The sequence below is a fragment of the Salvelinus fontinalis genome, chromosome 11 (assembly GCF_029448725.1).
Source record: "Salvelinus fontinalis isolate EN_2023a chromosome 11, ASM2944872v1, whole genome shotgun sequence".
NCBI lineage: Eukaryota > Metazoa > Chordata > Actinopteri > Salmoniformes > Salmonidae > Salvelinus > Salvelinus fontinalis.
Window position 1 is genome coordinate 17,898,235 of NC_074675.1, and position 70,678 is coordinate 17,968,912.

At 45.6% G+C, this 70,678-nt stretch overlaps 3 protein-coding genes and 1 pseudogene across 8 annotated transcripts; 2 read left to right on the forward strand and 2 right to left on the reverse strand.

Annotated features, from left to right (window-relative positions):
- Nucleotides 1-625: 625 nt before the first annotated feature.
- On the forward strand, nt 626-7,058 carry LOC129865209 (host cell factor 2-like). Its single transcript, XM_055937790.1, has 16 exons — nt 626-891; nt 1,138-1,286; nt 1,494-1,657; nt 1,887-2,089; nt 2,304-2,388; nt 2,492-2,595; nt 2,798-3,022; nt 3,278-3,469; nt 3,745-3,809; nt 3,995-4,175; nt 4,268-4,317; nt 4,398-4,541; nt 4,738-4,923; nt 5,211-5,514; nt 5,630-5,705; nt 5,851-7,058. The coding sequence occupies exons 1-16, from the start codon at nt 741-743 to the stop codon at nt 5,858-5,860; spliced, it is 2,289 nt and encodes a 762-aa protein (XP_055793765.1). The 5' UTR covers nt 626-740; the 3' UTR covers nt 5,861-7,058.
- A 176-nt stretch (nt 7,059-7,234) lies between these two features.
- Nucleotides 7,235-16,737, forward strand: cep83 (centrosomal protein 83). 4 transcript variants are annotated; one of them, XM_055937795.1, is made up of 16 exons: nt 7,235-7,299; nt 8,277-8,459; nt 8,584-8,734; nt 8,858-8,950; nt 9,350-9,481; nt 10,742-10,993; nt 11,186-11,317; nt 11,475-11,589; nt 11,761-11,905; nt 12,244-12,393; nt 12,496-12,571; nt 12,713-12,870; nt 13,042-13,171; nt 13,281-13,384; nt 13,461-13,656; nt 15,960-16,737. In XM_055937795.1, the coding sequence occupies exons 1-16, from the start codon at nt 7,238-7,240 to the stop codon at nt 16,104-16,106; spliced, it is 2,226 nt and encodes a 741-aa protein (XP_055793770.1). In that variant the 5' UTR covers nt 7,235-7,237; the 3' UTR covers nt 16,107-16,737. The 4 variants fall into 4 exon arrangements, with proteins under 4 accessions (XP_055793770.1, XP_055793773.1, XP_055793772.1 ...); XM_055937797.1 differs by having other exon boundaries at nt 7,247-7,299; nt 8,280-8,459; XM_055937796.1 differs by lacking the exon at nt 7,235-7,299 and adding an exon at nt 7,314-8,087.
- Nucleotides 16,490-39,102, reverse strand: LOC129865210 (plexin-C1-like). Of its 3 annotated transcripts, none has more exons than XM_055937794.1 (30): nt 38,006-39,102; nt 37,734-37,874; nt 37,058-37,192; nt 36,874-36,968; nt 34,500-34,792; nt 34,301-34,403; nt 33,957-34,044; nt 33,696-33,734; nt 31,948-32,081; nt 31,545-31,721; nt 30,979-31,081; nt 30,594-30,773; nt 28,711-28,881; nt 28,487-28,586; nt 28,218-28,319; nt 27,893-27,996; nt 27,715-27,756; nt 27,459-27,565; nt 27,049-27,247; nt 25,548-25,694; nt 24,569-24,737; nt 24,269-24,369; nt 23,440-23,512; nt 22,989-23,023; nt 22,812-22,907; nt 22,349-22,512; nt 20,579-20,726; nt 17,872-18,012; nt 17,707-17,781; nt 16,490-17,192 (listed from the first exon to the last, which is right to left on the reverse strand). In XM_055937794.1, exons 1-30 carry the CDS (start codon nt 38,951-38,953, stop codon nt 17,088-17,090), a joined length of 4,515 nt encoding a protein of 1,504 aa, XP_055793769.1. In that variant the 5' UTR covers nt 38,954-39,102; the 3' UTR covers nt 16,490-17,087. The 3 variants fall into 3 exon arrangements, with proteins under 3 accessions (XP_055793769.1, XP_055793768.1, XP_055793767.1); XM_055937793.1 differs by having other exon boundaries at nt 27,459-27,571; XM_055937792.1 differs by having other exon boundaries at nt 27,459-27,583.
- Nucleotides 39,103-68,098: 28,996 nt separating this feature from the next.
- LOC129865212 (death domain-containing protein CRADD-like) overlaps nt 68,099-70,678 on the reverse strand; it is a 26,978-nt pseudogene continuing 24,398 nt past the window's right edge.

Sequence of the window (70,678 nt, forward strand, 5' to 3'; positions counted from 1 at the left end):
TATATCTACAACTTTTTCCAAATGTAAAAACAATTAATCAATTTACCAATAAAATATTTTGTTGACATATCTCCAAAAGTTGTGATGAAAGTGTTGGGGAAATAATTACCCTAAACTTTCCCAAACTTGAAACTCAAGAGCTGCCTATGGCCGCTGGCCCTGAGTCTACACACACACTTTTAAAATAGAGGTTTTCTAAGAAAAATATGTGGATCTTCTCCACTTGCACCATGTGAGGCTGGAGAAAGAGTGTTTCGGGATATTTCTTGAATGTTGTAGCTTGATGTATTACCAGTAAATAATGCAGACAAAGTAGGTAAACGATATAAGTAGAGGACAAGGATTAAAACTAAAATCAAACGTTAAACTTTGTCTCAACTCAATTTCTTGACTGGCTCTCTCTGGCATTTAAGCAAGCCTACACAAAAGTTGGAAGGATGTCAAAACTGCATTTTTATAGCTTATAGTAGCTTAGAAATCACTTCGGCAATACAAATCCATAAATTGGATCAACACCTATTATTGGCAACAACAAAAAATCTGTCAATTGGACACTTTTCCATTCATTTCGATACAAAATTAGCAACTTCCTCTGTCTAGTATTGCACTTCCGGTGAAGGGAACAACGTGAGAGTTTGTCACCTTGCTCCGCCTATTTCTCCCTGTTAACAACAAACAGCGCCAAACTGCTGTAACCGTTTTTGGACCGAACTCCGGTGTGTAGTGTTCCTAACGGTACAATGGACCCGTTATGGAAAAAAGTAAACTCATTTACTGGACCTATTCCCCGGTCAAGACACGGACACCGAGCAGCGGCTATTCGGGAACTTATTATCGTGTTTGGAGGTGGAAACGAGGGGATAGCGGAGGAGCTCCATGTTTACAACACCGGTAGGCTAACGCGTTAGTTAACTAGTTTGTCTAGCTAATGGACGCTACACATTTTGCCTTTGAGAAGTGAGCTAACTTAGTTAACTATTTGGTTTTCCTAGCCGTCTGGTGCGACTAATATGTTAATGCCTTGAAAGTTTCACAAACATTCCCTGAAGCGCAGCAGCCAGCTTGCTTAACGTTACCAGGTTAACGTTAGTTAGCTAAGCAAACCAACTTTTGGTCGGTCTCTGTCCCTTTGTCTAGTTTCTAAGCAGTGGTTTCTCCCAGCGGTGAGAGGGGACATCCCTCCAGGCTGTGCTGCCCATGGTTTTGCCTGTGAGGGAACCCGCATCCTGATCTTTGGAGGAATGGTGGAGTTTGGCAAATACAACAACAGCCTGTACGAGTTACAGGTGAGGCACTCCCACTCAATAGTGTCTTCAGTAATAGGGATCCTCTTGTCATGTTTTATGTATAAAGTGAAGAGTGTGCAGCAGCATTGTCATTCACAGACCTGTAGCTCTGATGGAAGGTCTTCACAAGTACAGCGTCTTTCCCCCTTAGATTGTATGTAGTCACTCTGATGGATAAGATGCCATAGTTGACCCCTTGTCTATCAGGCGAGCCGCTGGTTGTGGAAGAAGCTGAAACCCAGGCCACCCAAGAACGGCATGCCGCCCCCCTGTCCCCGCCTCGGACACAGCTTCACCCTCATTGGGAACAAATGCTACCTGTTCGGGGGACTGGCCAATGACAGTGAGGACCCCAATGGCAATGTCCCAAGGTATGAAGCTATGTACCTAGCTCCAACAGTCTCCAACGCAGCTTCTCTAATCAGGGTACTGAGGGTTGTGATAATCATAAGAAACCTTAATGTTTGCTCTGTCACTAATGTTGTTCTCATCTAGCCTGGACCTAGATCTGTTTGGCCACACCAATGACCATAGGAGTGGGAAAGATCTGGGACCAGGCTAGTTCTCATCCCACTGGCTGTCTCTGTTTTCTCTCTGTAGGTACCTGGATGACTTTTATGAGCTGGAGCTGCAGTCAGTGTCAGGGGTGAAGGGTTGGAACATTCCAGATACTAAGGGCGTGGGTCCCTGGGCTCGAGAGTCCCACACGTCGGTAGCATACACTGGATCAGGCTCCCCCAAACTCTACATCTTCGGAGGAATGAGAGGCAGTCGCCTTGACGACCTCTGGCAGCTTGACCTCGGTAACCTCACGGCCTACTGCCATGCTTTGATGAACCACAATCTGACCACAACACTTTGAATGAACTAACCTCCTTGGTGTAAATTCAAGTTGCTGTAGCAGTAACCAACCTTCAGTTTCCATAAAACGCAACCTTGTGGTTGTGGCGATGAACTGATTGCAGTGAGGTAATCTAACTGGTTCTCTGAATCCACTCTCTTCTGTCTGCTCTTTAGAATCTATGACATGGTCTACACCTGACACTAAAGGACCCCCTCCTCTACCCAGAAGCCTTCACTCTGCCAACGTTATAGAAAACAAGTAATGGAAATAGTTATTTTGTGTGTGCTGTATATGTTTGTGTGGTATCATGGATGTTTGCCTAATGTTTTTTGTTGTTGTTGCTTTGCCTCTGTGTGGGAAGGATGTATGTTTTCGGGGGGTGGGTCCCCGTTCCAGAAACAGACAAACCTAACGCCCTGGGAGCTGAATGGATCTGTACCAACTCCTTATCCGTGCTCAACTTAGGTCAGTATCATACCCTAAGTGATTAGCTTGTAATAATGAGTATCTGACTGGTCACATAATTTAATTGAATCCATATTTTGAGAATCCTATTGAATTGAACCCAGTCAGGTTAAACCAGTCACATTTATTTATAAAGCCCTTTTTACATAAGCAGATGTTACAAATTGTTTAAATAGTTGACCCCGTTTCCTGTTGATATCAGACACCATGACATGGCAGAGCCTAGGCCCAGATCAGCAACAGGGGCAGACAGTGAGCCAGGGTGACCAGGAAGAGCCCCAGCCCAGCAGCGGGGGACCCCGAGCCAGGGCAGGCCACTGTGCTGCCTCTATCGGCTCCCGCCTCTACATCTGGAGCGGCCGTGACGGCTACCGGAAGAGCTGGAACTACCAGGTGTGCTGCCAGGACCTGTGGTATCTGGAGACAGGTGAGAAGAGAGACAAGGATACTATTAATATCAGCACGTCTTATTACTGTAGCTCAATATGTGCTGCAGAGTCATACCATCTTTAAAGCATATTTTTACATTTTAATTGAACCTTTATTTAGCTAGGAAGGTCAGTGGAGAGAGTGTATTTCTCATTTGTTCACACTAGCAACCCTCAGATAAAGTTAAATGGATATTGCTACCTGCTAGGCCATTTTGCTGCTACAACCTAACTGTGACTTGTGGTGTTTTCAGATCGGCCCTCCACCCCAGCAGCAGTACTACTGGTCAAGTCCACGGTCAGCATGCTCCATGTGGCCTGGCGCCCCCTACCTGCAGCAGAGTGTTACATCCTCCAGCTGCAGCCCGTCTCCCCCTTTAACGCCCCAGCCAACCCCACAGCCCGACCCAGCACAGGTGCACAGGAGAGGAACCCCCAGGACCAAGGTGAGAGGCGAAATATACCTGCTGCTCACACACAACCAATCAGAGACCACTAGTTTGAATAGAAATGACCACAGTGAATTTCACATGGCCTTGAGAGGAGTTCTGTTTGATGCCAAGCTATTGGCTTCGAAAGTGGTTTAGAATCAGAAGCCTTTGTCCAGGGCCATCTGGTCCACTCACAAGGCCAGGGTTGAAGGTTGATGCAGGCTAAGATATGATGAGCTAAGAAGAGGTATACGTGTAAAGCTATGCTTGATGTGCTCGTTTTCCTCCAGATGTCCAGTCAGCTCAGGTCCCAGACGACCCCACCGCACAGGAAGCCCAGAATACATCCCAACAGGTCAGATGGTGACCCCTTACATACATATCCAGTTGTCTTAGCTACAGTGCTGGGAAAGTGCTATATTCAGATGGTGTTAGTACTGCCATTGAGACCGTAACAGCTAAGCTAAATGTTACACCCCGTTTGTTAATGCTACATTGACTGACACTGAATATTGCGGTCTCTTCCCCCCCGCACGCCAGGAGGTGGCTGCAGGGCAGAAAGTGACTCCCATGGAAGTGTCAGTGGCTGTTAGAGAACCCCATCCAGAGGGGGAGAGTAATGCTAGTGGAAAAACACAATCCGAGCCCTTGGGACATGAGGCTGACCCCACAAAAACCTCCCAGCCCTCGGACACAGTGGCGAGCAGTGAACACCAGCCAGGTAACAGCATGGACCTCAAGCTAGCTTTTTACTCTACCAGTATGGTTTGAATATCATCTGCATAAACAATGACAGTCCTTTCTCATTCACAGGACAAGAACCTGACACCACTTCCTCAGATCTCAACACTGTCAAATGCAAGGTAGGATAAGAATACTAAAGAAGTTATTCATTTTCCTACCATAGAGACTGAAGGAAGTAACCCCTGTCTGTACCCTGTAGGTATCTGGTGAGAAATCCGATGAGTCTGAGTGGTTTGATGCGGGAGTGTTCAAAACCCTGTTTTCTGAGGTTACCCACTACTACCTGTCACCTGGGAATGACTTTATTCCCACCATCTACAGCAGACCCACTAACACTAAAGATGTAAGCCACATCTTGGTTTGAATCTTAAATGACAGTATATAATGAAAAAATATGCCCCAGAATGTGTGCAGATGACATGCAGAAACCATCTTCAGCTAGCAGTAATCTTTTGTTAATTTGTCTCTAATCTGTTCATTGATTTCCGGATTTGACACACACACACGCGCACCATTTTCAACACACCCCACTCCCACAGATTAAGTTGCAGGGGCCTCAGGACTATGAGTGGAGGGAGAAGCAGGAGCTGTGTCCAGGTGTAGCCTACAGGTTCAGAGTAGCAGGCATCAACAGCTGTGGTCAGGGAGACTTCAGCCCTGCCAGCGAGTTCAAAACCTGCCAGCCCGGCTTCCCTGGAGCACCCTCTTCTGTCAAGATCACCAAGGTACTGTACACTACAACAGCAAACTTTACACTGAGAGAAGGTTACTGTTGAGGGGTGTAAATGAGGCCAAGCACATTAACATAATGTGCTGCCAGCATTCGTTATTGTTCAACAGAGGCTTCAGAGAGCTCACGTGGGAGATTGTGGTGATTTCTTGCTGCCTGTTCAATTTCACAAGTTTTCTAGTTCCACAATATATTTCTCGTTTTATCATGTGTATCATTGTTTCTCCTAAATAACCTGCTTTTCCTCTCATCCTTTATCCATCAACCACTGTCTCCCCCCAGGCTAATGACTCGGTTCACATCACATGGGACTCCCCCACCTCCCCGTCAGGTAAGATCCTGGAGTACTCCATGTACCTGGCGGTGAGGAAGAGCCGGTCCAGCAGCAGCAGCTCTGAGCACCCTGGCCAGCTGGCCTTCATCAGGATCTACCGCGGCACCAAGACCTCTTGCACTGTCAGCCCCGCCCACCTGGCCAACGCCTACATTGACAGCTCCGCCCCCAACCGGCCAGCTGTCGTCTTCCGCATCGCCGCCAAGAACGAGCAGGGCTACGGGCCCGCCACACAGATCCGCTGGCTACAGGGTACGCTGCAAGACGGGCGGGGGGGGGGGTTATCCTGACCCTGAATCAGTACTCTAGTGGCATACTGACTGCCACCAATGAGTGGTCTCTAACCATGGGCTCTGTCTCCTTTAAGATGCCAGTAAATTCAAAACCTCTTCAACACAACCAGACGGCAGCCCCACGGAGGCAGAACAGGAGGCAGCAGACAGGTGAACAAGCTCTGCTCTCATCTGACTAAACCTTAGGAGAAGTTTTATATGAAATGAGTTGTCCCCTGCCATTGTCAGGCTTGCTCTTTTTAGAGTTTGATGTTAGAGGACTTATTGCCGTTTTTTTTCTCCTCGTGTCTTGCAGCTCAGGTTGAAGATGGACTGCCAGACGCTCGCCGATACCCAGGAAAGATGATGTAACTAGTCAGAGGGCATGACTACTTTCCAACCGAGCCATGTCCCTCACAAAAAGGCTGTACAGAACTTATAGATTTTTAAATTATTTTTTAATGTTTTCTAATTGTTGTACATAACTGTTGCGTGTGTTAATTTCCACCTGTCATTTGACCATACTGTATTACATTATAGTGTCAAAAAAGTTGCACTTCCATGAGTATTTTTTAAGTTAAATAGATAACTGGTGTTAGAGCATTTCCCGTCTTGTCAAACGGACAAGGAATGAACGTGCCTTAGTGTATGAAGGGGTTTTGAATGGGGATGATGATCAACCGGCCAGCGACTGCTTCACAATAATTAACATGTAGCAAACTTGAATTGGATAAGAGTGGGATATTTTGTGTATTTATCATTTGGGCCAAGTCAATGGTTGTATTTCAGCCTCAACATGCAGAAGTTTTTTGTTAAGTATAACATGATTCCAGCACAGCACTTCTTACATGCCTTGTGGGTATGGAATGTGAGGGTTTGAGTCCATCAATTTATGTTGTTCATTTACCATTTCATATTTATGGATACTGTTATTATCCTTTATTCAAAGGATTGTTTTGTAGCCATAGGAAGAAAGCCATGTGTTTGAATCTTAAGCTATCTATACTTCTGCTAATACATAAATACTGTGATTGACACTACCTTTCCTCTCTTATAGCACTGTAGCTCACTATGCAATGTGGAAATCACTAGATTTCTTTGGGCTGCTCATGTTTACGAATTGAATAGTAGATTTGATCCAGACATTAATTCCATCTGATTTCAAAGCTACTTTAGTATGGCGAAAGAGAAGATACATATGAGCTTTTTTTTGTTGAATCTTTAACAATTTTGACCATATGTTACTCAGTGAGTATGTAGCCCAGATCTCATTTTTGTTAATATGAGCTCAATGCAGGAGATAATTGTGTTTTAACATTCCTGTTTTGTTACAAGGTTGTATTGAAAAATAATCCAGGCGGCATGACTAACTGTTAACCCTGTACTCTTGGTAGGTAGGTGTATGTTGTACAATTTGTCAAATGAGAACTGAGAACATTTTGGACTTCTGTTAACAGTCCAAATGTGGTTTAAAAAAATGTCAAGAAATAAAACTGGTCATGACAATCTGCTAATGAGCATTAATATCAGTGTGTGTGTGATTCTTGTCTGAAATCAGACAACCTTTTTTACTACATTTGTGAAAATGGATCAAAATGAAAAATTCGTTGTAGCGAGAGTTTTCAAAGAGCCTTTGTAATGTTGCAATTTAACCACATGGGGTTAAAATTGAAGTAGTGTTAAGCTAATTCTCCCATGATCCCATGCGAATCTGTAGTTCTCTGCAGGATAAGATAGCTAGTTTTGTCAAGGAGTCGAGTTCGAGGTAAGCAACGATCAAAACGCCATATTATTATCGCTGAAGTGGTAGCTTCTAGGAAGGAGAATTGTAAATTGTGCCCAAGAGCTAGCCAGTTAACTTGATAACTGATTTGACATTGTTCAGTGACCGGTTGTTAGCAAGCTAGTGTACGTTGGCTAGAACGGCGGGAGTTAAAGCGCCACTTTCAAAAAGAGTAGTAAGAGTGGCACTAGTTGACTCTAAATTACTGGCTAACTACTGATGACAGCTTGGAGATCTGTGTCCTTGCTATTTGTTTTTGTGCGACAGTGATCAGCCAAACACAGTTGTTATGCTATCAAGTACTGTAGCTAGTTAACGTCGTATGGTCCAGGCAAGACAGTCAGCTGAACTGTTTAGTGTGCAGTGATGGGACTGTTTGTCTTTGCTGGGCTGGATTGCCCTGCCTGTATTTGTTGCATCTGAGTCTGACATTGTCTTTTGTTCTTTGAGTAGCTAGCTACATTTATCCGGGGTGGGTGGGGTGCTTGAGATGAGGCCAAGATGTTCGAGTGCAGTGTTTGCAATCAAGCATAATCATCCCTCCCTTGACCACGCGTATCCACAACAGAAAGTGGAGAAATCACTTGAGACCGAGGCTGTGTAGTTACCTGAGCGGTTGTCATTTGCACAAATAGCTGGGGAATTTAGGGCTACCATGGTAACGACTGCAATTTTCCCCAAACCACTCATCACACCATCCTTACAACATCAGTCTTTACCATGTCTGACCTGCAAACAGAGGAGAGCACAGCACGTCTCTTCCCTTTGAAGTTGGTTCTGTCTTATGATTAATTTTGTTGAGCTAAAGCCTTTGTGTAGAGCTGAAGAAGTGGATCTTGCTTTGATGTCAATCTTTCTTACTAATTGGATGATGTATTTGAAAATGGATGGAGAGGAACAACCCACAGATCTCGCTTTTCCTAACCTCATTCTCTCGTCCTCCCTCTATATCCATCCAGTAGAGGCGAGATGAACCCCTCTGCCCTTGCTCAGTCTGGCCCCCTGCTCCCAAGCCTGGACCCTGGGGGGACGGTGAAGCTGGGGGGGTCCGACATGGAGCTGCAGAAGATGCTGATCGATGAGCGGATGAGATGTGAGAACCACAAGACCAACTACCGGACTCTCAAGGCTGAACATACCAGGTAACAGCCCAGGAGAAGTGTGAGTGTGTAATACCATAATACTGATTGTTTGTGTGTGTGTGTGTGTGTGTGTGTGTTGTGTTCACGCTTGTATATATCTCCTTCACCGTGGTGTCTGTCCCAGGCTGCAGGATGAGTTTACCCGGGGGCAGGGAGAGCTGAAGCGTCTCCTCAGTGACAAACAAACCGCCCAGGAGAAACTGCAGCTGCTGCTGGCTGAACTCAGAGGAGAGATGCTGGACAAGACCAGGGAGCTGGAGGAGCTACGACTACAGGTACTGGAGCTAGTCCATAGAAAACACACCTACTGACCTATGACTACTGTAGTGTCCCCTTTGTGTATGGCAGAGGTTTCTGTCTCTGTGCCAGTGTGTACAGCAGTCGGTTTGTTTTGTAAGGTGCTGACCCCCCAGCGGTTGGAGCTGTTGAGGGCCCAGGTACAGCAGGAGATGGAGGGGCCTGTCAGAGAGCGCTTCAACAAACTGGAGGAGGTGAGCCTCGCGCCCCAGAACACTTCTGTCTATTCTCTAATGCTATTTGCTGTTCTCTGCTCCTGACTGCTTTTAACCACCTCCGGCTGCCCCTGCTTCTGTATTTTTATACTTTGTACTACTTCTATCCAGCTTCGGCTGCTTTTGATAGCGTTGACACTTTAGTTCCACTGTGCTCTCCAACTGTCACAGTTGTAACCGCTATCTCCATAGCAACTGCTTGAGAACTAAGCGTTGAACGTTTTTGGAGGGCAGGGAACGGTGGGCCATCACACTTACACTGTCAGATTATTGAGAATGCAAATGGTACATCCATTCAAATTCAACTTTCTCTCTTTGTTTCTGTCTTTTTCTCCTCCTCGATTCTAACAAGCCCTCTTGTCTCTGTGTTCCTTGCAGGAGACTGAGAAGTACAGGTCTGAGTATAACAAGCTGCGGTACGACTACACCTTCCTGAAGTCTGAGTTTGACCACCAGAGAGAGGAGAGCGCTCGCATACTGGAGGAGAAGAAGATCCGCTTTGATGCTGAGGTGTGTGTGAGACATAACGTTTTTAATGTGAGGTCTGATACAGTATGTTTGTCTTTCCATATACACTACATGACCAAAAGTATGTGGACACCTGCTCGTCGAACATCTCATTCCAAAATCATGGGCATTAATATGGAGTTGGTCCCCCCCCCCTTGCTACTATAACAGCCTCCACTCTTCTGGAAAGGGGACTTTCTTCCATTCAGCCACGAGCATTAGTGAATTTGGGGCGATTAGGCCTGGCTCGCAGTCTGCGTTCCAATTCATCCCAAAGGTGTTAGATGTGGTTCAGGTCAGGACTCTGCAGGCCAGTCAAGTTCTTTCACACCGATCTCGACAAACCATTTTTTGTATGGATCTCGCTTTTTGCACGGGGGTATTGTCATTCTGAAACAGGAAAGGGCCTTCCCCAAACTGTTGCCACAAATTTGGAAGCACAGAATCGTCTAGAATTGTATGCTGTAGCGCTAAGATTTCCTTAATTGGAACTAAGGGGCCTAGCCCAAACCTTGAAAACCAGCCCCAGACCATTATTCCTTCTCCACCAAACGTTGACAGTTTGTACTATGTATTCGGGCAGGTAGCGTTCTCATGGCATCTGCCAAACCCAGATTAGTCCGTTGGACTGCCAGATAGTGAAGCGTGATTAATCACTCCAGAGAACGGGTTCCACCGTCCCAGAGTCCAATGGTGGCGAGCTTTACACCGCTCCAGTCGACACTTGGCATTGCGCATGGTGATTTTTAGGATTGTATGCGGCTGCTCGGCCATGGAAACCCATTTCATGAAGCTCCAGACGAACAGTTCTTGTGCTGATGATACTTCCAGAGGCAGTTTGATCTCTGTAGTGAGTGTTTCAACCGAGGACAGACATTTTTTTTTTTACATGCTTCAGTGGTACCGTTCTGTGAACTTGAGTGACCTACCACTTTGCGACTGAGCTGTTGTTCGTCCTAGACGTTTCCACTTCACAATAACAGCACTTAAGGTCGACCGGGGCGGCTCTAGCAGAGCAGAAATTTGACGAACTGACTTGTTGGAAAGGTGCCACGTTGAAAGTCACTGAGCTCTTCAGTAAGCCCAATTTTCTGCCAATATTTGTCTATGGAGATTGCATGGTTGTGTGCTCAATTTTTATACACCTGTCAGCAACTGGTGTGGCTGAAACAGCCGAATCCACTAATTTGAAGGGGTGTCTACATACTTTTGCGTGTATGTATAGACGTTGCTCTTCTGATTATGTTGTGTGTGTGTGTTCAGGTATCACGGCTGGAAAAAGACAGAGAGGAGCTGATGGCCCAGTATCAGGGCACAGACCCGTCTAGAGACGGTAAACGCGTTGAGTCTCTGCTGAGAGAGAAGGCCCAGCTCCACCTGCGTCTGAAGGGCCTGGAGGCTGAGGTGGCTGAGCTCCGGGCCCAGAGGGACAACTCTGGCCAGCAAGCCGAGAACGTTCAGCGCATCCAGGTCCGCCAGTTCGCAGAATCCCAGGCTGCAGCCAAGTCACTGGAGGTAAGAAACTGTGGTCTCTGTCTGTCAATCAATTTTTTTATTTGTTATTTTATCTGTTATTGTCACTATGAAACTTAAGCTAGATGATGAAATAAATCTGTTGATGGAGTAAGTCCTAACTTGGGTAGAATGACTTTACTGTGTGTGCTTGTTTTGATTTCTGGAATAATGAATAATTTGATTGTGTTTCAGGCAGAGAGGCAGTCACTGCGCCTGCAGTTGGAGCGTCTGGGGAGCGAGTTGCAGCTGAGTCATGAACAGAACACCCAGCTGACGGGTAGACTACACAAGGCTGAGAGAGAGGTCAACACTCTCATCAGCCAGGTAAGTACCTATGTGATCTTTAACCTCTAACCCCAGAGATCATCACCTGTGTTTCTCATAGCAGATGCTCTTATCCAGAGCGACTGTCAGTCCTCACCATAAACACTTATATCAATAGGTTGCTGTGTGCTCATGCCAGTTTCTCTGTTTCTCTCAGGTGGAGGGCATGAGGCACTCTCACAAGCTGGAGGTGGCCAATGTGAAGCTGGAGTGTGCCAGGTCTAGAGGGGAGATAGAGAGGGAGAAAGACACACTACAGGGCCAAATGGAAGGTAACTCGGCAAATAACCTCTTTGTGTGTTTTGATGATACATGTACTGTACATCACTCTCATTTTAGTCTGCAAACTTAACTCTTTCCTTCCTGTCTCTCTCCTCTCCTTTCATCTCCTTCAACTTTATCTTTCTCTCCCTCCCTTCCTTTCTTCTCTGGCTGTCTGTCAGGTATGCAGTCTGATGTGGAGGTGTTGAAGGGGACGGTGGAGCGACAGAAGGAGGTGCTGGCTGAGAGGGAGAGGGAACTCGTCCGGAGGGTGCAGGCTGCTCGCGAGGAGGAGTTCCACAAAACAGCCACCGTGCACGAGGAGAAGTTAGGATCTCTCTCACTCACTCACTCACTCACTCACTCACTCACACACACACACACACACACACACACACACACACTGTCTCAGATTACTTTGTTGAAATTGTATAAATCGATCGTGTGTATATAATGTGTGTGTCACAGGAGGTTGGTGTCACCTTAATTGGGGAGGGTGGGCTTGTGGTAATGGCTGGTGCGGAATTAGTGGAATGGTATAAAACACATGGTTTCCCTTCGTTTGATGCCATTCCATTTGCTCAATTCCAGCCATTTTATGACCCGTCCTCCCCTCAGCATCCTCCACTGGTGTGCGTGTGTATATAATGTGTGTGTGTGTTCAGGTTGGTGCTGGAGGATCGTCTGGCTGAGCTGGAGCAGCAGAGGGCGCTACAGGATGCTGCTGGCCACACCCAGAAAGAGGAGTGGGAGGAGCGTCTCCGTGGCGCCCAGCTGGGGGAGGAGGCTGCCCGTAAGGAATTGCAGATCCTCAGGTTAGTAAGAGGTGTGTTGCTTTACCCGTGCATAGTGTGCATTACTAATATATTTCACATAAGTGTGTGTGTTAATGACCCTGTGTGTGTTGCGTGTTTCAGGACTAAACTGCAGCAGCAGGGCTCTCAGCTGGAGGAACTGGAGAGACAGAAGACCGATATTGCTGATCTGAGACGGGTACTAAGCTGCCTGAGGCTCAGTGCCTGACTGACATTCAGTTTGTATTGCCCTTTCAACATTGATAGGGCATTTACATCAGCCAATGTTAATGTCCAAACAACATTGAGTTGACCACGTACCCGTCTCTCCCTCTCACAGCAGAACCAGGAGCTGGGGGTGCAGCTGGGGACGTTGTCCCACTCCGAGGCTGAGCTTTTGGAGTCCAACCAGCGTCTGAGGGACACCCTGGAGAGGGCCCGGGAGGACCTGAGGAGCGCCCGTTCACAAGCTGAGAAGACCCAACACGAAGCCGAGAGGTACACTGCATCACCTTTATACTGTGGTCTGTATACTGTATAGATATGCTGTCTATGAGGAGGGATGGAACAGTTAGAAATTATACTGTTGGAACCATCGAGTGGTTTCTATTCTAACCTTCCTCTTTCTCCCTCCCTCCTATTTCTTTGTTCTCTCCTCGTTCTCTGCAGATTGGTGGAGGAGCGTCGTGTGGAGTGGTTAGAGGAGAAACACAAACTGCAGGAGAGGGATGCAGAGCTGCAGGAGAAGTACGGCCAGGCCAAGGAGAAACTTCAGAGGGCCGCACTGGCACAGAAAAAGGTACCTGTCCCCCCCTCCTCTATCTTCCTTTCACCGCCATCTTTACCTCTCTTCCCTTCCTCCTTTGCTCCTCTGGCTTCTATTTCTGATGTGTCTCTCTCTGTCCCAGAGGAGAAACATGACAGAGAACAAGGAGAAGAGATACCAGGACAGGATCCAGCTACTGGAGGCTAAGATGGCAGAGCTGGAGCTACAGACCAGCTCAGCCAAGAAGTATGTGTATTTTCTTACTGTGTGTATGTTAATGACTGTGTGTGTTTTTAAGACTGGTATGTGTGTTCCTCCCCAGGCGTCCTTCCTACACCGAAGAGCATGCCCTCCTTAACAGACGACTGAAGGAACTGCAGCGACGACACAGCGAGTTCCGACGCCTCCTATTGGGCAACCAGGTGACCTCTGCTACAGGCCCCGCCCTCATGGCCTCCACCACCGGCACAGGACTTGGCCCTGTCCTCGTACCCGGGTCTGAGGGGCCTAGTCTTCATGTAAGTACACTGAAGCCGGGTACCTTCTCATATACCTCATCACTGGTGTTCACAGATCAGGTACAGTCGCCACAAAGAGTCTCAGAGTAGGAGTGCAGATCTAGTATCAGTTTTACTTTCAGATCATGATGAATAAGATTATGTGGACTGGGGTGGGGGGGTCTGGTCCTAGCTAGGTGAGAGCATCCTGGAATAGCTAGGTGAGAGCATCCTGTCAGGCTGTTTCCCCGCCTGGTACGGCAATCGCACCGTCCGCAAGGGTGGTGCAGTCAGCCCAACGCATCACTGGGGGCACACTGCCTGCCCTCCAGGACATCTACAGCACCCAGTGTCACAGGAAGGCCAAGAAGATCATGGACCAGAGCCACGGCCTGTTCACCCTTCTAACATCTAGGAGGTGGAGATGGTACAGGTTCTTCAAAGCTGGGACAGAGCGACTGAGCAACAGCTTCTATCTCCAGGGCATCAGACTGTTAAATAGCCATCACTAGCCGGCCTCCGCCCAGTACCCTGCCCTGATCCTCAGTCACTATTACTAGCCGTCCCCTGCCCAGTACCCTGCCTTGAACCTCAGTCACTATTACTAGCCGTCCTCCGCCCAGTACCCTGCCCTGATCCTCAGTCACTATTACTAGCCGTCCCCTGCCCAGTACCCTGCCTTGAACCTCAGTCACTATTACTAGCCGTCCTCCGCCCAGTACCCTGCCCTGATCCTCAGTCACTATTACTAGCCGTCCTCCGCCCAGTACCCTGCCCTGATCCTCAGTCACTATTACTAGCCGTCCCCTGCCCAGTACCCTGCCCTGATCCTCAGTCACTATTACTAGCCGTCCCCTGCCCAGTACCCTGCCCTGATCCTCAGTCACTATTACTAGCCGTCCCCTGCCCAGTACCCTGCCCTGATCCTCAGTCACTATTACTAGCCGGCCCCTGCCCAGTACCCTGCCCTGATCCTCAGTCACTATTACTAGCCGTCCTCCGCCCAGTACCCTGCCCTGATCCTCAGTCACTATTACTAGCCGTCCCCTGCCCAGTACCCTGCCCTGATCCTCAGTCACTATTACTAGCCGTCCCCTGCCCAGTACCCTGCCCTGATCCTCAGTCACTATTACTAGCCGTCCCCTGCCCAGTACCCTGCCCTGATCCTCAGTCACTATTACTAGCCGTCCTCCGCCCAGTACCCTGCCCTGATCCTCAGTCACTATTACTAGCCGTCCTCCGCCCAGTACCCTGCCCTGATCCTCAGTCACTATTACTAGCCGTCCCCTGCCCAGTACCCTGCCCTGATTCTCAGTCACTATTACTAGCCGTCCTCCGCCCAGTACCCTGCCCTGATCCTCAGTCACTATTACTAGCCGTCCCCTGCCCAGTACCCTGCCCTGATCCTCAGTCACTATTACTAGCCGTCCCCTGCCCAGTACCCTGCCCTGATCCTCAGTCACTATTACTAGCCGTCCTCCGCCCAGTACCCTGCCCTGATCCTCAGTCACTATTACTAGCCGTCCCCTGCCCAGTACCCTGCCCTGATCCTCAGTCACTATTACTAGCCGTCCTCCGCCCAGTACCCTGCCCTGATCCTCAGTCACTATTACTAGCCGTCCCCTGCCCAGTACCCTGCCCTGATCCTCAGTCACTATTACTAGCCGGCTACCACCCGGTACTCTACCCTGCACCTTAAAGGCGCTGCATGGTCATTCCGACGTCTGCGTTGGCCGTGCAGCATTTTTCGTGATATGGCCTCTGCAGAAGTCAGGGCATTCATACTACTAATGCTTCGCTGCACAGAGCTGTTGTGAAGGAAGTTGTCAAGGAAGTGAGTTTGTGTTTATACAGGACCTCCCGCCCTCACCTATCGTCAACCAATCATGTCAATGCGGAGCTATACGGAGCCCTCAGCGTTACAACATTTGAGAGGCGCATGGCGATGTGCTATGGAGCTCAATCTGCCCACTGGGGGCTCCGCAATTTCGTCACACCATCCATACGGCGCCTCCGACCACATTTTCGGGTCAAGCATAAATTGGCTCTTGGTTAGCATAATCATTTAACACTGGCCACTTTAATGTTTCCATACTGTTTTACTCGCTTTTTTTATACATGGCTAATTTTTGTCTATTTTTCTGGATTATGTGTGTATTACTGCACAGTTAGAGCTAGAAACACAAGCATTTCGCTGAACCTGCGATAACATCTGTGTACGTGACCAACAAACTTTGATTTGATAGGTGTTAGCAACATGGTCACTCCTCCATCCCTTTCTGTCCCTCATCCTCTTTCTCCCCACCCCTCGCCCTCTTTCCCAGGAGGAGCAGCACCAGAGAGAGTTATCACTGCTGCGTCGGCGGCTGGAGGAGTTAGCCTGTACTCAGCAGCAGCAGATGGAGGAACTGGGGCCTCCCATGAACAGGAACAGGGGCTCTGGCCTGCACGACTCTCTCCCTGAACTCTGACCTCTCCTCTCTGACCCCTCCCGCCAGAGAGTGAGCATGACCTTCACCGTAGGATTTATTACTCCCTAAAAGTGATGTTTGGTAATATTCTAATTTAATCAGTGAGATCAATCAATCAATCAATTTTATTTTATATAGCCCTTCGTACATCAGATAATATCTCGAAGTGCTGTACAGAAACCCAGCCTAAAACCCCAAACAGCTAGAATGCAGGTGTAGAAGCAAGATCTCAAATATTTTGTGAAAAGCAGTTTGATTTTATTGGCACAAAAGAGAACTACATGGATTCAATGTTTACATTCCTTGGTGAGTAACGGTACTCTAGTCCTTCCACGCCTTGGCTGTTGATGCCTATGTAAATAATGATTTCAATGGCCAACCAATGACTTCCGCAGAGTTTTAATTGACTGTTGTGAGATTTGTATCAGATGTTTACACTAAGGCCATCACTCTGAAACTTTAAAAGCGTGATAGTGCCAAAGGCATTTGTGTTAAAAAAAGGTTGGTTTCACGGCTCTAAAGAGCTGTGACTTGCACAACATTTATAAAAAATAAAATTGTAATGTTATTTCAAGATGTATGTGTTTTTGTATTTGCAATTCATACAAATAAATGTTTATGCTTTACTGAGGTTGTGTACATATTTGTTGTTGTTGTGAGCTTTACTTGTGTGAACCATTAACACTAGAGCTGCTGAACTCTTCTTTCGTCTTTCAGGCGAGGAAACAAAGTCCCAGCTTCAGAATACGAGTATATTCCCTGCTTCTGGGTAAATGTCTGGCTAGAATGTAACCTGCTAATTCCTGCCATCATTTGGTTCATCCCAGTAATCTGAAAAGCCTTTTTTTCTTTTCTTTTCTTGAATTGTAAATCCCTATGTAGTCTCCTGACATATTCCATCTTTGAATCACAAAGCGGGGTGGGCATCGGTACTTCGAGCAGCTTTCTGGCCTTCAGCATGTCGAAGGGGAGGGAGTGAGCTCAGTTCCAGGAACAGCTCTTGAGGCTGTCAAACAGGCTCTTCACATGCTGCAGTTGCTCCTTCAACTCCACGGGGGCGCCGTTCTGATCCAGCTTCAGTTTAATCTGCCAGGGAAACACCACACACACCCAATTGTTTTCACAAGTGGGCAAAAAAAAAAGGCCAGCTTGTGTTCATAAATTTAAGACCTCAGCCAGTAGCAATATGCCACAATGGGGGATTATCATTCCACACAATCTAGGCAAATTTAAACTAAATATTTGGCATAGGTATGGCCAGCTGCCATTGTGGTGCTCAAACCAGTCCATAGATCATTACAAAATGAAGAACTGAAAACAGCCTGACCCCCACCCCACAGAGAAGTGGTATAGGCTGTGTTATATCCTCTGCCTTGCCAAGGCAGTTATTTCTCATTTCCCAAGACCTAGGCTTTGTGCCAGTCAGCTTTACAGTTACACAGTGATCGTGTCATGTTGGCCTGAACAACATCTTTTTCAAGATGTTTAGTCCTGGTTGAAGTGATTAGACAGTGCATGGGAAGTGTGAAGGTTGAGGGGAAAATCATGAATGCCAATTAAGGGGAGACTACTAAAGGTGGGAGTGAAAAAGACAGTTTACCTCATCAAAGTACAGCTGCACGTATTTGTAGAGTTCACGGAGGGCAGCAGATTCATTGAATTCGTTTTCATGTTTCTAAAGAAACAAATATAAATTTCATGTCTTTAAAGCACAATCTCAAAATTAATTATTTATTAGAAAACTGAACCACTAGATGGGAGGTACCTTTGACTCCTTATGCAGGAACTCCTTGAACTCAGAGCTGCTGATTGGTGGCTGGTCCCTGACCTGCTTGTAGTAAGCCCTTACTTCCTGCTTGTACTGGGAGATATCTTTGGCATAGAGCAGCTTATTGGTTGGGTCATGCTGGAACAGAGAGAGGGTAGAAGAGTCATGTCAAATCTAGGTGATAGGTGTGCTTACATTTGAGCTTCTAGCATTGTCAATGCCAGGTATTCTAAGAGGCCTGCAAGTTATGGGACCAAGTCTGTGGCTTGCATTTTGTTTTACATCAATGGGCTCAATTCAAGGTAGAGCTGTCAAATCCATAAGCAGCTACTGGCATTATACCCATCGCTGCTAGTGCTGAGCGTTTAACTGACATTTGTTCTTTTTAATTTTTTAAAAACTACTAATGGATTGACGTCGGTTAAGTTAATTTGAGTTCAATTTCGTTCGTTTCTTCTGTGAGCTCAATGCGCAGTTTCTCTAGCAATAAATCAGATCAAGCCTGAACTGTGCGATGTAGTAGGGAGTTGTAGTTTCCAACAAGCCAATATTCTACATAATGCAAAAAAACCATGGGAATTAACTACAATGACCATAATCCATTGTGCTTCTACTTGGCCTGTCTGTGTAGGGCAAACACAGAAAGGGAGAGAAGAGACAAGCAATGTTGCCTCAAATTCTTTGGGTCACTTAAATTTTAGGTCTTGTGAGTGGAAACTTGAAAGTTGTGACAATTATTTGCAACTTCCGATGCACATTTTTCTGTGAACACTGAGGCTGTATCCTTACAGTTTGACAATAGCCAATAGGCTACTTGAGCATAATGTAGGCCTACCAACAAAGCCAATGGAGCAAATCCCGTAACATTTTCGCACGGAAATTGCTTTTGATTTCTATGATATAGCCTACAGTATCCTAATATGTGGTGTTCAATGCAGGCCTACATTGCATGAGATTTTTAAAAACATTATTTTACATTATGAAGGGCTTGATATTAATTATTTTTTACTTGGTCTGTAACACTATGGGCCAAATAGGTGACTGTAAATTGTATTGTGTTGTATGTTGCAAGAAACATCTTTGCAAAATAAAATGTATTATTACCATACAGAGCATTAGAATGTAGGCTGCCCCTCTGACTATTGGCTTATTTGCATATTCAAGCCTGTCTCAAAATACAACACTGCCCCTTTAATTAAGACAAGCTTTTTACCTGACTTGCTTTTCAAAGATGGCTTGAAATGTAGACCACAAGTTTTGTGCTCTTGTAGGATTCAGTACTCCCCATTGCTGACCTATACTTATCTATAACTAGGGTAATAACTCGCAAACTAGCAAAGAATATCAACAAATGTTCACATGAGCGGCTCTGAACTGATCTGAAAAGCACCTTCATTCACTAGCAGGTGATTGAAAGACCCCTAGTGGGCTACCCACCAATAGAATTCTACTCCATTGCTCTGCCTATAACAAAATCACAGCCTCAAATCTTGCAAAGTTAGATTTTGTTTCGTTGCATTGAAAAGGGGCTGATATAATGTTGATTCAATCACAGAAAAACATTGCTCTATATAGTGCAAACTAATGGGGTGAACTCAGTGAAGTGCAGTCTCTTGCGTCTCTGCTCAGTCTTCTGTTTGGCAGGCCTGGAGGAGGTGCGGGCCTAGCTTGTGCAATTTAGAGGGAACATTAGAGACAAGACGCTTGAGGTATCTCTACCTGAAAATACATGATCTAAGTGATTGATAGTTGGTATTCAGCAGTCATAAAAGTATGCCTTATTTACTTTGAAGAACTACTAAAATAGTGATTTTGTCAGACCGCATAGACAGCAACTCTATAGAGATGAGATGATGACTTCAAATTAAATAAAGTCATCAAATGTATTAAACAACTGAAATATTGTGAATAAATGATGGTTAATAAGTGATAAGCAGTAAGGGGCAGTCACTGCCATCATGGGACTTATATTAATCGTTTTATTCTGTGTGACAGCGTTCAACCCGCATAGTGCACTTCATGTTTAAAAAATATATTTGAAATCATAAACTGATAATCGAATCGAAGCTACCTCGAAAGCACTCATCGCTAAGACTCACTGACCAGCAGAGTCTTCAGTAGGCAACCATGCCCAGGAGCCGGCACCTAGGTTCAAACCTACACCCCTGTCCTTAGGGGGCAGGGTTCTTTCATCAGAGCCACAAACTCCTTAACATTTAATACGCTTCTCTTTGTATATTTGAGATTGACAGTTGCAGAAACATACAAGAATTTAGGCTTGAACCTACAACCACTTGGTTGCTAGGCAGGGATTTAACCATTGGACCACTGTCTCCTTGACATTCTTTACCCGGCTCTTTGTATATTTGACATTGAGAATTGTGTAAACATACACAAAAACACAAGAAATTAACTTTGAACCTAAAACATCTCAGGTCCAAAGCAGGAATTTAACTTCACTTTTTCTACTCTTCATATAAATGACATTGAGGCTTGTGGAAACGTACACAAACGCGCAAGAGAGGAGATTTGTACAACCAACCTTTGTGTGTTACATGGCTCCTAGTATATTTTACATTGAAAGTTGTGTGAACCACCAACTCTTTTTGCATATTTGATAGAGATTTGCAGAAACGTACACAAAAGCACAAGAGATGAGGTGTGTTTGTCATTATATTCTGTGATGTCTCGGTCCTGTCCCCACCTTGCCCAACTGTTTCTCAGCCAGGGAGAAGGAGTCCATGAAGGCCTGGGCAATGACAGACAGACAGCCGTCCAGAGGTGGAGTCTTCTCCATGTCGAACACAAACTGGGGGTTCTTCAGGATGTTCACCCAGAACCGCAGGGGCAGGCTGGGAAGGAGCAGGACACTGGGCCAGTCAAACATTCTATCACTATCCCAATACAGTGAGTAGTGGATTGAGTATGAGTGAGTAAATACAACACATTGATTGGACATGAGGAAGACATTAAGAAAGATGGATTCTACTATAAACATACTCAAACAGGTGTACCATCAGGGTCATATTCATTAGGCACCAAATGGAAGATAACACTGAAAAATGGAGGGACTACTTGAACTTAATGCTCATAAAAATAAAATGCTCATATTTGTTTTCCATTGAAAAATGTTTTGCTACAGTGTGACCTAATGAGTATTTTTATTTGTATTTTATTAAACCTTTCTTTAACTAGGCAAGTCAGTTTAGAACTAATTCTTATTTACAATGACGGCCTACCAAGAGGCAAAAGGCCTCCTGCGGGGACGAGGGCTGGGATTACAAATAAAAAATATAGGACAACACACACATCACGACAAGAGAGACAACACAAATCTACATATAGAAATACCTAAGACAACAACATAGCAAGGCAGCAACACAAGACAACACATCATGGTAGCAACAGGACAACATGGTAGCAACACAATATGGTAGAACCACAAAACATGGTACAAACATTATTGGGCAGAGACAACAGCACAAAGGGCAAGAAGGTAGAGACAACAATACATCACACAAAGCAGCCACAACTGTCAGTAAGAGTGTCCATGATTGAGTCTTTGAATAAAGAGATTGAGATAAAACTGTCCAGTTTGAGTGTTTGTTGCAGCTCGTTCTATAGAGTGCAGTGATGTGTCCTATAAAGGAGCATTGGTTGCAAATCTGATGGCCGAATGGTAGGGAACATCTAGCCGCTCAAGAGCACCCTCACCTGCCGATCTATAAATTATGTATCCGTAATCTAGCATGGATAGGATGGTCATCTGAATCAGGGTTAGTTTGGCAGCTGGGGTGAAAGAGGAGCGATTACAATAGAGGAAACCAAGTCTCGATTTAACTTTAGCCTGCAGCTTTGATATGTGCTGAGAGATGGACAGTGTACCGTCTAGCCATACTCCCAACTCTAAACCCTCAGAGGTAGTAATCACACCTGTGGGGAGAGGGGTATTCTTCTTACCAAACCACATGACCTTTGTTTCGGAGTTGTTAAGAACAAGGTTAAGGGTAGAGAAAGCTTGTCAGACACTAAGAAAGCTTTGTTGTAGAGCATTTAACACTAAATACAGGGAGGGGCCAGCTGAGTTTAAGACTGTATCATCTGCATATACATGGATGAGAGAGCTTCCTACTGCCTGAGCTATGTTGTTGATGTAAATTGAGAAGAGCGTGGGGCCTAGGATTGAGCCTTGGGGTACTCCCTTGGTGACAGGCAGTGGCTGAGACAGCAGATTTTCTGACTTACTCTGCACACTTTGAGAGAGAGGAAGTTAGCAAATCAGGCCAAAGACCCCTCAGAGACACCAATACTCATTAGTGGCCCACAAAAATGGAATGTTCTACCGTATCAAAAGCCTTGGCCAAGTCAATAAAAATAGCATCACAACATTGCTTAGAATCAAGGGCAATGGTGACATCATTGAGGACCTTTAAGGTTGCAGTGACACATCCATATGACCCAGATGAACACATACCTGTTGGTTTTCCAGATGTGTAGTACATCCGGGTCACTGATCCTCTTGCTCTCTCCCTGGGCGTCCAGGAAGTCAAAGAAGTACTTGATGGCAGGCGGGGTTTTGAGGTTAGGGGTTCCCCAGATCGTTCTGAACAGGTTTTCCACAAACGAATGCACAGCCACCTGAGAAAGGAGGAAGTGGAGGGCATATGGTCATATAAAATGTCCCTTACACTGAAAACGCACTGACAGCTCCAAGCAAGCCACTTTAGTACCTATCCATGTTTTTTTAAAGCAATGTTCATAAAGGACATGAGAAAAGGGAAGGGAACTGTTACCCAGTCACTATGTATGCTGGATCTCACATAACTGAAGAGTCTAGATTTCCATCTTTCAGTTAACCATTTATCAGAGCACAGTGGCAGGTTGAAAGGGGTTGGTTTGACAGGTCAGGATGTAAGTTAACAGTGAGTTCCTCTTGCCTTGGTGGACAGCAGCTTGGTGAGGTACACTTCCTTCAGTTTCAGCTTCTTCCTCTCGGGGTTCTTCTTTTGGTCCTGGTCAATGTCAGGGTCAATCTGGGGTCAAAGAGCACCATTAATCCATCATATCAAACGCAAATCAGTGACATGAAATTCAGAGGTCATGTTGGCACTTACCAGATGGAAGTACTTTGTGGAGTAGTTCTGATCATCTGTGACAAATACACAACAACAGGGCACCACGGATGACTAAATAGCAGACAATTGTACTAAATAGCTTCCTGGTTTCTGTTAGTGTTTTATATAAGCTGACACAGGTGTGTACTCTGTGTAGTGTACTCTAGGCACCCCCCCTCCCCACACACACACACACACACACACACACACACACACACACACACACACACACACACACACACACACACACACACACACACACACACACACACACACACACACACACACACACACACACACACACACACACACACACACCACACACACACACACACACAACCATTAATTTCCTGTTTAATACAGTGTGAGGGGAAGTGTACAAGATCCACATCTCTAGGAGCTATGGAGGCATGGTGTACTGTAGCATGGCAATCTCTTTTGACACCCTTACCTTTCAGGCTGCTCTGAGGACTCAGAGTGGGATGGGTCTTAGAGAGCACTTTGATGGACGCTCCATCCGGTACCTGTAGACACACACCGAGTTAGAAGGTCGATAGTTACCAGCTTCTCAACCAGCTGGTAGACCTAAAATACAGTGTTCTACAGTGAGACTAATCTATTTGTGGTCTGGTTTAGCCTTGTGACACAGGCAGCTCAGTCCTACCAGCCAGGCTGCCTTGAATGGAGCTAATACTGCTTGGTATTAGCCTTGAAAAGCAGGCTGCAGAATGAGAGCAGCAGAGCAGTACACTGTACTTAGTACTCTGATTCAATGTCAAGGATGTTCTGGTCGAGTGGGACCCTCTACTTATAAGACACCTGACAAAGTTGTGCATGTGGTTTGGTGACATTAAGAAACAATTTGACAACCCAATCCGTCTAGTTATTACAACTACTCAGGACTAGATTGAATCCGGATCGCGGAAGATCCGCGTTATAGCACGATTGAAATGGAAAGGTATTTTCCTATTGAGCCGATATATGCTGGGTTTACAGTGAATGCAGTCTCTGCAGACACGGGATCGTTGCCTTTAAATTCCATTCGCGCAGCTCTTCAGCGGTACTGATGGAATCCAGGCATTAGCCATTGAGTAATACTACAGCTGCCAGTGATTGGACTTTTTAATCTGCATTTAAAAAAAAAGTTTAGGCCTTCAACTACATGTAAAATATATATATATATTCTCTGTCCTAGATGGTGATTTGAGATATGGAGAGAAATATTGAACGTGAGATTAGGCTTATTTCCTGTATCAGGAATCTTGGTAGTGTTCTCTAACCTTGTAGTGCTTGAGTGTGTTGAGCATGGTCACTTCTCCTAGAACCTCTGAGCTGGCATCGACCTCCTTCAGTGGGACAAACCTTCCATCCTTCTCATACTCTGCAGAGTTCAAGAAACAGAGAGAGAGAGTGAAGTCATTCTAATGAACATTTGAAAGCCATTCCTTTACAAGAATGCATGATCGATCAAGATGTTTTCATTTGAGGTACACATGCTTTTAGAGTCATAATACTCGCTAGCACTCTTCCCTCTTGCATTCCCTCCTAATGTCTCGGACACATGAGGTACAGCAACTGACCGATGTGCATCTGTCGGAGAGGGGTGTTGTAGGAGAAGCCAAACTTGGTCTTGAAGGCCAGGAGGATCTTCTCCTTGACCTGCTCCACCGTGTCACAGTCCAGAGCACTGACCTCCAGAGGCTCACTGACCTCTCCGTCTGTTCCCACAGCAAACAGCACCTGTAGCCTCTGGGGTGGAGGGCGGGGTCAGACAGACACACATACATCATGATGTAGGCTACTTACATGAGGTTTGGGTTAGAAAATTAAACGTGAGATAAGATCTATTCATCAGTGTGACTAACCACTGAAGCTAACCTTCATTCCCACTATCTTTCTAGTTGGGTCTGGGAAACCACACAATTAGCTAAAGCTTTATAAAGCCACATGTCTGTGTATATCACTTGATGGACTTCATACAATAAAACCTATACACTACAGGGATAACATTTCTATGGTATAAGAAACCACTGAGCAACTGTCTCAGCAGGATTACCATATGGCTCAACCTATGCTTATAAAGACTAGAGTCTGGGTCCATTTTGTCTCTGATCCATTTACTTCTAGACTCGTTTCTTTAATTTAAAACGGTTAACCTTTCGCTTCTGAGAGACAAACTGAGAAATGTGCGAAAGCGGAGGCCATATCTACTAATAGCTTCCTAAAACAGCAATAGTTTCCCCTGTCAACATTGCATGTGAGGATCCCTTTCAACCCATCTACTTTTGCCCCAGCATACTGAGATATGTTTTCTAACAGACCAGCTCCTCTAACCACAACTTTTCTGATAACAATTAAAACATAAAGGAGGAACTGCCAACTACCTCTCTCGCCACGCCCTAGATCCAGGAAGGATGTGTTCGTGGCAGTGTGCTGTGTGTGTGTGTGTGTGTGTGTGTGTGTGTGTGTGTGTGTGTGTGTGTGTGTGTGGTAGTGTGCTGTGTATGTTTGTGTGGCAGTATTCCGTGTGTGTGTGTGTGTGTGTGTGTGTGTGTGTACCATTGGGCTGAAGTCCTGAGCCTGCCACAGTAACCAGTCTTCGTTAAGTGTGTAAAGAGCCTTTTCTGTGACTGAGTCCACTGGGCCTTTAGACATCTGCTGGGTCAGAGCACAAACCAGCAGGAAAAGGGGCTGGCCCACGCTCTCCTGTTGGGACACAACACAACACACACACAGCTCAGTTAAACACACACAAACCGGTATTCACATGTACAATTAAGTATGACTCATTAACATGCACTCATGTGAAAAGTTACAAAAACAGACACCCATTTACATAGTCACTCAAACACACGTGGAATTGTATGAGAGAAAAAAATAAGTACTGTGAGCTAACCATAATGACATGGAGGCTAATAAATACATACATTATGAATGAATAAGGCTTTGATAGAAGTAGCAAGAAAATAATAAATATAGACTGATATAGATAGACGGATGGACCCCGAGGAAGCCGTAGAGGCAAACGGACGTACCCCGAGGAAGCCGTAGAGGCAGACGGACGGACCCCGAGGAGGCCGTAGAGGCAAACGGACGGACCCCGAGGAAGCCGTAGAGGCAGATGGACGGACCACGAGGAGGCCGTAGAGGCAAACGGACGGACCCCGAAGAAGCCGTAGAGGCAAACGGACGGACCCCAAAGGAAACCGTAGAGGCAAACGGACGGACCACGAGGAGGCCGCAGAGGCAAACGGACGGACCCCGAGAAAGCCGTAGAGGCAGACGGACGGACCCCGAGGAAGCCGTAGATGCAAACGGACGGACCCCGAGGAAGCCGTAGAGGCAGACGGACGGACCCCGAGGAAGCCGTAGAGGCAGACGGACGGACCCCGAGGAAGCCGTAGAGGCAGACGGACGGACCCCGAGGAAGCCGTAGAGACAAACGGACGGACCCCGAGGAAGCCGTAGAGGCAAACGGACGGACCCCGAGGAAGCCGTAGAGGCAGACGGACGGACCCCGAGGAGGCCGTAGAGGCAAACGGACGGACCCCGAGGAAGCCGTAGAGGCAAACGGACGGACCCCAAGGAAGCCGTAGATGCAAACGGACGGACCCCGAGGAAGCCGTAGAGGCAGACGGACGGACCCCGAGGAAGCCGTAGAGGCAGACAGAGGGACCCCGAGGAAGCCGTAGAGGCAGACGGACTGACCCCGAGGAAGCCGTAGAGGCAGACGGACTGACCCCGAGGAAGCCATAGAGGCAGACGGACTGACCCCGAGGAAGCCGTAGAGGCAGACGGACTGACCCCGAGGAAGCCGTAGAGGCAGACGGACTGACCCCGAGGAAGCCGTAGAGGCAGACGGACTGACCCCGAGGAAGCCGTAGAGGCAGACGGACTGACCCCGAGGAAGCCGTAGAGGCAGACGGACTGACCCCGAGGAAGCCGTAGAGGCAGACGGACTGACCCCGAGGAAGCCGTAGAGACAGACGGATTGACCCCGAGGAAGCCGTAGAGACAGACGGACTGACCCCGAGGAAGCCGTAGAGACAGACGGACTGACCCTGAGGAAGCCGTAGAGACAGATGGACATCCAGTTGGTGAGCAGCTTCTCTACGATGGACTCGGTGCGTCGCAGCATGAGTTTGGGCTGGGAGTTACCGGGCTGCTCCATCAGAGCCCTGAGTAGTTCCTCCATCACCTGGGTCAGGTAGGGCAGGTCACCGTGGAGGGACACGGTCAGCAGGGAGGCCACCGCACACCTTGTAGGACACAACATACATCAGACTTATGACATCTCTATTACCTGCTATACACACCAACCTGCTCATCCATAATGACTTAAATGACACCTAAACCATTTCTACTGTACTATATACAGTACCTTAACCTTATCTATCGTATATCCTATACCCAAACCAGCTAAGTGACACTTGGCCTAAATTGTGTCCTGTCCTGTCCTCACTGACTCACTTCTCCTTGACGTTGAAGTTCTTCTGCTCCTCCAGAGCCTGGACGAAGGAGGTGAGGAACACCTGATCCCGGATCAGTCTGGACAGAGCCTGACAGCTCTTGTCTGGCTGCACCTTCACCACGTCCTGACCACAGGACAGATGTTAGCTACTTATGGAAATCTATTACATCCTCTGTTTCCCTTCCAGTCATTGATCAATTCATGTTATGGCAATCAGACGAGCAGATTTCACATACGGTTCAAATCAAATCTCACCTGGCCAATGTCTTTGATACAGGAGGTCATCACAGGTCCACCCTAATAGAAACAATAGGACAAACTATGAACATTAAAACACAACCTATCTGTACATTTAATACAACATGTCTTATTTTAAAGCAGACTGTATTAGGTATACTGCATTGACTCTGTTCTGTGTTCTGCTCCTACGTACGTCAGGGAAGAAGATCCTGGAAGCAAAGTGCTTGTAGTCCAAGAAAGGGATGGCTCCAACGTTCTCAATTAAATCACACTTTTCCGTCTGCATATCCACAAATCCTAGAGAACAGAAGGGTAAGTAAAGGTGTTAATTTGTGCTGTAACTGTACCGTATGAACCCTATGTATGAATTGCATGTGGGTAGTAGTCATGGGCCTTTACTCTGTTAAATCCATTTTATGAGGCCAATTTGGTGCATCAGTGCGTATGAGTGTGTGTGTGCATGTCTGCGTGCGATTTAAGAATATAAATCAAAGTCGGGGTTGTCCACGACGACTGACCTTGTCTTATGTCATTTCTGATGTCACGCTCCAGCAGTTCCAGCTGCTTGTTCATTTGTGCCGCCATTTTCCTCTGTTTACTGTAGGAATACCACACCGCACCTGGTCAGGACAGGACAAGAGCTTTACCTAAACCTATTCAACCAAACCAGGTCAGACCTAATTTCAGAACCCAGAACCAAATCTTGTGTGCCAGCTATTTGATTGGACATTTACAGTCTGTCATGAGATACCAAGTCAAAACAAAGTTGATGAAGGTGAATACTTACCCACAATGACCAACATGATGGGTATAAGCACAAGGATGATTAGCAGTGAAGGTGCAGCTTGTTTTGGTAAAAGTTTTTTGGTGAAGTTACCAACTCTTATCTGAAAAACAAACACATCATAATGCATGTTGACTGTAAAAGACTATTTCCAAGGACAGTTCTGATTCGGAGTATCCAAGAGCAACTAACAACATTTTTGGGATTTATCTGAATAAGAGGTTTACCCTCAGTGAATGGATGTTTAAGTTGGGAGTGTTCTTTATCTCACAGATGACAGAGTCAGTCTCGTTGCTTGTCTCGATGGTGTCCATGACACACTCTATATCCTGGTTCTCCTCCTGAACACCAAACACTAAGATCTCTTCTGTGGTGATGTTCAACTTGTCAGCCCTTTTCTGAAATAAAAAATAGAAATGGAATGTGAGTGTATGAATGAATTAGAAAGAGAGAGTGTGCTACCAAAGTACAGTGGGGCAAAAAAGTATTTAGTCAGCCACCAATTGTGCAAGTTCTCCCACTTAAAAAGAGGAGAGAGGCCTGTAATTTTCATCATAGGTACACTTCAACTATAGGTACACTTCAAAAAATCCAGAAAATCACATTGTAGGATTTTTAATGAATTTATTTGCAAATTATGGTGGAAAATAAGTATTTGGTCAATAACAAAAGTTTCTCAATACTTTGTTATATACCCTTTGTTGGCAATGACAGAGGTCAAACGTTTTCTGTAAGTCTTCACAAGGTTTTCACACACTGCTGCTGGTATTTTGGCCCATTCCTCCATGCAGATCTCCTCTAGAGCAGTGATGTTTTGGGGCTGTTGCTGGGCAACACGGACTTTCAACTTCCTCCAAAGATTTTCTATGGGGTTGAGATCTGGAGACTGGCTAGGCCACTCCAGGACCTTGAAATGCTTCTTACGAAGCCACTCCTTCGTTGCCCGGGCGGTGTGTTTGGGATCATTGTCATGCTGAAAGACCCAGCCACGTTTCATCTTCAATGACCTTGCTGATGGAAGGAGGTTTTCACTCAAAATCTCACGATACATGGCCCCATTCATTCTTCCCTTTACACGGATCAGTCTTCCTGGTCCCTTTGCAGAAAAACAGCCCCAAAGCATGATGATTCCACCCCCATGCTTCACAGTAGGTATGGTGTTCTTTGGATGCAACTCAGCATTCTTTGTCCTCCAAACACGACGAGTTGAGTTTTTACCAAAAAGTTATATTTTGGTTTCATCTGACCATATGACATTCTCCCAATCTTCTTCTGGATCATCCAAATGCTCTCTAGCAAACTTCAGACGGGCCTGGACATGTACTAGCTTAAGCAGGGGGACACATCTGGCACTGCAGGATTTGAGTCCCTGGCGGCGTAGTGTGTTACTGATGGTAGGCTTTGTTACTTTGGTCCCAGCTCTCTGCAGGTCATTCACTAGGTCCCCCCGTGTGGTTCTGGGATTTTTGCTCACCGTTCTTGTGATCATTTTGACCCCATGGGGTGAGATCTTGCATGGAGCCTCAGATCGAGGGAGATTTATCAGTGGTCTTGTATGTCTTCCATTTCCTAATAATTGCTCCCACAGTTGATTTCTTCAAACCAAGCTGCTTACCTATTGCAGATTCAGTCTTCCCAGCCTGGTGCAGGTCTACAATTTTGTTTCTGGTGTCCATTGACAGCTCTTTGGTCTTGGCCAATGTGGAGTTTGTATTGTGACTGTTTGAGGTTGTGGACAGGTGTCTTTTATACTGATAACAAGTTCAAACAGGTGCCATTAATACAGGTAACGAACGGAGGACAGAGGAGCCTCTTAAAGAAGAAGTTACAGGTCTGTGAGAGACAGAAATCTTGCTTGTTTGTAGGAGACCAAATACTTATTTTCCACCATAATTTGCAAATAAATTCATTAAATACAATGTGATTTTTTGGATATTTTTTTCTCATTTTGTCTGTCATAGTTGAAGTGTACCTATGATGAAAATTACAGGCCTCTCTCATCTTTTTAAGTGGGAGAACTTTCACAATTGGTGGCTGACTAAATACTTTTTTGCCCCACTGTACATATGTGTGTGTATCCGTGGCTCCAAGTATGTGCATGTGTGTATACCTCAATGGTGACACGCAGGTCATTTCCTGTCTTGATTGCGGTGTAGCTGGTGAATTCTGGGTCGGGATGGTAGGTGAGCTGTGATGGGCAGGCCAGTGTCTGATTGGCCACTCTCAGAGACACAGTGGAGGTGACTGCCTGGTTAATGTGTTCAAAGAGAGGTGTGTGGTACCACAGAGTCTAAAAACACCAACAACATGAATTAGAATACCTCAGATATTGAGGCCCCCATGACTGAGTTCTGTGTTGTGTGAAGGTGAACGTTTGGTGAGGTGTGGCAGTATGCATGTTGAGGTTACTGGGTTACTGACTGGTTACGTGAGAGTGGGTGAAGACTTGACGCTTAGTCAAGAAATCAATTAAATTCGTCTGTTAAGACGCCTACCTCAGAGCTGTAGTTGGTATGGATGGTCTGAGGGGCGTGGTCATGAACAACCCCCTCCACAAACTCCAGATGGACACCTTGGACCTTGATCTTCCTCTTCCCACTGCAGGACACATACGAAATCAACCAATCAGAGGAGGGTTGTTGGTCACACCTAGAGTGCTGATGGGAATTGTAGTCATGTACCATCAGCATTATTTAAATAAGCCAGAGAAAGAAAAAACAATTGTAACACAAAACAAAGCATTTCACAGAATAAATTAAGTAAAACTAGCTAACCAAGCATGAAGAATCTGCTTTAGAGAGCTACCAAAAGCAAAAAGGGAAGCCAGTGCTGAGCAGCTGAGAGAAAGAGGGAAATGAAACATCTATTAAAACACTGTTGTATGAAGCATCTTCTGGGAAGCGGCCCACTTTCTTTCCCCGTCAGACAACACCATGGCCAGTAGCCATTTGTGGAAACGAGTTACTGGCATGTTTCTTAACCACTGTATAGCTTGTGTGTGTATATATAACAATTCTGATCATATGTGCGTACCTAAGTGTGTGTGTTTGTGTGTTTTTACCTAGCCCAGGTAGTGCTTGGTATTAGCCCAGTGCAGGACGGTAAGGACCCATAGGTGACAGTGGCCTTGCCCAGACAGCGACCGTCTGGCAGCACGACACACACACTGACAGAACCTTTGTCTCCACCGGGGATGTGGAACGTCAGACTGGACCCAGTGTGGTTCCACACTGGAGACCTGACCAGGTGATACACACACTACACAGGTTAGATACACACTTTACCAAAAACACCGTGATAAGGCATTGGGTTTTCATGAATGAAGTGAGAACCAGTGAAAAAAACATCTAAATCATTGTTTAAAAGCATTGATTTAAATAATCCACGTTTTATTTATCTCAAAAAATGATGTTTGCGTCATTAGAAAACAAATCATATTCAACCGATTGTCCACTTTGACTCACTCCTTGAGACTGCAGTGCATGTGCCCTTGGATGCGAACCTTGGTCACATGATCCAGGTTCTCTCCATTCATCAAGGCATGGTTTCTCCCATGGAAGGACAGAACACTGGGCTCTATGGAAAAGATCACTGGCTCCTAACAAACACACACAGAGACAGACACAAAAAATATTTCTGATAAAGACAAGTGAAACTAAATACGTGTTTGTGGCCGCAGGCTTGCTCTTTAGTTTTGGTAAATAATGACGAGTGACAAAGTTAGAGGCATAAATTTCATACCCCCCAAAAATGCTAACCTCCCCTTTTATTGTAATGGTGAAAGGTTAGCATGTCTTGGGTGTATGATATTTGTGCATCTGTAACTTTCTCACTCATCATTATTCACGATTCATTCAGGACTATCAGTCATCATAGTACCATCCACATAAATGTAGAACCGTTTAGAGACATTCTATTCTTATTTACAATAAAAGTGACTCCAAAATTACACAATACATTATTTACCATTAATTTCAATTGGGCAAAAAAAATATCTGAAACTTAACCAAAACAAACAGCAAATATGGGACCAAAATACTAAACTTTTGACAACTTTAATACACATGTGAATTTGTCCCAATACTTTTGGTCCCCTAAAATGGTGGGACTATGTACAAAAAGTGCTGTAATTTCTAAATGGTTCACCCGATATGGATGAAAATACCCTCAAATTAAAGCTGACAGCCTGCACTTTAACTTCATAGTCATTGTATCATTTCAAATCCAAGTGCTGAGCCAAAACAACAAATGTGTCACTGTCCCAATACTTTTGGAGCTCACTGTATGTAATTATGATGGATGGTTTGAAATCTACTACTACTGCCCTGGGGCACAGTCATGTGATCCATGATCCCCACTGTAAGAGGTATGATGACTTGACTCAGAGACAAAGGCTCTATTCTCAAACATCTTCTTACTATATAGAACCTTTTTGATCCATCTGGTTGAGATAAAATCTCTATTTTACGAGTGATCTAAATGTAGGATGCGAATCTACAAAAGATGCCCAGATCTATGAATATTGCTCTGTCTAACTGAATATAGTATCTTGGCATTGGTAGACATCCATTTGTCTCTTCATTTTGTCCTCAATCTTAGCTTTCGAGAGCGAGAGTGTGAGAGAGAGAGGTTTGATAAGGCCAAATGAACTTTATGACACTTTAACAAACACCAAACCCTATAAGGAACAAACATTTCCTTCACCACCAAACACACACAGCTATATTCATCACATCTAATTCAAGTATCCACATTTCATTCAGACTGTGAGGAGCATGCTAATGTATGTATGTATGTATGTATGTATGTATGTATGTATGTATGTATGTATGTATGTATGTATGTATGTATGTATGTATGTACAGTAAGTAGCTTACAACACACATGTGAACACATCATTTGTTTTGGTAGTGTATGGGTTGTAGTGACCATATACAAGAAAGCTTTGTCCTTGTCACATAACAGATGTCCTAAGCTATTTGATAGGTACTTTGCATGAAATGACTGTGCCGGTAATGTCACCGTGAAAATCTCAGACCACTTCAAGTCCACTCTGTGTCACATGCAGACACACACGCACACTCGCGCACAAAAAAACCCACATACAAACTTAGTTCCCTGTTCTGAGATCAAACTTCCCTATAAGGGACATAAGATCCACTGAGAGATTCTGATGAAGAGGAAAAGGCTGTGATCAGCAGGATGGACTTACAGAGTAGTTCATTCCTGACTGGCTGAGTCTGCACACGTCCTGGGGAAGGAAGTGAGAGAGGGTTGATGAACAAGATACAGGAACACACATGGGTGAAGAAGTTGCGAGATGAACTCCCTCAAAGAAGAAGGTGTGTGTGTGTGTGTGTGTGTGTGTGTGTGTGTGTGTGTGTGTGTGTGTGTGTGTGTGTGTGTGTGTGTGTGTGTGTGTGTGTGTGTGTGTGTGTGTGTGTGTGTGTGTGTGTGTGTGTGTGTGTCATACCTGTATGGGGTCTGAGTTGGCAGACCTGGGTGTCCAGGAGCAGGCATCATTACTCCAGCTACATCCAGCTGTCATGCACTGAGAACACCTGAGAGACACAGAGATAGGAATAAGAATACTACAGTTTAATCATCAACATGTGTACCATCTGTTACTCAAGCAAAATGTGTACTAACAGATCTACAACATACAGAAAGGCAAGTGTGTAACACAATCTGCCCAACATATCATTTAAAAGATGTCATTATAGTAAAATACTGAAGTAGGTCTAAACAAGTAGGTTGAAACATAGCCATATCAAGGTGCTGAGGAGTAGCATGACAGATCTGGGATTTCTGACTGACAGGGCAGAGGTAGGTGGTCCAGTGATGTCTGAACAGTTAGTGAGCATCAGTTTCTCAACAAGGTTCTGCTTCCCCACTCTTATCTTCACTGTGGCATTCAACCCTATGTGGAAGAACACAGGGAAACAATCTCTAAGCAAGATGCTCCGTTTTGTGAGAAATTCAATATCTACAGGAGAGTTAGAAGGTGAAAGGTTACCTCCAGCAGGAAGCTGGTCGCTGGAGAACAGGCAGGAGCATTGCGGAAAAGCTGGAGCGGGGCTTGTCCTCTTACACAGATCCCCTCTTTGAGGTGAAGAAGTATTGAAGAAGTTGCAGGTAAAGGTGAGACTTCCTGTCCCATTCACAGTCAGGTGGACCTTGGCAGTGAGTGTGATCTCCTCTCCACTGCTGCTCTTCTCCACCTGGTAAGAGACCATGTTCTGTTGTTGGGAGTCCTCAGAGATGGAGATCCAGGCTGAAGGCTGAAGGCAGTCATCCTGAAATGAACATCTAGAACACATCACAGAGGGGTGAGGATGAGCAGGTTTAGGGTGACACAGATTAACAGGACACGTTTGGAGTCATTTAGAAATGTCATTGTTTTTTGAAAGAAAAGCAAATATTTTGTTCATTAAAATAACATCAAATTGATCAGAAATACAGTGTAGACAATGTTCATGTCGTAAATGATTATTGTAGCTGGAAACGGCTGTCTTTTAAAACAAAAAACACCAGTTTCAACGTCAACAGTGAAGAGGCGACTCCGGGATGCTGGCCTTCTAGGCAGAGTTGCAAAGAAAAAGCCAAGTCTCAGACTGGCCAATAAAAATAAAAGATTAAGATGGGCATAAGAACACAGACACTGGACAGAGGAACTCTGCCTAGAAGGCCAGCATCCCGGAGTCACCTCTTCACTGCTGACGTTGAGACTGGTGTTTTGTGGGTACTATTTAAGGAAGCTGTCAGTTAAAGACTTGTGAGGCACCTGTTTCTCAAACTAGACACTCTAACATACCTCCCACTCCTCTTTCTATTCTGGTTAGAGCCAGTTTGCGCTGTTCTGTGAAGGGGGTAGTACACAGCGTTGTACGAGATCTTCAGTTTCTTGTCAATTTCTCACATGGAATAGCTTTAATTTCTCAGAACAAGAATAGACTGACGAGTTTCAGAAGAAAGTCCTCTGTTTCTGGCTATTTTGAGCCTGTAATCGAACCCACAAATGCTGTAGCTCCAGATACTCAACTAGTCTAAAGAAGGCCAGTTTTATTTCTTCTTTAATCAGAACAACAGTTTTCAGCTGTGCTAACATAATTGCAAAAGGGTTTTCTAATGATCAATTAGCCTTTTAAAATGATAAACTTGGATTAGCTAACACAGGAGGGATGGTTGCTGATACGCCTATGTAGATATTCCATTTGAAAGAATCAGCCGTTTCCAGCTACATTAGTCATTTATAACATTAACAATGTCTACACTGTAATTCTGATCAATCAGTCTCCCGGGTGGCGCAGTGGTCTAGGGCACTGCATCGCAGTGCTAGCTGCGCCACCAGAGTCTCTGGGTTCGCGCCCAGGCTCTGTTGCAGCCGGCCGCAACCGGGAGGTCCGTGGGGCGACGCACAATTGGCATAGCGTCGTTAGGGAGGGTTTGGCCGGTAGGGATATCCTTGTCTCAGTATGTAAAATGTAATAAAATGTATGCACTCTACTGTAAGTCCCTCTGGATAAGAGCGTCTGCTAAATGACTAAAATGTAAAATTTCATGTTATTTTAATGGACAAAAAAATTAGCTTTCAAAAACAAGGACATTTCTAAGTGACCCCAAACTTTTGAACGGTAGTGTATATTCACAGGAAGTTTCATCTATCGTGCCACGTTTATTTTAAGAAGCTGTGGGTGATAAAGGAAATGTCCTTTTGTCACGATTGTCAATGGGTGAGAGAGAGGACCAAGGTGCAGCGTGTGCAAAATACATTGTATTTTATTTCGAGAAGGGAAAAAACACGCAACGAACCCTATAACAAAACGAAACAAAACAACAAACGATCGTGAAGCTATAAACGTAAGTGCACACACAAGCTACAAACGTACAACATAGACAATTACCCACAAAACCCAAATGCCTATGGCTGCCTTAAATATGGCTCTCAATCAGAGACAAACCACAGCTGCCTCTAATTGAGAACCAATCTAGGCAGCCATAGACATACAAACACCTAGACAAGACACTGACCCATTAAACGTACAAACCCCTAGACAAACCAAAACACATACATTCCCCATGTCACACCCTGACCTAACTAAAATAATAATGAAAACAAAGATAACTAAGGCCAGGGTGTGACACCTTTGTTCTACCACAGATTTTTTTTAAATCAAGATCAAATGGTATGAAAAAACCTGGGCCGAGGTATGTCATTAGCACAGACAAACCAACTGTCCTCACTGAATTACATTGAAATGACTGCCACTGTTTATCTTCACAACAAGAATTAAAAAGTACATTTTAGAAAAGAAAATATGTGACATAATAAAGAAATCTCTATATAGTGTAAGTTGTAGAAGTGTGTAGTTGTGGTTCTTGTGACTGACCTTGACTCACACCAGCCACAGAAGGGGTCCTGAGCAGACCAACAGTCCTTCAGACTCTTGTGTTCACTGCACTGAGCCACGGGCACACGTACCATCTACAACAAACACACAATATTAGGTCCTGGGTCCTATTTCAGAATGGTTGTACTGTATAATATTTATCTCTGTGTACAGTGGAACTTACCTGGTTCCTCAGTGCCATGTACACATGTTTGCGGTCCACTGGATCCAGGTGCATCTTGGGAAACACACGGCGGTCGTCATCTGACTTGTAGAGCACTCTGGGACAGGCAGGTTTGTAGGCCTCGTCTACAGCTAGCTGACATGGGACAGAGAGTGACACTTTAATAACATCTCTCTGTAGATTGACACATAACACTAACAAACCACAATACATAACATGGCCCTAGGAAATCACCTATACTGCAGTTGTAAATATCAGTTGACCGCACACATTTCTCTCTGTCAACAAGAGTATGAATTTGATGATGATGATACATGATAGACTAACAATCACTGATGTGTAGTGGTGACCAAACCCCTGTCTGGTTTGTTAGAGTGTACTGCATGGCTGTGATATTTCTGTTAGAAACACTCAAGGGATTTGGCTGGATTATTAAAGCTTTCCAGGGACAACACTGCATAAAGGAGACTATTGTGCCTAATAAAGTTACTGTGGGGTTTCTCCAGGCTAATTTAGACCTCAAATTCCCTCATGTGAGCCACGTTTGGTTAAAAAATGCTGTAATTCTTTTTGTATGGGTATCTGTGTTCAAGGGAGAAATAATGACATGAGAAGGGTGTTATGAGGCCAGTGTGTGTGTGTGTGTTAAGAGTTCTCATAACTGTGTTCCACAGACCTTGATGAGTTGTCCGTCTCCTGTCCCGATGAAGAACACCAGCCAGGAGTTGTGTCTCACTGCCAACACTGATGTCATGGAGCTGTATTTAAACACCACTGCCTCTGGCTGCAGGTCCGAGGTGGTACCTTTATCCGATGACTGAAACAGCATACATATCAGTGTTAAAGACAATCTTAACACATTTGCTAAGAAATTAGGGTAGCGATAATGATAGTGTCTTTGCTATGGTGTTGGTTATAAACCATACATAAAATCATCATCTCACCAACCTCCACACAGGCTTTAAAACAGAAGTCTGAGTCATTGTTTATGAGTTGAGGCCTTGTAGAGCTGATGTTATAGATGGCTAGCATGGTGTTGATGGGGTCGCTTGTGTTACCAGCCGTGAACACACCTGCCCAGAGCACCTGCCCATGGAGACCACCAGATCCTGGAATTAGAGAGGAAGACAGGAGCCACTGGCGCCTCGTGTTTCCACAGCATTTGAGTGTCGCACCTTTGAGGGACATCAAAGTACTTTCTTTACTGTTCTTGCTCTTGAACAAAATAAGTTGAACTTGACGCCCTTGGGGGACGTTCGAGAACACGTAGATGTGTGAATTACTCTGAAAGCCGTCCACAAACTGAAACTTCTCCTTTTGTCTGGCGTCAATATACGGAGTCGTTCTCTCATCTATATCAGAAAATATTCCCCCATGCTGTCCTTCTAGTGTATTCCGTAGGGAAATCAACTGATCTGAATTCGCACACGCTTTACGCACACGGCTCTGCAAACTTCCAGTCATAATGTAGGAGTTCGTCCCGACATCAACAATAAAGCCAATGGTTGAATCTCCAGGGTCCAATGAACCCACTTCAATATTCTCCGAATGCACAGATTTCGAGATTTCGTTGAGATCCAGTATTTCACAGTAACCGCATTTTGTGGTGCCACAGATGATCAAGGTCTTGTTTTTGATGAATGGCAGTAAAATGTTCACCTTAAATGGATGTGATTCTTGGTTAGGATAAACTACATTCGGATTATTCCTCTTCATAACGTTGGTAAAATTATGGTTCAGCTGGTAGAGTCGGTCATCCGTAATGACGTATACCGAGCGGTCACTAATGGCAAAGTCGCGGACGTCTCCATCAAATGTGTGATTCTCCTGACCGCGACCCCAGTCCACACAGGCGAGGAGAACCACCCAGAAAACAGCCTTCATCTCGTATGTCATGTAGTCAGTCAAGCCTGAGAGAGTGCATGGTAAACTCCGGTCTGCGCCTCTGATGCCACTGTCATACTGTGCCGAAGGCCAATAAAAGGGATTGCGTAAAAGCGCACAGTGGATGGATGCTGCAACTATGTGTTAACTTTAGGTCATTCAATTTAGTATCTGCGGTTATGTACTGAGACTCAGACTTCCGTGTTTAACTCTCTACTGTGATGTTGAAATTAACGTTAGTTCCCTACCTTTCAATCTCAGCAGAGGGTGTATCAGTAACATCGTTGTTTGAATGTTTCCAAAACGTCTCCAAACGCGCATTTGTGGTATTGCCTATATTGCCTATTCAAATGCCAGTGTCAACATCACCATCAGCTATATGATTATTGAGATTTAAATACTTTGATTCAATAATGAAATACGTAACCGAGAGTGAATATCTCACACATTACTTTGATGTCCTCATGATCCCAAGGGGGCACTTTTTGTTCGGTCCTTCACTGCGTTCTGGTGGTGAAAGTGTTACATTACTAGACAAAATACCACCCTAAAGACTGGCATGCAGTGGTGTAAAGTACTTAAGTAAAAATACAACTGAAGTCGTTTTTTGGGGTATCTGTACTTTATTTATGTTTGACAACTTTTACTCAACTACATTCCTAAAGAAAATAGTTTTTACTCCATACATTTTCCCTGACACTCAAAAGTACTGGTTAAATTTGAAATGCTTAGCAGGACAGGAAAATTGTCAAATTCACACACTTATCAAGAGAACATCCCTGGTCATTCTTACTGCCTCCGATTTGGGGGACTCACTAAATACCACTGCTGGCATTATATACACCAGAATCTACTCACATACCAGGTATTGAATGAAGATTTAGTTACAAGTTGAAAGGTAACAACCACCTCTAAGAAATGTTTTTAAATGTTTTGTGTTTATACTGCAACGACCCTGGGTTTATAAGCGCGGAAATCGACTCGGCTTTTGCGGCACAGTCGATAGCGCGCCGGACTTCGAGCTAGAAGGTCGAGGGTTCGAGACCTGCTCCCTGCTGTTTCATTACATTGGTGTCAGAAGTGATCGGACCTTGCATCCATGACAGTGCGTGTGCTTGGCCGGTGAGCGCGTTCCTGTAAGACGTAGAGTCGCAAGCTAGCGCGAGGACGCGCTCTTTGAAAGGAGGGAGTAGTGTCAGTTGGCATAAGCCTTAAAGCCCAAACCGTACAAATGCCCAATCATACCAACTCAGTGGCCTTGAGGTTAGTGTCTGCCCTGAGATTGAACGGTTGGGAGTTTGATTCCCGGCTGAGTCATACCATAGATACTCATAATTAAGGAGATTGCTTGGGAAGGCCCTGCGCTTGACTAGAGACCTCTCCAGTGGGTGGATGTGTACATCAAGCTGCCTCACGCTACAGAAACAGAAGATCCTGTTCCTATGAGTTGTTCCATCTCGCAGAAGCCAAGGCTTGTGCAAGGCTACTTACTTATAGGACCTTGTGGAGAGTTGGATCACTGTGAGCTCTATGACCCCAATCTAGAGAGCACTGAGAGGGATGCCATGGGCCCATTCTCAACATTGAGTCCCGTATCAAGTGATGCAAACTACGAGTCCTGATCATTTTCCCCCCTGTCCATGTAGTCTGATTCATTGTGATCCTAAAGACAAAATGGACCCGTAATCAATCATTTCCCCCCCTGTCCATGTAGTCTGATTCATTGTGATCCTAAAGACAAAATGGACCCTTAATAAATAATTTCCCCCCCTGTCCATGTAGTCTGATTCATTGTGATCCTAAAGACAAAATGGACCCTTAATAAATAATTTCCCCCCCTGTCCATGTAGTCTGATTCATTGTGATCCTAAAGACAAAATGGACCCTTAATAAATAATTTCCCCCCTGTCCATGTAGTCTGATTCATTGTGATCCTAAAGACAAAGTGGACCCGTAATCAATAATTTTCCCCCCTGTCCATGTAGTCTGATTCATTGTGATCCTAAAGACAAAATGGACCTTTAATCAATCATTTCCCCCCCTGTCCATGTAGTCTGATTCATTGTGATCCTAAAGACAAAATGGACCCTTAGTCATGGACCCTCCTATGCTGAGTAGCTTGACCCATACGGTTCCAGGTGGTTTAACATGAAGACAAGAGAAGTAGAAGATGCCACTTGCATTTGGGTTCTATTTTTACTGGTATTAGACCGCCATCTTCTGGTCCAAAGTTAAAAACCTTTGCTGAGGTTTCTGCTGCAGTTTACACAGAGGGGACAGACATGGCCGGGGGAAGATGTTTTGGGTGAGGGGTGCTGAGGAGTATTTTTCTCGGCTCAAACAGGAGTAATAAAGGCCCAGTTTATCAGGGAGCTGCAGCACCCTCAGCACCCCTATTTACGGCGACTATGGGGACAGATGAATGTGTGTGAATGTGCACCTTTCAAAAAGTATCATAGTACAAGATTTCACTTTTTGTTACATGTATTGTGTGTGTTGATTGATCGGTAGGCCTGTGTAAAAGTATTGTAATGAAACAGCAGGGAGCAGGTCTCGAACCCTCGACCTTCTAGCCCGAAGTCCGGCGCGCTATCGACTGTGCCGCAAAATTTCTGCCCTGCTAGAGCTGCCCCGGTCAACTGTAAGTGTTGTTATTGTGAAGTGGAAGCGTCTAGGAGCAACAACGTCTCAGCCGCAAAGTCCTAGACCACACAAGCTCACAGAACGGGGACCACCGAGTGCTGAAGCACATAAAAATTGTCTGTCCTCGGTTGCAACAATCACTACCAAGTTCCAAACTGCCTCTGGAAGCAACGTCAGCACAAAAACGGTTCATCATGAGCTTCATGAAAAGGGTTTCCATGGCTGAGCAGCAGCACACAAGCCTAAGATCCCCATGCATAATGCCAAGCGTCGGCTGGAGTGGCGAGGTCACCGCCATTGGACTCTGGAGCAGTGGTAACACGTTCTCTGGAGTGATGAGTCACGCGTTACCATCTGGCAGTCCGACAAACGACTCTGGGTTTGGCGGATGCCAGGGGAACGCTACCTGCCCCAATGCATAGTGCCAACTGTAAAGTCTGGTGGAGGAGGAATAATAGTCAGGGGCTGTTTTCATGGTTCGGGCCCCTTAGTTCCAGTGAAGGGAAATCTTAACGCTACAGAATAAAATTACATTCTAGATGGTTCTGTGCTTCCAAATTTGTTTCAACAGTTTGGGGAAGGCACTTTCCTGTTTCAGAATGAATGTCCCCGTACACAAAGCGAGATCCATACAGAAATGGTTTGTCGAGATCGGTGTGGATGAACTTGACTGACCTGCACAGAGCCCTGACCTCAACCCGATTGAACATCTTTGGGATGAATTGGAACGTCGACTGCGAGCCAGGCCTACTCGGCCAACATCAGTGCCTGACCTCACGAATACTCTTGTGGCCCGAATGGAAGCAAGTCCCTGCAGCAACGTTCCACCATCTAGTGAACGCCTTCCCAGAAGAGTGGAGGCTGTTATATCAGCAAAAGGGGTACCAACTCCATATTAATGCCCATGATTTTGGAATGAGATGTTGGACCAGCAGGTGTCCACATACGGTACATGACCAAAAGTATTTGTGCGTCTGTAACTTTCTCCCTCATCGTTATTCACGATTCATTCAGGATTATCCATAATAATGGTAGCATTTTTTATTTATTTTTTATTTCATCCTTATTTTTACCAGGTAGGCTAGTTGAGAACAAGTTCTCATTTACAACTGCGTCCTGGCCAAAATAAACAAGCGTACAGTCAATAACACAATTGTCACGTTCCTGACCGGTTTTCTGTTATTTTGTATGTGTTTGACGGTCAGGGCGTGAGTTTGGGTGGGTAGTCTATGTTATGTGTTTCTATGTTGGTAATAGGGTGACCTGATATGGCTCTCAATTAGAGGCAGGTGGTTTTCATTTCCTCTGATTGAGAGCCATATTAAGGTAGGTGTTTTCACACTGTTTGTTTGTGGGTGGTTGTCTCCTGTGTCAGTGTCTGTATGTTATGCCACACGGGACTGTTTCGGTATCGTTCGTTTTGTATGTAGTCTGTTTCCTGTTCATGCGTTCTTCACGTTATATGTAAGTTCGTGTCCAGGTCTGTCTACATCGTTTATTTGTTTTGTAGTTTATCAAGTGTATTTCGTTTCGTCTTTGCCTTGTTTAATAAATCATTATGTCACATTACCATGCTGCATTTTGGTCGAATCACTACTCATTCCGTTACAACAATAGAAAAAAAGAAAGTCTATATACAGTGTGTGCAAATGGCGTGAGGAGGTAAGCCAATAAATAGGCCATAGTAGCAAAGTAATTACAATTTAGCAAATTAACACTGGAGTGATAGATGTGCAGATCATGATGTGCAAGTAGAAATACTGGTGTGCAAAAGAGCAGAATAGTAAATAAAAACAATATGGGGATAAGATAGGTAGATTGGATGGGCTATTTACAGCTGCAGCAATCAGTTAGCTGCTCAGATAGCTGATGTTTAAAGTTAGTGAGGGAAATAGAAGTCTCCAGCTTCAGCAATTTTTGCAATTCGTTCCAGTCATTGGCAACAGAGAACTGGAAGGAAAGGCAGCCAAAGCAGGTGTTGGATTTGGAGATGACCAGTGAGATATACCTGCTGGAGCGCGTGCTACGGGTGGGTGTTGTTATCATGACCAGTGAGCTGAAATAAGGTGGAGCTTTATCTAGTAAAAAAAAAGCAAAAAGGGAAGCCAGTGCTGAGCAGCTGAGAGAAAGAGGGAAATGAAACATCTATTAAAACACTGTTGTATGAAGCATCTTCTGGGAAGCGGCCCACTTTCTTTCCCCGTCAGACAACACCATGGCCAGTAGCCATTTGTGGAAACGAGTTACTGGCATGTTTCTTAACCACTGTATAGCTTGTGTGTGTATATATAACAATTCGGATCATATGTGCGTACCTAAGTGTGTGTGTGTTTTTACCTAGCCCAGGTAGTGCTTGGTATTAGCCCAGTGCAGGATGGTAAGGACCCATAGGTGACAGTGGCCTTGCCCAGACAGCGACCGTCTGGCAGCACGACACACACACTGACAGAACCCTTGTCTACACCCGGTATGTGAAACATCAGACTGGACCCAGTGTGATTCCACACTGGAGACCTGACGAGGTGATACACACTACACAGGTCATTACAGGTCAGACCAAAGCCTTAATATGCTGATATTAACATATAAACTCCTATTTAAAAAAAACTAAGTGATATAGACTTGGAGTTGGGCTTTGGTGGGGTATATACGTGAGGAGCTACAAGAAAACTCAAAGTCAGTTCTACAAATAATTTCACTACTTGAGGCTGCAGTCCATGTGCCCTTGGATGTGAACCCTAGTCACGCGATGGAGGTTCTTCCCAGTCATCAGGGCATGGTTTCTCCCATGGAAGGACAGGACACTGGGCACTATGGAGACGATCACTGACTCCTGAGAAATAGAATGCACAGACAAGATTTCTAATATATATACAGTATATATTTGTATTTAACCTTTATTTAACCTTTATTTAACTAGGCAAGTCAGTTAATAACACATTCTTATTTCAATTGACGGCCTAGGAACAGTGGGTTAACTGACTTGTTCAGGGGCAGAACGACAGATTTTTACCTTGTCAGCTCTGGGATTCGATCTAGCAACCTTTCGATTACTGACCCAAGAAAGCTAAACTAAATCATTTCTATACACTAGATATTTCTGTGGCCCTAGGCTTGGTTTTTAGTTTTGGTGATTTAAATCTGCTCTGTTCATTTATTTAATGAACCAGTGTTAATCAAGGACACAAACAGTAGAGATACTGTTCGTAGTTATGACGGATGGTTTGAAATCTACTACTACTGACCCCTGGGCACAATCATGTGATCCATTATTCCAGCATGCATGCAGAAAACAGACAAACAGAATATGTGAGTTCACCGCAACCCATTGCGCCGTAAGCATGCACACACACACACACACATTTTGTAGATTTTGTTATTTCTCAATGTCTCTCAGGTGTTCTCAGTGCATGACAGCTGGATGTAGCCAAAGGGTCTCCAAACGTGCATTTTAGGTAATGCCTACATTATCTATTCAAATGCCAGTGCCATTATCACATAGGCTAGACTTTATTGAGATTGAAATACATACTTAGATTTAACAATGAAATACTTAACTGAGAGTGCATGCCTCACACATGACTTTTGACGTCATGGGATACTCCAAGGTGGCTCTTTTTGGTCAGTCATTTGCTGTGTCCTGGTGGTGAAAATGTTGCATTAGGCCTACTATGCCAACACTAGAATGTAATAGACAAATTACTAGCCTAAAGACTGGCATTATGTACTCCAGAATCTACTCACATACCAGGTTTTGAATTAAGATTGAGTTAAAAATGAATAGGTAACAACCACCTAAGAAAAATATTCAATTGTTTGTGGTTCTAGTTTGAAACAGGCCCACCGAACAAATCAATCAATCAAATCAATCAATCAATCAATCAATCAACACACACAATACATGTAACAAAAAGTGTACGCTCACATACATTCACCTGTCCCCTATGTGTATACTACAGCAGACACTTCTGTAAAGGTTTTTAACTTTGGACCAGAAGATGGCGATCTAATACCAGTAATAATAGATCCCAAATGCAAGTAGCCTCGGTCAGGTTCTGCTACTGTACTTCTATCTTCCTCCTGTTAAACCAGGACTTAAAGTCCTACTCTCCAGATGTTAAACCAGGACTTAAAGTCCGACTCCAGATGTTAAACCAGGACTTAAAGTCCTACTCCAGATGTTAAACCAGGACTTAAAGTCCGACTCCAGATGTTAAACCAGGACTTAAAGTCCTACTCCAGATGTTAAACCAGGACTTAAAGTCCTACTCTCCAGATGTTAAACCAGGACTTAAAGTCCTACTCTCCAGATGTTAAACCAGTACTTAAAGTCCTACTCCAGATGTTAAACCAGTACTTAAAGTCCTACTCCAGATGTTAAACCAGGACTTAAAGTCCGACTCTCCAGATGTTAAACCAGGACTTAAAGTCCGACTCTCCAGATGTTAAACCAGGACTTAAAGTCCGACTCTCCAGATGTTAAACCAGGACTTAAAGTCCGACTCTCCAGATGTTAAACCAGGACTTAAAGTCCGACTCTCCAGATGTTAAACCAGGACTTAAAGTCCGACTCTCCAGATGTTAAACCAGGACTTAAAGTCCTACTCCAGATGTTAAACCAGGACTTAAAGTCCTACTCCAGCCTCCTTCTTGTTCTTGTTCTTGTGGTTTTACGGCAGACTAGATGCTTTGTTGCTGTATGGCTGCCTGTCACAGTTCGGTAAGTGCATTGCACATTTGTTCACAAAAAAAGGGAAAAGGGAAATGGGGAAAAAAGGAAACGTCACCAAAATCTAACCCTGTATATACAACACTATCCCCAACACACCCCACCACCCCTTCCCACTACTTTGGCCCCAGCAGATCATACACCAGGCCGTCCACATGGGGAGGCTGGAACCCCTTCTCTCAAAACCCCCTGTAGTTCTTCTGCACTAAAATCTCTGACACACCAAAAACTTCTCTGTTGCTGCAACTACCAATTCAATCTTCTGGGATTTCCTTTTCATCTGTTCGGTACAATGAATGACCATAGCAATAAACATTCTGCAACAAAACTCAGAAGGACAGACAGGGTCTTCTTAGTCTCGATCTCGCCACTGGGTCTGAATGTGAAACTGTGTCTATGTGTGGCGTCAATATGCGTGTTGGCGTTTTACGTGTTTGAGTGTATGTAGCGTGTGCATGTGTGTGTTAGAGTGTCAGTGTAGTACGTGTGAGTGTGTGGGTAGTCCAGTAAGTGTGCATAGAGCCGGTGCAACAGAGTCAGTGCAGAGTACTCCCACTGGGCCAGAGTCATCTCTGCCATTTTCCTGATCATTAGGGTGAGGCTCGGAAGCCTTCACATCACCTGGCGGTGCAGGTTCTTCCTCTTCACTTCGGTCAGGTTCAATTTGAAGTTCACTATCCATTGACTGCTCAGGGTTTCAGGAGCGTAACATGTATATATCTCGTCTGTACTTGACTCAAACGAGAAAGTACTCTGCTTGTATTTCGCAGATTCTTGCCATCCACCATCTTCCTTGCCTGGGCCTCCGACAGTCCCAACTAGTAGTTGCAAGTCAAGTCTCCAGTCTCCTTTTCACCTCATTTAACGCTTGATTTACTTAAAGGTTCAATGCAGCCGTTTTTATCTTAATATCAACACATTTCTGGGTAACAATTAAGTACCTTATTGTGTTGTTTTCAATTAAAATGGTAAAAAAATAAACAAAAATAGTTAAGCAAAGAGCAATTTCTCAAGCAAGAATTTTGCTAGGACTGTCTGGTAGGGGTCTGAGTAGTGTTGGTCAATTTCTTCAACAGATGATCAGGTCTATATAATTATCAAACATACATTAGTAATGGAAAGGAAACACAGACTTTGTTTAAGTATTAAAATGATCCTTTAGTAATACAATTGTAGGCAGAAGTTGGTATAGAGTACAGTATAGGATAGCTCTCCCCAGGTTCTGCAAAATATCTAAGACATCCTGTAACTCATATAGCCTCCCCAGTCCTCTTTGCGTGAGTTTCCCTGGCAACAACATTTTAATATTTCTAACCTCCCCATGACAGCAGCAACCATCTTGTCAACAATTAAAAGCTCAGCAGTGGGTTTGACTGAAACTTGACCTTTCATCACAAGTATAGGGTCATAACAAGGTGAACGAGTCCAAGCATCTTCTGGTTTCATCTATTCTCAGAACTTCAGATAGCCAGGTGGGTTCAGACAGGAGGAGTCTGAGCGTAGGCGGTTTCCGCCTTCTGATAGTATCTGAAGGGCACAACACTTAAAACAGTGTTAACACACACACAAAGGTCTCCTAAAGAGGAGTATGAGGTATGAGGCCTTGGTTTAACCTCTTCATTCCCCCCTTTGAGGCCACGAGGCCTCAACAAAAGCGAGGTAACTCAAGCATAGTGATCATAAGAATCATCCATAATAGGTGCATTAGATTGCAAGCAATCCTCAGGAGATTGAGGATAAAAATAAGGGTCTGGGGGATGAGGAACATGAAGCATAAACATGCCTGCCATAGCCTTATGAAGTATACATTTGCAGCTGCACAGAAGACACAAATGCAAATCAGCAGAACAAGGAGTGGGTCCAGTAATGGGACCAAAATGGAAAACAGCTTAAATCCAAAATTGCCTACCTTATCTTTCAACAACCCAAACAGGAACCAGGAGTCTTCTCCTGTAGGGGTGTAGGTATCAGCCATCTGTGTTCATTCTTTCAAAATCTCTGTCATATTATCAGAGGAGTCAGGGAGAAGCATAACACATTCAGTGAGGGAAATATCATTTAGGGCCCTGCAATATCCACCCTCCCTAGCCCGGATGTAGTCTAATGCCAAGCTATGCCTGGCTGTAACAGCTTTAAGATTTTGAACATCAGTAGAAAGAAGGGCAAAATCAGCAATCGTCAAATTCATATGGGCCTGCATGGAGTAGGTGTACTTAGCAATGGGACTACAATTGATCCAAACAATTCACTCTGACTCTGAGTTTTTTTTTAAACGACTACATACAAACCACTAGGTGTGGCTTGTCGGCTCATGTTCTGGACCATTTTTACCCATTGGTTACCGGTTTTCAATTGATTTTCTTGGATCTCTATTCCCCCCAACAGAGGCGGCTGGTGGATGATAAGAAGTATCAGAAACATGTACCTCAAAGGTTTACCCCAAGTTTTCTTTTTAACAATGTGACCATAGTGGTCATGTGTAACAACATCTGGGTCTGGGTGTGCACTCTTATCTGTTATGATGGTTGGGACGTCTTCTGGCAGTGCGATAGGTGGTGCCACCCCTGACGCTCCTGCACCTTCCCCGTGGTAGGTGTTGCTGTGATGACCTGGTACGGACCCATCCATCTGGGGTGGACCTTCAGCTTGATCCATTCTCCAACGTCAACAGGTAGGCTTGTCTGGGTCACCCTGTTCTGGAACTTCCTGGGCCTTCCTGTATTGGGAATACAGAAACCTAACAGCATGGGTGAGTTCCTTCTTATATTTACTCAAATCATCATCCAGTGCAGTCAGGTCAGTCAGTTTTGGAGTCATTGGTCTGTGTAAAGGAACATTCATTGGCTGGCCAGTTAAGAGCTCGTGTGGGCTAAGCCCTATTCCGCGGTTTATGCTATTGCACATTTTCATCAGGACTAAGGGAAGACACTCTACCCATGACTTCTCTGTGGAGTGGCATGCTTTGGCAAGCCCTCCTTTTATGGTTTGATTAGCCCTCTCAGTAATCCCATTACTTTGTGGGTGGTAGATACAAACAAACTTCTGATCTATCCCCAATTGGGCAGTCACCTGTGCAACCACATCTCCTATGAAATGTGTGCCATTTTTTTGCGGAAAGAACTTCCGGAATACAAAATCTAGGGATAATTTCCCTTACCAGAAGTTTCGCTACTGTTTTGGCATCACAGTGCACGGTTGGAAATGCTTCAACCCACCTGGTAAAGTGGTCAATTATTACCAGGCAGTATCTCTTTCTTTCTTTTCGTTCAGCCATGTCTATGAAATTTATAGCTAAATGGGTGAACGGGCCGGCCGGTGCTGGAAATTTCCCTGGTTTCAGGGGGGCACTCTTACCAAAGTGGTATTGCATGCATGTAGTACATTTATATACGTGTGTTTTGAAAATTTCAATCATATTTGGACAAAACCAGGTGTCAGATTGTAACAGTCCTGACCTATTTATGTTAGTTTTTATGTGTTTTTGGTCAGGGCATGTGTTTTGGGTGGGCAGTCTATGTTACCTGTTTCTATGTTGGTTTCGGTTTGCCTGGTATGGCTCTTGATTAGAGGCAGGTGGTTTGCATTTTCCTCTAATCAAGAGTCATATTTAGGTAGGGCATTATCACTGTGTGTTTGTGGGTGATTGTCTCCTGTGATGTCTTCGTCGTTGTCGATGTGTTTCACTTACGGGACTGTTTGGCTGTTCGTGTGTTTCGATGTAACGTTCCTGTCCGTGAGTTTACGTTTGTTATGTGAGTTTATGTTCAGGTTCCGTTCTACGTCGTTTGTTATTTTGTAAGTTTTGAAAGTGTTTGTTTTCGTTGTCATCGGTGTTCGTTATAAAATAAAGATGGCATATTTCCCAGACTCCGCATTTTGGTCAGAAGATCCTTCTCTCCTCACCTCATCTGAGAATGAGGAAAGCGACAATTATTACAGAATCACCCACCAAAATACAGAGACCAAGCGGTATGGGAAAAATCGACGGAGCAATAAGGATTTCTGGACTTGGGAGGAGATCTTGGACGGTAGAGGACCCTGGGCGCAAACTGGGGAATATCGCTGCTCTCGTGAGAAGAGTGAGGCAGTCACAGCCCAGGAGCGCTGGTATGAGGAGGCAGCTAGGAGACGTGGATGGAAGCCGGAGAATCAAGCTCGTAACCGGAATTATGAGGGGACTCGTCTTGCACGGAAGCCCGAAAAGCCCGTGAGTAACTCCCAAAAATTTCTTGGGGGGGGGGCTAAAGGGTAGTGGGCTAAGGGCAGGTAGGAGACCTGCGCCCACTTCCCAGGCTAACCGTGGAGAGCGGGAGTACGGGCAGACACCGTGTTACGCAGTAGAGCGCACGGTGTCTCCTGTACGTGTGCATAGCTCAGTGCGGGTTATTCCACCTCCCCGCACTGGTAGGGCTAGATTGGGCATTGAGCCAGGTGTCATGAGGCCGGCTCAACGCGTCTGGTCTCCAGTGCGTCTCCTCGGGCCGGCATACATGGCACCTGCCTTACGCAGGGTTTCCCCGGTTCGCCTACACAGCCCGGTGCGGGTTATTCCACCTCCCCGTACTGGGTGGGCGACCGGGAGCATTCAACCAGGTAAGGTTGGGCAGGCTCAATGCTCAAGAGAGCCAGTACACCTGCACGGTCCGGTATTTCCGGCGCCACCTCCCCGCCCCAGCCTAGTACCTACAGTGCCTACATTACGCACTAGGCTACCAGTGCATTTCCAGAGCCCTGTTCCTCCTCCACGCACTCTCCCTGTAGTGCGTGTATCTAGCCCGGTGCCTCCAGTTCCGGCCCCACGCACTAAGCTACCAGTGCGTCTCCAGAGCCCTGTACACACTATATATTCTCCCCCTACTAATCCTGAGGTGCTTGTCCTCAGCCCGGCGTCACCAGTGCCGGTACCACGCATCAGGGGTAGAGTAGGCTTTGAGGATACAGTGTGCCCTGTCCCTGCTCCCCGCACTAGTAGGAAGGTGCTTATCATTAGCACGGTGCCTCCAGTTCCGGCCCCACGCACTAAGCCACCTGTGCGTCTCCCAAGTCCTGTACACACTGTCACTTCTCCCCGTACTAGTCCTGAGGTGCGTGCCCTCAGCCAGGTGCCACCAGTGCCGGTACCACGCACCAGGTATAGAGTACGCTTTGAGAGTTCAGTGTGCCCTGTCTCTGCTCCCCGCACTAGTAGGAAGGTGCTTATCATTAGCACGGTGCCTCCAGTTCCGGCACCACGCACCAGGTCTACAGTGCGCCATATCCGGCCAGAGCCATCCGTCTCCCCAGCGCCATCTGAGCCATCCGTCTCCCCAGCGCCATCTGAGCCATCCGTCTCCCCAGCGCCATCTGAGCCATCTGTCTCCTCAGCGCCATCTGAGCCATCCGTCTCCCCAGCGCCATCTGAGCCATCCGTCTGCCAGGAGCCTGCAAAGCCGCCCGTCTGCCATGAGCCTGCAAAGCCGCCCGTCTGCCATGAGCCTACAGAGCCGTCAGCCAGACAGGAGCCGCTAGAGCCATCAGCCAGACAGGAGCCGCTAGAGCCGTCAGCCAGACAGGATCTGCCAGAGCCGCCAACCAGACAGGATCTGCCAGAGCCGCCAACCAGACAGGATCTGCCAGAGCCGCCAACCAGACAGGATCTGCCAGAGCCGCCAACCAGACAGGATCTGCCAGAGCCGCTAACCAGACAGGATCTGCCAGAGCCGCCAGCGAGCCATGAGCAGCCAGAGCCGTCAGTGAGCCATGAGCAGCCAGAGCCGTCAGTGAGCCATGAGCAGCCAGAGCCGTCAGTGAGCCATGAGCAGCCAGAGCCGTCAAAGAGCCATGAGCAGCCAGAGCCGTCAGTGAGCCATGAGCAGCCAGAGCCGTCAGAGAGCCATGAGCAGCCAGAGCCGTCAGAGCGCCATGAGCGTCGTGAGCCGTCAGCCTGCCATGAGCGTCGAGAGCCGTCAGCCTGCCATGAGCGTCGAGAGCCGTCAGCCTGCCATGAGCGTCGAGAGCCGTCAGCCTGCCATGAGCGTCGAGAGCCGTCAGCCTGCCATGAGCGTCGAGAGCCGTCAGCCTGCCATGAGCGTAGAGAGCCGTCAGTCTGCCATGAGCGTCGAGAGCCGTCAGCCAGCATGGACCTGCCAGAGCCGTCCAAACAGGACCTGCCAGAGTCCTTCAGCCGGGATCTGCCCCTTGTCCCGGTGTTGCCCCTTGTCCCGGTGCTGCCCCTTGTCCCGGTGCTGCCCCTTGTCCCGGTGCTGCCCCTTGTCCCGGTGCTGCCCCTTGTCCCGGTGCTGCCCCTTGTCCCGGTGCTGCCCCTTGTCCCGGTGCTGCCCCTTGTCCCGGTGCTGCCCCTTGTCCCGGTGCTGCCCCTTGTCCCGGTGCTGCCCCTTGTCCCGGTGCTGCCCCTTATTCCAGTGATGGTCCTTATCCTGGTGCTGCCCCTTGTTTTTGTGCTGCCCCTTGTCCCGGTGCTACCCCTTGTCCCGGTGCTGCCCCTTGTTCCGGTGCTAGCTGATTATTTAGGGGAAGGTAATGTTTGGGTGGTCAGTGGTAGGGGTAGACAGAAGAGGGGAGTGACTATGGTGGTATGGGGACAGCGTCCGGAACCGGAACCACCACCGTGGTCAACTGCCCACCCGGACCCTCCCCTGGACTTTGTGCTGGTGCGCCCGGCGTTCGCACCTTGGGGGGGGGGGTACTGTAACAGTCCTGACCTATTTATGTTAGTTTTTATGTGTTTTTGGTCAGGGCATGTGTTTTGGGTGGGCAGTCTATGTTACCTGTTTCTATGTTGGTTTCGGTTTGCCTGGTATGGCTCTTGATTAGAGGCAGGTGGTTTGCATTTTCCTCTAATCAAGAGTCATATTTAGGTAGGGCATTATCACTGTGTGTTTGTGGGTGATTGTCTCCTGTGATGTCTTCGTCGTTGTCGATGTGTTTCACTTACGGGACTGTTTGGCTGTTCGTGTGTTTCGATGTAACGTTCCTGTCCGTGAGTTTACGTTTGTTATGTGAGTTTATGTTCAGGTTCCGTTCTACGTCGTTTGTTATTTTGTAAGTTTTGAAAGTGTTTGTTTTCGTTGTCATCGGTGTTCGTTATAAAATAAAGATGGCATATTTCCCAGACTCCGCATTTTGGTCAGAAGATCCTTCTCTCCTCACCTCATCTGAGGATGAGGAAAGCGACAGTTATTACACAGATATTAGTCTTACCATCTCCCCCCTTGGCGCGTGGCCTATCCCGTGGGCCAGGCAACACACAGAGGAGACGAGAGGCAGAACTGGTTTGCCAGAGAGTGATTGCCTCCACAGGTCATCAGGGCCTCTGGAGCAGCCCCTAGATTCCCATAAGGTGTGATTAAGTGCATCAGCAGCCTGGTGTTGGTCCAGATCAGTGAATTCAGACATACACGGGGTAGTATGTATAACGGCATGAGCATGGCAGCGAGAAGCAGCATTCTTAGCAGCAGCATCAGCAGCAGCCTTATCTAAACTAATGCTGTCAGTGTTACCTGTGTGGGCACAGACTCTAAGAATAGCCAACTTGGCAGGAAGCAACTTAGCTTCAAGTGGGGCTTCTATCTGTAAACGGTGTTTAATAGGGGTACCAGACGCTTTAACAAAGTCCCTACCCTTCCAAACGCCAACCCACGAGAGGCTAACACCAGTCATATGCAGAGTCAGAATAAATGTTAACCTTCAAACCACTATCTAATATACATTCTTCAGTAAGAGCGAGGAGCTCAGTTTGTAGTGCTGAGCAATGTTCAGGCAAGTGCTGTTCAATCAACAATGACCTATGCAGTGAGACTATACCAAACCCTGCATGTTTCCTACCAGTCTCCCTATCAATAAAGGCAGAGCCATCAACAAAGAGAGTAACATCAGGGAGCTCAAGAGGTTCATCATAAAGGTCAGGTCGGGCCTTTGAATCACGTTGGACTTGATCAGGAAGATGTCTCTACCCAGTAGGCTAACAGGAATGGCCGGAGAGGTCAGAAAGGGAGCCTTAATAGTATTACCTTCCCCCAGGCCAATTGTTGTATCTTCAGTCCAGTACAGCTTTTGAGATATCCCAGCGACTCCCATTATCCTCACTGACTTAGATGTGAGTCCCAGGCCGAGGTGTTGGCCTATAGATCCAATGCAGGAGGTGTGAGCTCCAGTGTCTATTAAAAATGATACCTCTTGATCGTTGACCTTCAGAGTAATGATTGGTTCTTTGGTACCATCCGGAAATACGTACTGGTGACACTGGAGAAGGGGGTCAGGGCATCGCTATTGTTGATTATTCTGCGGTGGGAACCACACCTGGTTTGTCACAGGAGGCTGTTGGGGCCATCCATATTGTCGACCCTTCAATGGTTGAGTCTGGGAAAAAAACAGGTTGAGGCTGTCCCGTGTAGGCTGGTCTTCCACCTCTACCACCTTGGAAGTTCCCTCTGGCAGCATTCCCTCTCCCTCTCTGCTGCCAGGGTGGCTGTTGCTGTGGTTGGTGAGGTTGTGGTGGTGGTTGTTGAGGGGTAGAGGCTACAGCCACCATCAGGTTTTTGGTCTTTCCTTTGTCCAGCTGGGCTAGTTGTGCCTTCTTGAGCTGTGTGTCAAGTCCAGTCTTCCTTGCTTTTTCTTCAGTCTTCTTCTTGTCTCTTCAATTCCTTTGTTGTGTTACTTCCACTCATCCCTTTGTCTTTGTCTTCATCATCGCAACGTCGTCGGATTTTGTCAACAGCTTTATCCATTTCTCTCTGCACTTTCTTTTCTTGAGCTGCCAAAAGGTCCTTTGCCGTGGTAACTCTAGGGTAGAGAGGCGTTGAGTGTGCCCTGGCATCATTCCATATATCTCCTAGTTCTTGATACATTCTACCCGGTACCGGTGGTGGAGAAGAGTTATCGCCTGGAGCTACTAGTTCGTTTGGGAGTGGTGGATAAATTCCTTTAAACCTAGCTCCGCAGTAGGGAGTAACTTCTCTGTCTTGACGGAGGCAGGGTCTTTAATCTTTGTCAATTCCTTTTTCAAACAGGTAGCTTTCTTTTGAGTCCAGAATAGGTTACCCTCCAATTTTCTTTCTTTCCCTTGGTCTTCAAGACTAGTCATTCAACTGAGACTGCTCTTCTCTGTGTCACGGAGGCGCTCCGCACTGCTAAAGCTAACTCTCTCTCCTCTGCTCTCATCCTTCTAGACCTATCGGCTGCCTTTGATACTGTGAACCATCAGATCCTCCTCTCCACCCTCTCCGAGCTGGGCATCTCCGGCGCGGCCCACGCTTGGATTGCGTCCTACCTGACAGGTCGCTCCTACCAGGTGGCGTGGCGAGAATCTGTCTCCGCACCACGTGCTCTCACCACTGGTGTCCCCCAGGGCTCTGTTCTAGGCCCTCTCCTATTCTCGCTATACACCAAGTCACTTGGCTCTGTCATATCCTCACATGGTCTCTCCTATCATTGCTATGCAGACGACACACAATTAATCTTCTCCTTTCCCCCCTCTGATAACCAGGTGGTGAATCGCATCTCTGCATGTCTGGCAGACATATCAGTGTGGATGACGGATCACCACCTCAAGCTGAACCTCGGCAAGACGGAGCTGCTCTTCCTCCCGGGGAAGGACTGCCCGTTCCATGATCTCGCCATCACGGTTGACAACTCCATTGTGTCCTCCTCCCAGAGTGCTAAGAACCTTGGCGTGATCCTGGACAACACCCTGTCGTTCTCAACTAACATCAAGGCGGTGACCCGTTCCTGTAGGTTCATGCTCTACAACATTCGCAGAGTACGACCCTGCCTCACGCAGGAAGCGGCGCAGGTACTAATCCAGGCACTTGTCATCTCCCGTCTGGATTACTGCAACTCGCTGTTGGCTGGGCTCCCTGCCTGTGCCATTAAACCCCTACAACTCATCCAGAACGCCGCAGCCCGTCTGGTGTTCAACTTTCCCAAGTTCTCTCACGTCACCCCGCTCCTCCGCTCTCTCCACTGGCTTCCAGTTGAAGCTCGCATCCGCTACAAGACCATGGTGCTTGCCTACGGAGCTGTGAGGGGAACGGCACCTCCGTACCTTCAGGCTCTGATCAGGCCCTACACCCAAACAAGGGCACTGCGTTCATCCACCTCTGGCCTGCTCGCCTCCCTACCTCTGAGGAAGTACAGTTCCCGCTCAGCCCAGTCAAAACTGTTCGCTGCTCTGGCACCCCAATGGTGGAACAAACTCCCTCACGACGCCAGGTCAGCGGAGTCAATCACCACCTTCCGGAGACACCTGAAACCCCACCTCTTTAAGGAATACCTAGGATAGGATAAAGTAATCCTTCTAACCCCCCCCCCTTAAAAGAGTTAGATGCACTATTGTAAAGTGGTTGTTCCACTGGATATCATAAGGTGAATGCACCAATTTGTAAGTCGCTCTGGATAAGAGCGTCTGCTAAATGACTTAAATGTAATGTAATGTAATGTCTTGTTTTCCTGTCTTCTTTTCACAATGTCCTGCACATGTTGATATTTGGTTTTGTTAAAATGACCCATCCATAGGCCAGCCATATTCAAAAGCCTCTTTTGACACTCATGCCATTTCTTGAAAACCCAGGTTAAGTCTTTTGCATAGTGGGGTATTTCCCAATTAAAAACTGTAGAGGGGTGGAGGGTTTCATTGCGACTGGCCCCTCAGACAACTCTGAGCTCCCGTCTGCCATATCTATTTTTTTTTAATTAGGCTCTACGTGTAATGTGAATACAGATGAATTAATGCAAAATAACCCTATTGGTGTATAGTCTATACCTTAACTCGCAAAAGTTTATTTAAAGCAGGGTGATAAGTAAATTATAACTGAATAACACGTAATGTATGGGTGGTGTAAAATAATCGTCCTCTATGGCGCAACCAGGAAATTGTAAAAGGTTCAAGATGATTTATAACTAGTATAAACTTTGGTGTAACCTCCACAACAATGACTGGTATCTCTGTGATAATCTTCTCCTTTAAAGGGAGAAACTATTACTTCAAAACTATTTATTTTTAAAATGTCGTGGGTCAGTAACACACGAGCAGGTGTATTTCCTAATGCAGCAATGGTGTATGCTTTAAGGTTTATACCCCCACAGGCAACTCTTCGAGCATCGGATCCGAATGTCCCCTCAGTTAATTCAAATACACAAGCATTATATTGTTTAGAACTAACTCCTGATTTAATGTCCCACCATCCAGTCATAACACACAGAAAACATCATAAATAGAACAATTACAAATTCAGTTATGGGAAAATATTTCATCAACTCTCAATTCTATCAACAATCGGTGTTTTATACTTGGAATTTGTGCCCTAAATCCTATCACCAAGTCTCATCACAATAATCTCAACAATCGGCATTTATACTTGAAATTTCTTCCCTAAGTCCTAACACCAAGTCTCATCACATAAACATTTAACCCAGGGATTTAGAACCTATTTCCACCTAGGTGGTCTGTGCTTCCTCCCACGGGTTGTGTAACAATAATTTCACACTTTCAATTATTCCACTATTACAGAGAAATGTAGGTTCGTATAAATTTAACAGCGAGGCACCACTTACTTGCCAGAATGACTCATTAACCGCAACGTGCTATAGCAAATGACAGACTTTAGATACAACAGGCATCTGCTTACCTTATAATTTTGTAGGGCTTGCACGTGGATCAATGGTCAGTCCAGTGAAGTGGTCACTCGCTCCTGGCTAGCTCGCCAAAGTGTTGGTCAATTTCTTCAACAGATGATCAGGTCTATATAATTATCAAACATACATTAGTAATGGAAAGGAAACACAGACTCTTTGTTTAAGTATTAAAATGATCCTTTAGTAATACAATTGTAGGTAGAAGTTGGTACAGAGTAAAGTATATGATAGCTCTCCCCAGGTTCTGCAAAATGTCTAAGACATCCTGTAACTCATATAGCCTCCCCAGTCCTCCTTGCGTGAGTTTCCCTGGCAACAACATTTTAATAATTCTAACTTCCCCCTGACAGCAGCAACCATCTTGTCAGCAATTAAAAGCTCAGCAGTGGGTTTGACTGAAACTTGACCTTTCATCACAATTATAGGGTCATAACAAGGTGAACGAGTCCAAGCATCTTCTGGTTTCATCAGGTGGCTGTTTTCATCAGCCTTGTATTCTCAGAACCTCAGATAGCCAGGGTGGGGCTCAGACAGGAGGAGTCTGAGCGTAGGCGGTTTCCGCCTTCTGATAGTGTCTGAAGGGCGTATACTCTTAAAACAGGTGTTAACACACACACAGAGGTCTCCTAAAGAGGAGACCTTATAGTTTAGCAAAAAAACAATTTATTAACCCTTTAAAAGGTATGAGGCTTTGGTTTAACCCCTTCAGTGGGCACGGGAAAACGTAAAACTAGCTGTTATTGGCAGAGCTTTGGAACTCTCTTATTGGTCTATTAACTAATTTACCGAATGGTGATGTCACCATTGAAAAGGCCAAAGCTTCATCCCACCAAAACAGGCAAAAATGTCAGGCGGTCTTTTAAAACAGCTCATACACTGAAAGGGCATTATCATAATTTTCACAATTTCACAGTATTATTCCAAACTCATAGTGTGAAAAAATATATAAAACACAGGATAATCACGTTTTTGACTGTACTGGGCCTTTAATAAAAGGCACATCTCAATAGGTGTTCCAGGTATCCTCATGACAAGGCACAAGTGGGGGGGGGGGGGGGGGGGGGGGGGCTTACCTCTTTTGTTCCTCAAGCAAGGGTGGTGGTCGATGACATCACAAAGTCACCATCAGACCAACTCCTTGAAGTTTGCAGTTGTGTCTAAAAGACACTTTTTTACCCCTTAGTGTGTGTACTTTACTGTATTTATACTTAGGATATAGATTTCAAGAGGAAAAGTTTAAAAAAAAAATTTATCACTGGAGGACGCCTTTAAAGTTGAGAATGGGCCCATTGCATTTAAACATTTTAATTTATGTAGTTCTGTATCTGCCTATTAATAATGTTATGTATTGTTTCCTTTTATGCAGTTCTGTCCTTCAGCTGTAATTGTCTATTAATGTTATGTATTATGTCGTGTCTTATGTTTTGTGTGGACCCCAGGAAGAGTACCTGCAGCTTTGGCTATATCTAATGGGATCTGAATATTTTTGTATTTTTTTTAAGGCATCTCTCTCAGCTCTAGATTTGGGTCATTATAGCTCACTGTATTCTAACACTCCCAGGGTCCTATAGGGACTCCACAAATAGCCAACTGATGCCCAATTCCAAATGGACCCTGGAGGAGGCAGGTAGCTTAGCGGTAAGAGAAGAGGTCCAGCAACAGCAGCGTTGCAGGTGCGGATCCCAGCTCTGACGGGAAAACCGGGCTTGTAGGAGGGTTGCTGACATCATCCTTGTCATTGTGCCCTTGAGCAAGGGACTTAACCACCCAACATTTCGCCAGGGGCGCTGCACTGCAGCTGACCCGTTGCTTCCAGCCCCTCAGGGTGTGTGTGTTCGGGGGGTTGGTTGAGTATAAAGGCACATTTCTGTTCTCTGCAAGTTAATGGACAATAAAGTATATGTTAAATCTCTTTGCCCCTACCGGATGTGAAGTCCCTAGGGGTGTGTCCTAGTGATCAAAGCACTTGGACATTTGTATATTCTAAGCCACAGCTTTTATAGCTGCTCAGATGTCATTAACGGCCAAGTTAACATTCACCTGTAACCAATCAAGTGATGTCACATCCTATGTACTGTTTAGACAACAGCTCAGCCAATCATAGGAATGAAACGACACACACATGACCAGTAGGCTTCTTAGGGAGGATCCATAACATTACATTATACATGTGCCTTTGTGAGAAAGGAATCCTTAATGAGCTGTTTCCCACACAGTAAACTGTTAGAGTTTACAGTAAGGCAGCCCTTATGATTCATCACACTTGTCTTCGGCTGTGCGATTTCATACTGCTTTGAAACTGCACTCTACCAGAACCCCTTTCACACTATCATAAAGACCTGAACCGTACCATGCTGGCTCAGATTGTTTCCTTTCACATTGACCTTTCATGCAGTATTCCAGCAATTATGGTAGATGTTTAACTAGGCCAGCACAGTACAGCTCGGTACCCATACAGCTGCAACCCAAAGCCCTCACCACCACCCCCCACGTTTGTATTTTCCAATACCTATCCACCCAGCCATGGAGCGATGCAGTCACCATGGCAACAGTAATGACCACATCCCGGGACTCTCCCTTTGTGGAAAGATCAATACGGGAACGATTGCCTCGTTCTGAGATTCCAAGGAGTTTTCAAATGTTTATTTCACTCTAGTGCTATTCTAGGAAGTTGCCGGCCATCACAGTGTCTGAAATGGAACATCGATTAGAGTAGCTGTCCAGCTTAGGTTAGGCTAGACACACACACACACACACACACACACACACACACACACACACACACACACACACACACACACACACACACACACACACACACACACACACACACACACACACACACACACACACACACACACACACACACACACACGCACACACACCTTGGCCTAAAGAAGTGTTCACCCATGTGGCAGGTGTAGCCTACTCTCCCAGAGTTTACCATAAAAAACGTTATTATAATATACATAGGCTCACATTGAGATCCTGATTAATCACCTGTTTAACCGTGATGATAGGTCTGCAACATTAGTCTATTTTTTACACTATTCCCTTTATAGGCTACATGTATTTCCAGCACAAACCAGGGCCTGAATGAGTGAATCACAAAGGACACTCTTCGAAATTGATCTCAGATGACGCAGGTTGCTTCCAGTCCTAATGGCCTATTTCATAGCCTGGGCAGACTTCACTTTTCATGGCACTTAACAGTAGTTATAGCCCACCATATAAAGTGTTACCCTCTGTGACGAAACAAACGTAATACAGGAACAGCATTGCACTGTAATGGGAATTGTAAGCTATTGTGAAACTCGATCAATGGTTCCCAACCAATGTCTGGGTCTAAGACAGCTCATTAGGAATCGAATTAGCGCACCTGACTGAGACGTTATGTGATGGCGGTTATGTCATAATGACATTAGGTTATGCCACAGGACTAATCCCGCAGGTCACCTCACAGAAAGGCCAGTGAGGTATGGATCCCCCAGTAGTTCCAGATTTCCACATGGCGTTCCCAGTTCAGGGAACTCAGCCGGGGCAAGGAGGTCCGTCGGCAGCCAGAGCAGCGTGGGTCCAGCCTTCTCAGAGAGAGAGAGCGAGAAGACAATTCTCATCCTGACCCAGTGGAGAAATCCCTCTGCTGAGAGAGACAGCTGCTTCCAATAACTCCACATTATACCTGTAATTTGCCAATGGGGCTGAGGCAGGCTGCTGCTTCTGAGAATAAAGGCTACTGGTCAATGATTTCTCTTCCTTTCCTTGCTGCTCTGCTGCAGTATTTCTCAGATGGTGCTGGCACAGGACTAGGGATTCATTATTCACTTACTGTAATTTATATTTCCAAATTTCCCTTACATAACCATTACACACACACACACACACACACACACACACACACTTTTCCCCTGCTGAAAGTACACAGCCTCAAAATGGACCTTCTTCAGATGCTCTGAGGTTAGGGTTTTTATCAATGCTGAGCTGTGTGACCCACTGACACACAGCATCAACATTGGATCTCCTCCAGTTACAAAATCTATAAACGAGTGTGTGTGTGTTGAGTGTTTGTAGATGTCGGTGTGTGGTCTCATGCACTTGTCACCTTTGCATAAGTTTTGATTTGTGTGTGTGATCATTCTTGTCTGTGTGTCTGTGAGGATGTTATTTATGCACAGTACTGTATGTCTGTGTGAGAGAATGCAGGTTCAATTATGCATATGAGCCCGTCGGTCAATGTGTGTGTGTGTGTGTGTGTAGTTCATGCGAGGTGGAAACGCGGGAGTGTAAAACAGTGCTCTCTGAGACGTGGTTATCCCTGTGGTGTGTGTTGTCAAGTTTAAGAGCTGAATAAAGATTCCCTTCTTCCTCACGCTACGGCACTATACGGAATATTCTCTTCTTGTATAATTCACCCCTTTCCTATTTAAATCAGAAAACATAGTCATAACACAATATACAATTAAGAAGATATAAGGAATAGACACAACTAATACCTGGCTAATGTGCTTGCCTGTGTTTGTGTAGCCTATGCTAAGTGCAGTGTATATCGTACACATAGACTACTAATACTCTTACCCAGGGGATAAGGATTCTTTATAATACTCTTTCTCCCCAATTACGATCTTGTCTCATCGCTGCAACTCCCCAACTGGCTCGGGAGGCGAAGGTCGAGTCATGCATCCTCCAAAACGTGACCCGCCAAACCACGCTTCTTAACACCGGCCCGCTTAACCTGGAAGCAAGACGCACCAATGTGTCGGAGAAAACACCGTTCACCTGACGACTGAGGTCAGCCTGCAGGCACCCTGCCCGCCACAAGGAGTCGCTAGAGCGCGATGAGCAAAGTAAAGCCCCCCGGCCAAACCCTCCCCTAACCCGGACGACGCTTGGCCAATTGTGCGCCCCCCTATGGGACTACCGGTCAGTGCCTTCTTTATTATACTCCTATAAGTGTTTAGTATCATGGTGTACCCCATCATTGACCCCCATTCACAGGGAGAGCCAGAGGACTGATGATTGTCACCGTCTGTCACTCTCTGTGAAGATAGGGTGTGTGTGGGTGTGTAGCCTAAACAACAAATTCATAGATACTCATACACGTTCTTGGGACTGTTGTGGTCACACGGACTTAACTGGGCCATGCAGATTCCAGGAGAACATTTTAAGAGAAAATAAGAAAATAATGTAATTGAACTGGGACTGTAAAACTCTTTATCCGAAGGCAAGCACACTTATCAGGAGTCGTCTGTACTGCACAATCAAGCTAACTCATTCAGCTGGATCACTAATCAGATAGTAGTTCATCTGTCTTTTCCAGATACAGAAGGAACTGTTCCCTGAAACCTATCAGGATAATAAAACCTGAGTTGGAAAGCTGGCTAATTCGGAGAAAACATCCCGTTGGGATTTAAACAGATGAGAACGTAATTGCACACTGAGCCAACCATGTCTAACACGCAGCCACTTTCCTCTTCCTCCCTCTATTCATCCCCCCTCTCTCTTTTCCCTTTCCCCTCGGGGTCAGGGAATCAGGCCAGGAGCCGACAGACGCACCAATTAAAGCGAGAGCTTGTCTGGAAGCCAACAAACTGGTTTTTACTGACGTCCAATTTAAATCTCAATAATTCTCCATCACACCTCATATGGTTAGATCCTTCTGAACCCTGCAATCCTCTGAACAGGGAGGGTAAGAAAGGAGGAGGAGGGATGCTTGAGTCTGCCTTGTACACAAAGAACAGATGGAAAGAGAGAGAGAGAAAGAAGGGGAAGGTTTGGAAGAACAATGGGATTGATGAATGCCAAAACCAAGACACGTGAAGTGGAGGAGAGAGGGAAGGAGACAGAGGATATGAAAGTGATTAGGAGGGAAGGGAGAGACAGGGGGACAGGAAAGAGAACCCAGTATGAACCGATTCATGACTAGCCAAACACATCCAGCTTTAAGATATGGTTGATCTCTAAAAGGAAGGAGGAGAAAGAGAGGGCAGGGAAAAAAGAAGAGAGGATAATATCTGTGACCCATCTCAGTGAAATCCACTGCCACATATTCAGAGGGAAAGCCTTGTGGTATCAGGTACCTCAACATGGCTGGGTCCAGCTAACCTAACCACTTATCTACAGTGAATTAGCCTAGTTACATTTAAATACACTACTTTTTAAAATGTTACCAATATTTAACTAGGCAAGTCAGTTAAGAACAAATTCATATTTACAATGATGGCCTACTGGGAAACAGTGGGTTAACTGCCTTGATCAGGGGCAGAACGACAGATTTCTACCTTGTCAGCTTGGGTACTTGATCCAGCAACCTTTCGATTACTGGCCCAACACTCCTACACGCCAGACAACCTATTCCTAACGCACATCACATGTAAACATACCTGGCTAATGTGCTTGACTGTGTTTCTGTGTACACACTAGACTACTAATACTCTTACTCAGGGGATAGGGATTCTTTATAATACTCTTATTAGTGTTGTGTCATGGTGTCATGGTCACCCCCACAGGGCAGAGAGAGAGACATGATTGGACTGCGGATTGTCACCGACTCTCTGTCTGTCTCTGTGAGGTTAGGGTGAGTGTGTGTGATGGCGATGTGTGTGTACGTAAATGATGCAAATGTATGAGTGCATTTGTGTGTGTGGGGGTGGTTGAAAATACGTGGAATCATGTATGATTTAATGTGTGTGTCTGTCAGAGTGTGTGATTTAATTACTGTGTGTGTGTGTACGTCCTAGCTGCAGCACGGCAGCGTGGCCTGTGGACGGATTCTGGCTGGCTGGCACTTTGCCACTTTCCTCTAAATCAGGCTTCTGGGAAAGCCGTTTCCATGCGCTGACTGGGGCATTCTGGGAAGCGGTCGCTAGGTAATCCCGCTGAAATTCCTCCCATGATTTCTGGCCTCCTTCAGCACTGTAAGGAGACTCCCTCTCCTGGCCCGGGTTAATCAATCAGACAGCGGCGTGTGTATGTGCGCATGTATGAGAGGTAGAGCAGGTGTGTTTCGGTCTGTACCGTTTGAGTGTTTCTATGAGCGTTTTATGAGTGTTTTATGTGAATGCGAGTGTGTGTGTCAAAGGAAGTGTGTGTGTGTGTGTGTGTATGCATGTATATGTGAGGGGGTGACTGTTTAAGAGACTCTGTAGCATTGCTGCAGCGCAAAGTTTTACTGGGAAGGCAGATGCTCTTCTGGGAAACTGGGTTCGTGGTGGCATGGGACCAGAAAACAAGCTTTGAAGACAAAAACAAGATTTCATTTACATCTATTCTGCTGCTTCTCTTCGAGATCTAGAGTCCGTGCTGAAAACGAGTTTCTCCACGTCCATTTTGTATTTTGTAAATCCGTGAGGCAACATCACTGAAATTACTGCATTATTTGTTTATGTAAACAGACACAACAAAGCAAATATTTATCTCCATTTTTGTGCATATGCTCGGTCATATGGCCCGAGGTATTGTACAGACTGAGTGTGCTCACTGCTCGTTAAACACATGAGGAGATCTGAAGAGGTGTTGCGTAACATTTCTCCTAGTTCCTTCACCCCTCCCCCTCTTCTTTGTACTCTCCCTCTTTTTCCTTGTACTTCCTGGGTTGGGAGGTTTTAAATATAGCCTCCAGCTTTGAACAGATTAGAATGAATATCCGCTCAAACAAACCTAGTCCCCTCTGTGTGTGTTTGGTTATTGTATGACTGCTTCTAAACCGTCCTGAACTGTATACCCACCGTATACGACACAAAGGTCATTGAAGTCTAGACTTCATTCAGGCCTTATGTGTGGAGTAGAAGGGGTGGGGAGGTGCATAAATCATGAAGAAAATCTCCAACAGGTCTAACGTATAGAAAATAACACGGTGTCAGTGGACCACTATGATTTAGACGGTGATTTAGAACAGAGTGCACACCAGCGGGAGCCGCAGTCGTAGATTGATTTACAGCCGTGTCACTGAGGGAGGGACGTGTAATGGAGGGAGTGGATGAGTTCTTCAGAGATGGGAGATATGGTCCAGGAAAGAATGCTGAGCTCACACAAACATACGCCCACGTGGTGGGGTGACCAGAGCTAGGTACTCAGAAGTAGAGGAATGGGTTGTGGGGTGAGGCACACCCTTAAAACCACACACACACCAAACCAACACTCCATTCAGCCAGTCTCACCCGGAACTGGCACACACACACACACACACACACACACACACACACACACACACACACACACACACACACACACACACACACACACACACACACACACACACACACACACACACACACACACACACACACACACACACACACACGTCTTACCCAGAACAGAGACGCACACACACGTAGCAGAGTGTGTGTATTGTGTATGAATGAAGCGTACGAAGCCTCTCTTCATGAGGTACTGTATTTGTTATTTGTCCAGTTGCTGAATTGCACCTTGCAGTGCAAAGCAAACAAAAGTGTGAACAGGTGCTTTGAGAAGAGCAACGTTGGCGTCCATGTGAGAGTGGCACAAATGTCGAAACTTGACTCTGGACATTTGCCATGCTCTACAATTTGAGCCGGTTTAGCTATCTTGTTTGTTTTTGAGCCGGGTCTGGTTACACACAGATACTCTCACTTTTCCTCTCTCTCTTGGTTCGGGTCTTATTTCCTGTTATTCTAGTCCTGTGCTCCCTGTTGTTCTCTCTCTCTAATTACAGGGTGGGGAGAACTAAGGTTTCTCTCCTCAGCTTCGTAAGTGTGGCCTCTGTGTGTGTGTGGGTAGTTGACACAACTGATCCAGAGTACATGGATGTGTTTCAGTGTGTGTGTGTGTGTGAGTGTGTCCACATGATTTTCCTCTCTGTGAAAGGACCTTCGATACCCGTGGAAGCTTGTGTCCTCAAATGAACTCACACGAACTCCCTGTCAATAAACACATCAAGGCACATGTCCTAACTTGGGATTAGGGACAGTTTGAAATGTACTGTGATGTGGGGGCTGGTCCAAAATAGGGGACGGTTCTCTAACTTTTTTTTGCTTTTGGGAGGGTAGTACACTTTCTCCCCTGATTTACATTCACCATTTTTCAGGTTTTACTAATTAATGTCTTCCATATAGAAACATTTCCTCATCTGCTTGCATACTTCCCTTATGCACTACACTTACAATACTACAGATCAATACGGTCTACCAGTAAACTGTCTATCCTGCCATCTATCCATAGTGACAATAGTGGTAGGTGGATCTTTTGTCCAGATCTGCAATCATACCACACATACAGTGCCTTTCGGGAAAATATTCAGACCCGTTGGCTTTTTCCACATTGTTATGTTTCAGCCTTATTCTAAAATGTATTAAATAGTTTTTCCCCTCATCCATCTACACACAATTCTCCCATTCTTCTCCGTAGATCCTCTCAAGCTCTGTCAGGTTGGATGGGGAGCATTGCTGCACAGATATTTTCAGGTCTCTGCAGAGATTCAGGTCTCTGCCAGAGCCCATTCAAGTACGGGCTCTGGCTGGGCCACTCAAGGACATTGAATCCCGAAGCCACTCCTGCATTGTATTGGTTGTGTGCTTAGGGTTGTTGTCCTGTTGGAAGGTGAACCTTCGCCCCAGTCTGAGGTCCTGAGTACTCTGGAGCAGGTTTTCATCAAGTATCTCTCTGTTATTTGCTCTGTTCATCTTTCCCTCGATCCTGACTAGTCTCTCAGTCCCTGCATCTGAAAACATCCCCACTGCATGCTGCCACCACCATGCTTCACCATAGGGATGGTGCCAGGTTTCCTCCAGACGTGACGCTTGGTATTCAGGCCAAAGAGTTCAATCTTGATTTCATCAGACCAGAGAATCTGGTTTGTCATGGTTTGAGAGTCTCTTGGTGGTTCCAAACTTCTTCCATTTAAGAATGATGGAGGCCACTGTGTTCTTGGGGACCTTCAATAGTGCAGACACTACGGACAATTCCTTTGACCTTACAGCTTTGTTTTTGTCCTGACATGCACAGGGAACTGTGGGACCTTATTTAGACAGGTGTGTGCCTTTCCAAATCATGTCCAATCAATTGAATTTACCACAGGTGGACTCCAATCAAGTTGTAGAAACATCTCAAGGATGATGAATAGAAACATAATGCACTCGAGCTAACTTGAGTCTCATAGCAATATGGTCTGAATACTTACGTAAATAAGGCATTTCTGTTTATTTTTTTATATATTTGCAAAAAAATAAATACAAAACCTGTTTTCGCTTTGTCATTATTGGGTATTGTGTGTATATTGCTGCGGATTATATATATTTTTTAATCAATTTTAGAAAAAGGCTGTAACGTAACAACATTTGGAAAAAGTCAAGGGGTCTGAATACTTTCCGAAGGCTCTGTAAAATCATTCAAATCTGAACCAATTTTCTATGTAAATACACAAAATAGAGGAATAGCTGATAGGCAATGGAGGCCAGATGCTTCGTTGCGCATTAAAGAACAGTTGAAGATACGCAGCTCAAAATGCTCCCCTATTGATCTTGTTTAGGGACCAGGACATGATCCTACCTAGACTACCCTACAACAGCACAATCTAATTAAGAAATTGCATTACTGTTTTCAAGTGAGTACAGTTGAGTAGGCTGTAAACTGCAGTGAAAATTACATTTGTCATACTTTCTGCTACCGCATGGCAAACGGTAGTGATGCACCAAGTCTGGAACCAACAGGACACTGGCCTGAACAGCTTTTACCCCCAAGATTGCTAAATATAATAAACAAAAATATAAAAACGCAACATGTAAAGTTTGTCCCATGTTTCATGAGCTAAAATAAGCAATCCCAGACATTTTCCATACACACAACAATATTATTTATCTCAAATTTTGAGAACTAATTTGTTTACATCCCTGTTAGTGAGCATTTTATCCTTGGTCAAGATAATCCATCCACCTGACAGGTGTGGCATATCAAGAAGCCGATTAAACAGCATGATCATTACACAGGTGCACCTTGTGCTGGGGGCAATAAAAGGCCACTCTAAAATGTGTTTTGTCACACAACACAATGCCACAGATGTCTCAAGTTTTGAGGGAGCGTGCAATTGGCCTGCTGACTGCAGGAATGTGAGCTAGTCCGTGGTGATCGGCGATCCCTCAACCTTCTATCCTGTTAGCCCTGTGTGGCATCAACAGTCTCAAAAAAAACAAGCTGAAATGGTAAAGTCGATATCCACAATTATAAACTCAGGGTTGCTACAATTGTTATTTATGGTGGTATTATGTTAGAGTACATTTTATGAGGGTGGGGGGGTAAGCATTTTTTTTTTACAGTACCTTTCACATACTGTATGGGCCACAACACTCCTCACAAAGGCACTAAAGACAAAATTGTAGTAACCTGTTCATGCTGCTTTGTGACAACCGCAGCCAAAACATCTTCCATTATTCAACAATCCCATCTAACAACTCCCCCGCAGAGTTACTCAACATCCCTCCTCCTGTTCGGTCTAAACTGACCAAAAAGTCAAAGGCAAAATGCTTGGCTGGAGTGATGTCAGTGTGCAGAGTTCCGAAGAGCATCCGGGAAAGTCTTAGACACAGTTGATCCCTGGCCTGGAACGCCCTTGGATAGGTCAGAGGTCACCGTGGCTTTGTCTCAACCAACCAGCTATTGTTGCTGGCCATAAATGTCGGCATAAATAACGGAAACCCTGGTCTGGCTGAGCTAACGGCTGTCATCCATTTAGGATTTCACCCACGATCCATAGTGTCCTCTCCCCTCACTGGAACACCTCGTCCAGGGTAGAGGGGTGGACGTCAGTGGACTGCAGGCTCTGGAGCAGCCTGTGGACTGTAGCGCTCCTCCCCTGGCTCTGCTTCCACTGGATCAGCCCTGCTAGCACCTGCCCGTGCAAGCTCAGAGGGTGGTCGGCACGGCAACGGTACAGCGCCTCCGTGGAGAGGCCCAGGTCGAGGAGAACCGACTCCCACACCGATCCGAGACGGGATGCCAGCCGGGACAACTGTCTGTCGGACGGGACTGCTCGGAGCGTCACCTCTGGAATGTTCCACTCATCTTTGGAAGGGAAGGAGGGAAAGGTGGTGGGTATGCATGAAAAGAGGGAAACACAGAGAAGAGATGGGAGGAGGAGAGGTGGAGTAAGGAAAAGGTGAAGGGAGAGATGGGTGGAGAGAGAGACAGTATCAATTTCCATTTAAGAAAAACATGTCGCTGATTCATTGTGATGTAATGCTACAACAATTTGTTGTGAAAATAAGACTAGACGTTATGTAATTCCGTGTCCATTTATTGGATGTGAAAGGAGGAGGGAAAATACTTCCACAGAGAGTGAACGTCACAATGCCATCGTGTTTGTTTACTTTTCAGGGTCTGAGTGACGGAGAAAAGGCGTGTTTTTAGGAGTGTGTGTAGGCCTGCATGCTTTCGAAATCAGCTTGTCTGATAATGACGTCCGTTTAGGAGAGAGGGAACGAGAGTGAGATAGGCCTAGAAAACAGAGCGATATAGTGAGATATTGTGGTGTTTTTTTATCTTTTTTTATCTGAACGTGTTACATAACAGAGGTGGGCAGACCAGGAACACTGTTCCTGGAAACCACTTTTTATAATAGAGTCAGACCAAAACCACATCAAATACCAGGTCATCGTCCTCTGCCTGAGAGGAGGTGGGGAGATGGAGAGCAGAGCAGGCAGGTTTTCAAGTATATTTTCAATTGTCCTCCAGTTCTGTAGACCTAGGCTACACACTTCCCCCACCCC

Coding starts and splice junctions, on each gene's coding strand:
- LOC129865210 (XM_055937792.1), bottom strand. CDS start 38,953: ATGACATACGAGATGAAGGCTGTTTTCTGGGTGGTTCTCCTCGCCTGT. Junction 28,320..28,486: donor CATCATGTTGGTCATTGTGG/GTAAGTATTCAC, acceptor TGTCCTGACCAG/GTGCGGTGTGGTATTCCTAC. Junction 17,782..17,871: donor TCCTGCATAAGGAGTCAAAG/GTACCTCCCATC, acceptor TTGTTTCTTTAG/AAACATGAAAACGAATTCAA.
- cep83 (XM_055937795.1), top strand. CDS start 7,238: ATGCGAATCTGTAGTTCTCTGCAGGATAAGATAGCTAGTTTTGTCAAG. Junction 7,300..8,276: donor GTCAAGGAGTCGAGTTCGAG/GTAAGCAACGAT, acceptor ATATCCATCCAG/TAGAGGCGAGATGAACCCCT. Junction 12,394..12,495: donor AAGGAATTGCAGATCCTCAG/GTTAGTAAGAGG, acceptor TGCGTGTTTCAG/GACTAAACTGCAGCAGCAGG.
- LOC129865209 (XM_055937790.1), top strand. CDS start 741: ATGGACCCGTTATGGAAAAAAGTAAACTCATTTACTGGACCTATTCCC. Junction 3,470..3,744: donor GAGGAACCCCCAGGACCAAG/GTGAGAGGCGAA, acceptor GTTTTCCTCCAG/ATGTCCAGTCAGCTCAGGTC. Junction 3,810..3,994: donor CCCAGAATACATCCCAACAG/GTCAGATGGTGA, acceptor CCCGCACGCCAG/GAGGTGGCTGCAGGGCAGAA.